This window comes from Streptopelia decaocto (genome assembly GCF_964273445.1).
Source record: "Streptopelia decaocto genome assembly, chromosome: 1".
NCBI classification, from domain to species: Eukaryota; Metazoa; Chordata; class Aves; order Columbiformes; family Columbidae; genus Streptopelia; species Streptopelia decaocto.
In genome coordinates, this window is record NC_138663.1 from 154,626,999 (window position 1) to 154,688,341 (window position 61,343).

The window sequence follows — 61,343 nt, forward strand, 5'->3', positions numbered from 1 at the left end:
CTTCCCAAGTCATTTAGGAACTAAAGGCAGGTCCTCTGAATCAGTTTCTATTGATATAGTTAAACTAATGCATGGCACCAAGAGTTATGATGTCTGATTGACATGCTATGTCAGCAGAGCTCCTAGCATTAATGCTACTTGACCAGTATATCTGGAATTTGACCAATTTAGCTTGTTCCACTCAGAGGGTCATTTAACGTAGTGGTGCTGATTTAATATGCATCATTTTACAATTCTTACTGAATTTCCTCTTGGAGCACTTATCTGCACTAGAATATTGATATTTCCATAACAGGAAAGCACTAGTAGTGCACATATAGCCTCCATATAATTTAAATTTAATGGGACTTGATTTCTGACAACTACATATTTAGATATCTAGGCACTGAAAGATTAATCTAGGGGCTGAGGTACTTTTGAAAAATTCAGTATTACCTACGTATACCCCAAGACATCAGATTTCTTTCCAAGACATCCTTGAGTTACTTACAGGTATGGCTCTCTAGATGCTATGGGAAATTGGTGGCATAACCAGAACTGGAATCCGGGAAGAGTAATTCAGAAGTCTGTACATTAACTACAAAACAACTTTTCTTCACTTTAACTACTTGCTTCACTCTTCAAATCAATGCATGCTGACCAGGAACTAACATACTTCAAAAATAAAATTTTCTTAAAGAAGCTGCAAATCCATCTGTAAAGTCTGATCAGAAGGGAAACACTAACCTCATATTTTTGTAATCTTTATAACATTAATTATATTTTACCAAGGCCTATTGTGGTCTATATTCTAGCCAGCTGTTGGTAGTAATTATTGACTGGAGGTATATGCACACTTATTTCCATTTATATGGCAGGTTTTGTAACTTTGTAAGACTCTTTCATTTAACATTTGTAATGGTAGTGTCTTTTTTTAATAGATAAGAAATTTGAAGAACACAATAATATATACTCCTAAGGGACAAGTAGCGCTTTCATAAGATACTGACAGAGATAGAATAATTCTTTACACAAGCTATATTTTCCCCACAAATCTATACTTTGTTCAATATTTTAAACTGGTAGCTTTATTCAGTGCCTCTTCTAAAGATAATTACACTACTCAGGATTCATTACACTGAAAAAAAATATACTACAAAGATACAGCAAATTACATTTCAGGAGCACTTTTGTTTCTTAATTCATCAAAAGAATTATGGAGTGTTGTACAACTGTAAGGGCCATAGGTCTAATGGACATTTCAGCCCATCTGGCCTGCTAATGACAAGAAAGACACTGCATCAAACAAGCCAGCAGGCTAAATTCTCCCAAAGCTACACTGAAATGGATGGGGTTGGGCAACTGTGTTTAAGAGCAGTTTGACTCACTGACTTTAGTGGAAATTGTGCTAGTGCATGTAAAAGAAGAAACAGATCCTTTTAGCTTAAATCTAGTAGAATGAGAGCCAGGGTTATTATCTCATTTACACTGGTAGGGGCCATTTGAAGTGATGTTAGAGTGTTAATGCAAACTGACATTCCTTCTGTCTTTCCAGCAATCAATCTACTGCTATGTACATCATATATAATGTCTATTGCTTTAGTGAGTAAAAATGTTCATTTTAAATACATAATGTCATGCATCTATCTTTATTACAACCAAAACAATGAAAGTCTACCATCTCGCTCTACAGCCTAACCCCTATTTTTTATTAAAGAGAATTACATTATTCTGCAATAAGAAACCTAATACATGCTCTCATTTTAGTGAAATTACTAATGCTGATTGAGTTTCCTGGAAGAATTACTGAACTTCTGTACTTTTTGAGATTCCAACTTAATTCATGCACTTATTATGATAATGTGTTTTCTTATTTATTACACCAAACTGATGTATTCTCCCTAGGAAATGTGTAATTATTAGACAGTACCTATTACAAGAACACTGAAAATTGGTATTATATGATGACTCCATGCAGTTTACACCATCCGTTCTGTATTTCATCTCCTGGCTTAGAGTCATCTAGGTAAAGAACTGGCTGGATGGCTGGGCCCAAAGAGTAGTGGTGAATGGAGTCAAATCTAGTTGGTGGCCATTCATGAGTGGTGTTCCCCAGGGCTCAGTATTGGGGCCAGTTCTGTTTAATCTCTTTATCAATGATCTGGACAAGGGGATTGAGTGCACCCTCAATAAGTTTGCAGATTACACCAAGGTAGGTGGGAGTGTTGATCTGTTGGAGGGTAAGAAGGCCACATGGAGGGATCTGGACCAGCTAGATCATTGGACTGAAGCCAATAGTATGAGGTTTAACAAGGCCAAATGCCAGATCCTGCATTTGTGTCACAACAACCCCAGGCAGTGCTACAGGCTTAGGGAAGAGCTGGATCAGCTGGATCTGGACCAGCTAGATCATTGGGCTGAGGCCAATTGTATGAGGTTTAACAAGGCCAAATGTCAGATCCTGCACTTGTGTCACAACAACCCCAGGCAGCGCTACAGGCTTAGGGAAGAGCGGCTGGAAAGTTCCTTAATGGAAAAGGATCTGGGAGTGTTGATTGACAGCAAGCTCAGCATAAGCCAGCAGTGTGCCCAAGTGGCCAAGAAGGCCAACAGCATTCTGGATTGTATCAGGAATAGTGTGGCCAGCAGTACTAGAGAAGTGATCATGCCACTATTCTGGGCACTAGTGAGGCCCCACCTTGAATCCTGTGTTCAGTTTTGGGCCCCTCACTACAAGAAAGACATTGACGTGCTGGAGAGAGTTCAGAGAAGGGCAACAAAACTGTTGAGTGGTCTGTAGCACAAGTCTGATGAGGAGCAGCTGAGGGAACTGGGGCTGTTTAGCCTGGAGAAAAGGAGGCTGAGGGGAGACCTTATTGCTCTCTACAACTACCTGAAAGGAAGTTGTAGCATAGAGGGTGTTGGTCTCTTTTCCCAAGTTGCAAGTGATAGGAAAAGAGGAAATGGCTGCAGGTTGTTCCAGGGGAGGTTTAGATTGGATATTAGGAAACACTTCTTCACAGAAAGGGTTGTTAGGCATTGGAACAGACTGCCAAGGGAAGTGGTGGAGTCACCATCTGTGGAGGTATTTAAAAGACATATAGATGAGGATCTTAGGGACATGGTTTAGTGCCAGATTTAGGTTATGGTTGGACTCGATGATCTAAAGGGTTTCTTTCAATCAAAATAATTATACGATTCTATGAAAGTTCCATTAAATTTTCATATTATCTAAATTATCTAATTAGATAATTATAGTACCAATTTCACATTAAGATATAGGAAATAAAATAGGAAGATTTGGCATTATTTTTTCAGGGTAACATTCCTTCCATATGTGAGGGTACTATCCCAAATCCAGTCCACTGAATGCAGCTTAGCCAATAACAAATGTTTTAGGAACCTTTCTGTGAAACCGGGTTAAGGTGTTTCTACAGAAGAATAAGCAAAAAGGCAACTGTGGGTATCACTTTTCTGTTCAGATCAACTTACACGTCCCATACTCTTCATCCAACAAAAGCCAGGAGATCCATAAATTAGAGGATCCCAGAGTTTTATTGTTTAAGTACTTCATGATTGTTGATAATCTCTCAGCTTGCTGTTTTATTTGAGCTTTTATATCCAGAGTTTAAAACACCAGAATGCTTCAGCTACAATTCAAAAGTTAGAGTCTTATAAAAATACAGAGAAAAGCTTAAAGATCATGAACAAGAACCCAAAAGAGGACAGCAAAAAACAAAACCCCACTTTCTCATATGTATTTAATTTTCAGTGTTTTCTTATCTTAAATTTGTAAGGCTCTTCTTAAGTGCTCTATGCCACTGATAAGTAAGCAGTCTCCTTTGACACATGGTGGGCCCATGAGACACTAGCAACTTCCAGCACCTGAGGGACAACAGATGTAATCCAGAATAGTCCTGGACCACCTTCCCCATCCTAGCTAGCTCAACTGGTCACAGAAATTGTGGTCTTTCACCAACACAAAACCCTTCAGGTCCCAGTTGCATTTAAACAGTGTTGATTTACAGTGCAGTCACTTTCAAAGCTGCCATTTCCCAAGGATGAGAAGATATCTTCTAGGCATTTTTAATCAAAACTAAAATGCTTAACAGTAATGAAAATGTTTACTGAACTAAACGAAATCTTCCACTTAGAATCAGCTCGATATCAAACTGCACTTTGTGCACTTGGCGCTTCATGAATCCGGCAGGTTCAGAGTAGAGTGCCTGTTGCCCTGAGGAGAGAACCTGCTTGGCCCTCTGGTCTGCTGCATGGAGAAAGCTCTCAGCGGTGTGAGAGGGTGCAGAAACTTTCCACAAATAAAACGTGCTGGCTGGTCATGAGAGAAACTGTATTTAAGGGAAAAGAGAGCTAATGTGTTCATTACAATGATTTTCCCCTGATAAGAATTATTCCACCCAGTTTGAGGAAGTCATAACAGTGAATTAGCCTAAGGAAAAAAAAAAAAAAAAAAAAAAAAGAGCTGTATTTACTGCATTACTAAGCTTAGAAAAGAACTTATAGGACCTCACAAGTAACCATGAATATTTTACATCCCTAGCTATTATGGTAATGTTGTTCTGGTTTTGTTTTTCACCAACAGAGGAAGATATTTCTTCAGTGTACACTTGTTGTGCCAGCGTGGAGGAAGTTCAGTTTACATTTCAGTGATGAGGCACATAGCAACAGCAGATGGTATTTGGAGCACAGTGAAGATACAAAGACATCAGGGGAGCTGGAAGAGAGAATCTGAGCATAACAAGCTGCTTTATAAGCCCTCCCAGAAGAAAGGGTACACTTCTAAACCTGTTTACTTGCTAACATTGTTTTCAGTTACTGTCTAAGAAAGGATAACAATAAAATACACTAAATATTCATTCAGAATGCTGTGATAAAGCCTCAAAAGAAACCCTGAAGTATTTTCTTTTTTGTTTTCTGTCCTTTATAATTTCCTCCTTTATGCATACTGTACTCCCTTAACAGGAAAGAGTATTACATGGGTTTGGCAAACATGCAACTGAGTTGCAGAGGGACAGGAGCAGCCCCACTGGAAGTCTGTAGTACTGCTAAAAATTCATCCAAAGTCTCCAAGCTCAAGCTATAACACATTAACCATGATGCTGTCTGTAGTAGAGACCAATAAAAGGTATTTGAATGTGGAGAAAACCAGGAAACAAGCAGTAAGCAAGATCTGGTGGGAGTTTAGCTGGTTATCCTTGGTATGTGCTACAAGATAATTAGGACCCTGGGTTTCATGGGAAAGTTAAGAGATTTCAGGAGGTGTCCAAAGTAACCCACAAAGGGTGCCACCTAGTATAGGTGACTGAAGTCCTAGATTGCTCCTGAAAACTCATTTCTCTTGGAACTTAAGTGTTGGCAATGCTACTGTTATATGTCTCACCCAAGTCCAGAGTTAAAGCAAAAAGTAGCTCAAATTGTGAGTGCAAACAGGTGGCAGATAACTGGGCCATGTGTGGGGGTTGATGTTCCAAGCTGAACTTCAGAGGTCTTACACAGAAACCTGCTTCTTTCTAGGTGCAACCAGTATGGGTTGCTTGTAAATTTTGTTTATACCTGGAATAAAAGAGGCATGTCCTGAATCCTCCAGTGAATAGAAACATAGAAGACAAAACCAGCAATTAGGAGACTGACCAAGGTTTGCGCTTCCCCACATAGACTATTTAGATTGGGAAAGGGGAGGGTTTTAGGGACTCAAAAAGCAAAAATCTTGGCTGAAGGAAGTGTCCCAGCAGTGGGGTAGGTTCCTGGAGACCAGAGCTGTGTGGAGATGAATTCAGGGGGATGCCCAGTGACCTTAGTTCCTAACACTCAAGCTGGTTTATGATGATCAGCAGCACAGTAGGAACCAGCCCAACTTTCTGACCAACCATGCCAGCCCAGTAGTGACCTCCCTGCCAGAAAGGGATGGCAAAATCTAGTGACCATAGTACAAGGAACAGCAAGGGAGTGGGTGCCTCAGATAATTAAGTAGTATAAAACTCTCATCTCACTAGTTCTTAAACCAGCCATTGTGGAATGTCATTCACTCTGTCTTGCCTGTGGCACCAGAGTCTTAGCAGTACTCTCATCTCATCTAGATATGGTCATGGTGACTTAGGCAAAGGAAGCCAATTTTTAAAAGTTTCTCCAGGCTTAGACTAAACAGAGGTGATCCTCAGTCTAGAGAAGTTTAGGTACGCAAGTACCTAAGAGACTACAACAAAGGCTTTGAATACACTTCAACTCTAAGTTCTACATTCACCTGCAAAATTCTTTACCAACTCTTGCTGTATGAGGAAGGTTCACAAAGAGATCTTAGACTTTGTGAGACACTCTACTGCAAAAACCACCTGAAAAGAACTCTACTTGACCTCCCACCTACCACTAGAAGTTTCAAAAGGAAGTAATTTCTCTCTGCCTGGATCAGGGATGAAACAGACTGATAGTTTTAGCTTTGTTATTCTTACTGTGGAGCAGAAATTATGAGACAGCTAATTTTAAACTGCTAACTTGTCATTAAGTAAAGAAGCAATACTAATTGTGATCAGTGATAGACAAGGATTGCCTGGAGGAAAGTTTAAAGTTGATGAGAAAAGTTTTTGTAAATCTCACAATGAAACCATAGCTTCCCTGTTTGTCAGCAGCAGTCTGAAGATAATCGGTATTTCAAGAACATATGTAGTGAACAAGGATTGAGCTTCAAGGTACAGAATTTTACCAGCTTTTTTTTTTCCTTTGTATAATTTGTTTTCATTATTTTAGCACCCATGAACTATAATCAAGATGAGCATCCCAGTGCCTGCACATGAACATTTGGGGGAACAAACGAAGCAGCTGAACACTTATCATTTGTTTAACAGCTAATGCACTGCGGTATTCCAGTCATTGGTGTTGCTCTGTAATTCCTCAACAACCATCAAGTGGTTAGCCCTTGATAGGATCTGACTTCTTAATGGCATCCTGTGAGGTCACTCAGTCTCTGGAGGAATAAACACATACAAAAATTACACTACAGTGCTTCAATTAATAATTTCCAGCATGATTGTCCAGAACATTGAAAATCTGATTCTATTATTGCTTTAACTATATGCTTGTATCAAAAATGAAGTTGTTATTAACAGACAAACCTGCAGTTTATATATATAGACTATAAAAAATTTCTATTTTTATAAGAACAGAATGGTATTAAAAACATGCTGCCTGTGAATATGAGCTCACAAAATAACAGATGTTTTTCCTTTTTTAAAAAAGTATTAATTGAATTCTTATTTTGACGTTTTATATTATGAATCAGGAAATTCAAAGCATTTGAACCACAAATTTTCTAATCCCCCAGTGCTACTTTACATGTTCCAGGTTATATGCAGATATATTACAACTGTTTAGTTTATAATATAGATGTAAACAATATTTAGACAAATTAATGCATGGTCTAATGCTAATTAAATCAAGAGAGTTAGAACAAGAATGAATTAAGCCCTCTGATTTCTGTTCATATTTGCATTGTACATGTGAAATAAAGGTGGCTTTTTTCATCACAGTGTACAGCACAGGTCTAAAAAATCATGATTATTCATATTTATATTTTTACAATTATTTTTATTAAAGTGAGCATGACAAAATACCTGCTATTCCAGTGTAGTCTAAACCCTTCAGGAAATATTGCTCTCTCTTCAGTGTCACGGGCAAGGAAGACTGGTTTCTACAGACTGTTTGTCCAGCCACCGACATTTCCATTCTGTCCACCAAACAAGGCTTAGGATTCTATCTAAGGATACTGAAATAACAAGGACAGATCTGGAGGAGATCCAAAGTCTGCAACAGACAGAAGAAAAGAAAGGCATCTCTATGAAAATTTGACTCAAATCTCTATATCTGTCTTGTTAACCTTCCTCTCAAACCCCTTCGAATTGAAGCCTGGAGTTTCTCACAGCCATGTTGATACACACATTATGCTTTATTCTTCCGAATGCTTAGCGTCAACCAGTTAGTAAAATGCCATTATCTAAAAAATAGATGTAGTACACAATATAGTCATATAGGCATACATACACATACCTGAGCCAGAACTGTAACCTGTACAGTGGATGCCTTGCTTTTTAGTGTAGGTCTCAAAGCGTAGCCTCCCCAGGAGGCTTTATGAGAATAAAAACCTACTGAACTTTGATATCAGTGTTTTAAACATAAAAGTGTAACCTTAAATGTGGAATAATAACCAAGGAAACACACTGTCTTATATATCAAGAATCAGTTAATTTTATCTGGTGGTTGGGCCTAACAGCAATTTCCTGAAAGGAAGTACTGCAGATTTATTTCTGTCCAACCAAGCAAACTGATTTTACCTTAAAATAAATTTATTCCTTTTATTAATGTTAACACTCTGGGACTTGGTCTGCGTCTTACTTATTTGTTGTTTGTTTGGTTGGTTTTTTTTTAAATACTGAGAGACACAATCGAACAAGACCTAATGAGAGTCAGATGCCACCACCTCAATTCACTGTGAATGTCTTATTTGGTGCATAATGACTTGTGGTAGCACTTGCCAAAGGGAAGGTTATGGGGTTGAGAGGCCTGTCGCCCAGACCCACAGTCCCTCCAAAGGGATGACTGCCTTTGACATTGGTTTCATTTAGCATCTGAAGGCATTAGTCTTATGTATTTGTTGCATGCTTAATAACATATTGACAAATAACAGTAGTCATAAATGTATGTGAAAACAAGGAACAATATATGTAAATGTTTCATATACAGAAATGGTATATTAGCTTCCCAGACATGAAAAAAGTCTCTGGAGAAGCAATGCTTCATTTTGCAAACATGAGAGTTGCCTGCAGCTCTCCTGCCTTGATCCTTTGGACTCAAAAGCAAATCAGAAGTAACAAGAGACAGTTACTACTCCAGAAAGAGAATGTTAAATATCCCTCAATTTAGACTTGAAAGAATGGTCAAAATCTCAAACAATGTGAGTCTCACAGACTCAGCTCCTCTTCTGTGGGTGCACTCAAGGCACACAACAAGGCTGAGCTCTCAGTCACTTGCTCACAACAGTTGTACAGCCAACAAGCTTTAGACACTGAGGCAAAGAGAAAAATGTTCAGCTTGTGTCTTGGAATAGCCAGATTAAGCCGATCTTTTTCTCCTGCATCTTTGTAAGCAGTCACCATCCTCTCATGTGTTCTCCTCCAACTGGCCTTGACTTGTATAAAACAGAATTTCCATGTCCCTAGCTAACATCAGATTATTCCATCCCTACAGTATGGTGATCTTTAAATAAAACAGGTTACTGGAATAAATTGGTGGTAACAAACGTACTAATACATGCACTCCAAAGAAATCGCCTGTACTTTCCTTTAGTCATTTAGGATGCTCTGAGAGGTGGTAATGCAAGGATGAAAAAGAAGTGTCTTCTAGGGACCTGCTTTAGTGAGAAAACCACTCTGACATATGGCAGTAGAGATCATGCTTGGAAGCCAAGGGAATTTTTAACATTTCTTCTTCGATGATTTAGAGAAGCTTGCTTGGCATATAATTGGACCCCATCAGCACATAATCTACTGTTAGAATAATTGCACGCCTGTGTTCAAATCATCAGCTTTCCAACTTCTTTGCCAGATAATCTCCTCAGCGTGGCTGAACTAAGTAGTAACTTTTCAAACACCAAAGGTTAATTAAGTTTTCCACAAGTCCATGTGTTGCTGTTTTGATAGAAACCTTTGGAATTATTACCACATAACCTTATGCATTTTCATATCAATGTGTTTTATGGTAGGATCAGCATTTAATTTCAATATTTATTGCAGCAGAATACGGATCGTAAGACTTCAGAAAGTGAAAAAAAAAAAAAAACCACAGAAGAAAATATTTTTTTGTTAAAAATATTTTGCTTAGTTCAGCTCTGTGCACTGAAGTTTTCTTTTTGTTGTACTTTGCACTCAGGGCCTGACCAGAAATGCTCAAGTCTAGAACTTGCATGTATCTTAAATTTGTGCTAATCTGGATGGAAAATGTTGGAGCAGGGATTGCTCAAATAGTGTCCTCAGTCCCCTTGCCTTTCAAAGGCAAGAGACCTCTTTTCTGGACAGGAGCTGCTGCCTCTGTCACCAAGAAGGACAGTGGAACCAAGTGATGACTGTTCTCCATCAAACAGACAGTTAATTTTCATCAGCCCTGGATGAAGAATCACTTTGCCAAGTTAGTATAAAGTCTTCTTGGTTTGTGTGTTTTGTTTAACTATGTATTTCATAGCTGAAACTGTCCAAATTTGGTGCACATATTTACTAATTTTCATGTAGTTTTCTGATTTCCTATACTTCTTTGATTGTAGGAAAGCAGACAGACCACATAAAAACTACTTCAAAACCACTTAAAAAATGTGCTCTTCCAATTACAATTTTTATTTTGTATTACACTGAAATTAACACTATCTAAGTGTTGGACCAGATGTTCTTTTGAGGTCCCTTCCAGCCCAGGCTGTTCTATGATTCTATGAGACAACATTTCTGTAGAAATGCAGACACCCCACAACTTAAAAATTAAGTAATCTAAAAATTTCCTTGGTTTCTTTTTTTTCATGAAATGATTGCATCATCTACACTTTATTCACCATATTTTCAAAAAGCGACAAATGCAAAAAATGTTTGTGTATAAGACTCATTTAATGAAAAAAAAGTCAGATGAAAGAAACAATTAGGAATGAATTTTACAACTATCAAAACTGACTAGTTGGATGTCTGTCATTAGGCATAACTCTTCAGAAGCACAGGCTACTTACTTTTTGTATAATTTTAACACTTTCCAATTCAGAGTTTACAATTGTGAGAAATCTCAGAAAAATATATGTACTGACAAATATTCTACTAGTAAAAATATGAAGTTTCTGAGCAAAAAGTTATTATAGACTTCTTTAATGAACTACTAAAACAAAAATAATTATTAGAAAATGTTTTCATAATATTTAACATCATTCATTTTAGCTATTGTTTATTTAATTGGGAATATGCTGACAGTACTATTTCACGCAAGCAAAGGTAGAACTGTAATATTGCTGTGCTTGGAAGGTTATATTTTGGAATCTGGGGTGGTTTTTTTTTTTGGTTTGTTTTTGTTGTTGTTGTCATTGTTTTCTGGACTTTTTCCCCCTTAAATTATATGGTTATAGGCTGGCTGAAGCATCTGTATACTAATGTTGAGCTCAGGAAAATAGGTTAAAAAAAAAAAAGGTTTAAAAAAATTAAAATTTATATCTTTTTAGAGAATAATAAAACCCTGAAAATGAAAAATGGAATATTTTTATTCCACCCCCTGCAAACAATTTAGAGTTCTTTTAAGTCCAGAAAAGCAGAGGTGTTTTTCAGTCTTTCCATTCCTTTGCTGTTTGAATTAAATGTTTGGGTTTAGTTCATCCAGCAAACTCAAAATATTCTCTTTATGAGGGGGAATCTTCTGTTAGTTTTGCAAATAATTATCTAAGTTTGAGTACACAAGAGTTATTTCTATTGATATTGTATGTACAGTTAGTGAGTTACAGTACTGGATTGAATTCCAGCACAGATTTACCTCTGTTGTGAGAAATGAGCTAAAACCATTTAACATCCAAGCACCTCATATTCTTTTAATTCCCTATTTCTGTAAAAGCAAGAAGAGGGAAAAACATCACAGCTAATACTTAGTCCAAATAAACGGTTGGTTATAATATGTTTATTGTAAATGTATGTTAAAAGCTTTAATGGGTTCTGTGAAACACAGTGTTTATATTTTTTGCAGTGTGTAGTAGTCTTGCATATCTGGTATGTGGGTCTTGTAGCAAGAGAAATCAGCTACACTACCATGTCTTTCCTTTGTTCTGTTACTCCTACCAGTGCAAACAGCAAAAGATGCTAAAAGTGATCTCTCTTGATTTTCTAGTGGTTTATTCTGTTGCTTTTCATAAGTCATGAACCAACCACATCTTCTACTAGGTCATTCAGGCTTTGTTGTTCTGAGCCTTATGTTGTAATAGAGATATTTTCAAAATAATCCTCAAAATCTGCAGTTTTATCTCTTGATTTTCATTTTAACTGGTTTGACATAATATTCTGTATTTCAGTGACTGGCCTCGGAATTTTTATGAACACTATCTATGGTAATAATTCCTAAGTATCCACAGCCGTTCTGCTCCATGATGTTTTTCACCCACCATAAGAGACAAGAAAAAAAATTATGCTCTCAGATGAGAAAAATCATTTGTCATTGTTGTTGAGGGAGAGAGATGTTAATCTATAAAATTCAAATGCGTTCACAGATCTTGAAAAGTGTTTTTCATAAAAGTGCTAGCAATTCTGAATTAGATCGTGAAAATTAGGGACTCAATGTATTCTTAATTTTTTTCAATTCAGAAAGAAGAAATCTCAGCTGATTTACTTGGACTCTGAACATTGGTTTTAACAACTGCCTTTAGGCAAAATCTAGCTAAAAATTTGAGAGTAAAGTGCTTAAGGCACATTTTTGCCCAGGAGTTATACACTGCTTTAATGATTCTGTTCCTCCAGTGAGAACTGAAACACCCAATTAGGTCATTGAAGGAGTAGGATGACCGCTTGTATAAAAGCCAAGACCTTCTTTTCACTTAATAAAAGCTTAGACTGTTACCTACTCTGCAAGAACATTTCAAGTTAATTAATCCTTCAGTTTTCCTGCTAATCACTCATTAAACATGTCCTGATAATAATAATTTGTGAGATTTGTTATAAAACTCACCTTGAATGATTCCAAGAAAGGAAACTCACATGACATTTCATGCTGCAGTGACCTCTGAGAAGAATTTGTAACATCTGGACTGTCTTGGATCCTCACTACTTAATTCTTTGAACAGTCTGTTAACATAAGACCCATATGCCTGCGAGCATGCTTCACATCTGTAATTGATGTCCTGCTGTCTATTGGAACACTCCTCTGTACCCATAAGATATTAAGATGAATGCTGCAATCATCTCTAGGGAAAAAAAAAAAAAAAAAACACATAAAAATCAGAAGTCTGTAATTTCTTCAGCACCAAGTAAGCAGTTAATAATGTTATGTACCAGCACAGTCTGGCAAACTGCAGGTTTAGTTCAAACATTCTTTTTATATTTATGTAGAAAAGAGAGCCATTGAAAACATATCAGAAATTGTGACAAAAGCCTGAAGGACCACATAAAGTTTAGGGAAGAGATAATTAAGAAATTTTCCCAAATCTCTAGTTTTCTATGTGTGGAAATTCATGTGTTTTCCATGCAAGTCTCTACCTGTCCCAATAGTACTGTACTTTCCAATAACAAAGTAAACTGTAATATAAATTGCCTTCAAAGGGTCCAAACTCTTGGGCTTCCACCAAGGTCAAAAACTGATCCTATGGCAACAGAGCAGATTAGCACATACAGTTTTGTCAGGTTACGGATACAGAAAACTGCGGTATAAAAAGAACTCAACTTTACAGGTATGGATTGGAAGTCACATTTGTCTTCATTGTCTTTATTTCCTATAAAATAGCTGTCAGAATTATTTAATTAAAATTTGGTGTTCATTTTCACTCAAATATACTATTGTATGAGTCATGTGAAATAATTAAAAAAAAAAAAAAAAAAAACTTTTGTGGAAACTCCTTAATGTGTAGTATGTATGCCATTATTGCCCTTCAGGTACATCAAGGTACATTCATAGGTCCCCTGCTATGCATGACTAAGTAGTAAAATACCGAGAGCAAAAATAAGCATAGCATACAGACGAACTTATGAAGAGTGTATGTGAACATCACTGAACTTCATTTAAGACAAGGGCTGAAGGGGAGACCAGTTGCTTTACTTTACAAATGATCTTATGAAATTCATCTTAGAAATCTATTAAACTTGAATTCTGAACCCACATATACGAGAAACAATGAACATCAAGAGGAATCTGTACTGTAATGGCCATCCAATTTCATGGGAAGTGTATACAAACACTTTAATTCACTACGGTACATACCAAATAACAAAACAAATCCTTGCCTTTCTGTGTGTGCATCTTCCTGTTTTCTCCAGCACTGCTAATGGAAGCCTAATGGAAGCTATTAAACCTTTTTAAAGCCATAAGAGGCATTAAGCCCCAAACATTACAGATAGGTTACTCTAACAGACTCATCTACAAAATAATGTGTTAAAATAAATATGTTTTAATCAAATAATGTCAAGGTCCATCCATCTAGTTTCACACAACCCACTTCGGAGCACATTTTAGTAGCTAGCAGACTAAGGCTTTTAAACAGCCCTCTAGAAATTTTGGCAGCTTGTGTCTTGGAGTCCTTCCATGCAACTCCAGACTCTCGAGTGATGTACCGAAGTTGGAAATGCAGCTATTTTATATTCCCTCTAGCATCCATGGTTAAAGCTAGGGTCCTCCAGATGGCTATTCAGATCTTCCATGACCTGGATATTTTGCCCATCTCCCTACTGACAAGAAAATATTAGCAATTTTAAAGATCTTTTATGTTTGCAGCAGCACAGGAAGCCCATCTATGTTCCAAAGAGTTGATATTCTGAAAATTTTTGCTTCACCGAGTACCTTTTAAAGATGAACTATCTCCTAGGGGGGAGATAAGATCACTAAGCCTGGATGATTACCAGTTAGAAGAAAACCTCCTAATATAGCCCACTAATAAAAGAGTAAGACTAAGGCTAAGGCTAAGGCTAAGGCTAAGACTAAGACTAAGACTAAGACTAAGACAAGACTAAGACTAAGACTAAGACTAAGACTAAGACTAAGACTAAGACTAAGACTAAGACTAAGACTAAGACTAAGAATAGATAAGTCCAGATAACTTTGTGCATAGGTCAGGCACTTGGAGCAGCATCATTTTTCCCCAGGAGCAGGAGAGAAAAGTCAGGCATTACATCTGGGTCTTTCAAACAACAGAGGTTACGGACACATCAACGAAGAAGCAAAGCTTGAGGCAAAAAGCCTGAAGCAAATTACACTATGACAGCTGCATCTAAAACTCACCTTGTGCTTCTGGGAGCACAAGCAAGCATGCTGTGCATCAAGAGGAAGTGAACTTTCAACCTTGACAAATGTAGTTGCCATTTGTTCAGGAGTCAGTTGGCTACTGCTGCAGCAAGGTTAAATTACAGCTGCAGGTGTTCACATCTCTTTAAAACCAGAACGGTGAGATTTGCTGTGGATTAATTTATAACGTGTATATACCTCTTTAAAAGATTGAGAGGTGGGTCAAGAAGCCCAAAGGCATGTAGTTCAGGCACAAAAGGAGGGATATGCGTGCTTTACTGGCAGTGTTTCGTTTCTGCAGGTAGAGGCTGGAGCAAACAGCACAAACTCCAAGACTTAGAGGTCACATATAAGAGAGAAAATTGAAACCACTCAAAAAGAAAAATGAAAAAGAAGCATAAAGGGGTTTTTTAAGACCTTAAAAGCATGGGAGAAGAGCACTCGACAAGAACCACTATTGCAAAGTGCTCATGAGGCTGAGGCTCTAGAAAATGAGACACTTAGCCTGCCAGGGTTTCTGAGAAGGCAGAACTGGACCTGAAGGCAAATGCTTTTAGACAACAGGTGCCATTTCTGTAGCACGTAATGCCCAAATCCTCCATGCCCAAGTTGCCACAGCTGCCTGGGGCAAGCTGGTGAAAGGGAAAATTAATGCAGCCCCCTGATGAGCTTTGAAATGCGCATGTCCTTCAGGCTGCATATGAAAACTAAAGAAATATAAATATGTTTTATCTAATTATGAGGATGCAGAAAAAGAACAGGGAAACAAACAAACAACAACAGATAACAGGGGATGCAAAACTAATGATGAATGTCTTCTCTTCCTTAAAGACACAAAATCTGAGCATAAAAATATGGTTATTTGAGCATAAGCTCTCCCTGCAATTTAGAAGTTTTTATAGCCTTCCAGACTATTATACATACATTCACACATATTTTGAAAGCCTTTAATTACTTTATCAAGTTCACCCCTGAAAGTGCCTGAAAGAATTTAATCAAACTTAAAAAACAGCTTTCAGGTAAGACAGAATAAAAAGGAAAAAAAGGAAGTTCACATAGCTATCATTTGAGATAATTAGTAGTAGCTGGAAAACCTCTTCAAAAAGAAAGCACTTAGGTAGCCATAACCATGTAGTTTGTTCCACACTCCACGGAAATAATTGCACTAAAATGCTTGAGCTAAGCTAACTTTCAAGGTAGGCCAGCTTTCAGGACAAATAGTCTCAATGTTGCCTCTCAAAGGCTGTTTGTTCAGTGACGTTCTTGTGACAGTGAAAGGAAAAACATCTGCAAGATATCACTCAAAGGGCTTATTATAGCAGGCTTGCCTCTTATCCAGACCAAGTACTGTACTCAAGTGAAATCAACAAGACAACAAAAAAATATATATTAATACTGCAATATAATCAGTTCATCATTTATTGTTCTATACTTACTGGTAAGGGTGCAGATTACGATTAATTAATCTACGTTAATCTAGTAGTCACAAGGATTTCTAGAATTTTCAGTAGATAAATCATGTTCCATATAAATGCACATTAGTTATATAAAATTACATCATTTACTAATTTAATTCAATAAAATCCCTAAGCTAGGTAGAATTATGTAACTGCCTTCAGCAAGAGAATTAAAGAGTCGTATATGAGCTATGAATGAATGAGATACAATCAAACTTGAAACATCTTTCAGGTTCAATATTCAAGCGCTCTTTTCTTCTGTAAACAAAACTTGCCAGACTGTAAAATTTATGAAGTCACGGATTAGAGCAACAGCAATCCTATAAGAGCATTTGGAGCAAGAGCAGGCTGGGTTACATCTTCCTTTCTTTCCTTTTTTTTTTTTCCTTTTTTTTCCTTGAACAGTGTTTACACTATCATTATACCCATTATTTAGTTTAAAATATATTAACCTCATTAGCTGCAGCTAGAATGCTTATTTGCATTCATGTGAGGTATGTACATTTAGAGGGTTTTCCCTCTACCTATTACCTTCTAAAACTATAAATAAATAAATAAATAAATAAATAAATAAATAATTTTTTTAAACAGAAGTTATTGAAAGTTAGAAGAAAAGCAAAAGCAAAAAGACTGTTTGATGGTTACAGTCAAAACTTCAACACAGAATAAAACACCAGAGCAAGGTCAGATGTCCTCCAGGAGACATTTTCTGGAGGACATGCACAAGTCAGCAGCTCATCTTCCACCAGAGGAAGCACTTTGCAAATCCCCGTGTAGTAACAATGCTACTGGGGAAACTGCAGGATGTAGGTCACCCCAGGGAGACTTGCCATTTTAGTTATGCTTGGGGTTTTTTCAAGGTTGTGCTGAGGACATCAGCCTCCAAAACAACCTCAGTTTGAGGAACATGGCCTTTTCAGTGCCTTCAAAAACATCCAGAAATACTTTCCTATTAAAAGTAAAGCAACATAGTAAAATAACTTGAAGTTACCACATGCTGACTTGAAAAGTCAACTGCCAGATATTGTCTGGTTTGCTATTGAACACAGAAGAAATAATTCTCTCTGTATTTGGAATATCTGGTGATCTGGACTTAGTTCTTCCTTCCCAATCTCTCACACATTAATGTATGGTTTTTTTCATTGCTAGATGTAGGATGTCCGATGACAAAAAAAAATTGTTGACAAGACGTTGGATGAAATATGCTTGCCAAATGCAGATCAAAAATGCCATCACAACTTTTACAGAGTCCATCAAAAAGGCAGAGAGAGTCGGTCTTGCTTTTCTGGGTGCCCCCTGAGCCAAAAGATAACAGTTAGATATTAAAAAAAAAGACTGAGTAAATAAAGATTTAATAAATAACCATTTTGGGATGTAATAGTTCACAGTATCACAGTATGTTTGGGATTGGAAGGGACCTCAGAAGATCATCTAGTCCAATCCCCCTGCTGGAGCACGAACGCCTAGGTGAGGTCACACAGGAACATGTCCAGGTGGGTTTTGAATGTCTCCAGCAAAGGAGACTCCACAACACCCCTGGGCAGCCTGTTCCAGTGCTCTGTCACCCTCACTGAGAAGAAGTTTCTTCTCACATTTAGGTGGAACCTCTTGTGTTCCAGCTTGATCCCATTACCCCTTGTCCTATCATTGTTTGCCACTGAGAAAAGCCTGTCTCCGTCCTCATGGCACTCACCTTTTATATATTTATAGACATTAATAAGGTCACCCCTTAGCCTCCTCTTCTCCAAACTAAAGAGACACAGCTCCCTCAGCCTTTCTTCATAAAGGAGATGCTCCATTCCCTTGATCATCTTTGTTGCCCTGCGCTGGACTCTCTCCAGCCATTCCCTGTCCTTCTTGAACTGAGGGGCCCAGAACTGGACACAATACTCCAGATGGGGTCTCACCAGGGCGGAGTAGAGGGGAAGGAGAACCACTCTCGATCTATTAACTACCCCCCTTCTAATACACCCGAGGATGCCATTGGCCTTCCTGGCCACAAGGGCACAGTGCTGGCTCATGGTCATCCTGTTGTCCACCAGGACCCCCAGGTCCCTTTCCCCTACACTGCTTTCTAATAGGTCATTCCCCAGGTCCTTCTTCCCCCAGCTGCCATCTCAGCAGCTCTGCCTCTCCCACTCTGGAACTAGGATTTCAGCAAGGCAACAGGGATGATAAATTTACAGTAATGTACTGGACTCTCACTTTTGTCACAGTTAGCTTAATCTACAAACTATATATAACAGAAAGAACAAAAACAATCATGGTAGTTAGTGTGATTAATTACTATTTTAATCAGCATGCCACTGGTAGTGGCCCTCCCAGTACTGCACTACTAATGGGTCAGAATCTTTTTTCTGGAATGCAGCTAATGAACGTGATTAATGGCAGAAGGGAGTGATATACTTGGCATTCATTTTTCCTTAACTTTACAGTGTTAAGCAGTTTTACCCACATCCTCAAAATGATAGATACATTTAATCAGTAGTAGTAGAAGTCTCATTAAGTTCTCATTAAACTTCTATACCCTGAGTATAACCTTGAACAATACATTAGACACTAATGAGTATATTCTCCTTTCACTGTACACATGACTCTTATTAAAGCACTCCACTACCAGAGCAATGAGTGTGGTGTAAATATCCAGATAGAGATTGTTGGAGCAGGTTTTTTTCTGTAAGCCTCAGAATAATTTATTTTGACTAGTGGAAGAGAGGCAGTCTTAACACTAGCTGTACAGACAGTCTGGGTGTGTTTATTTGCATTGCATTTGAGTCCTAAAGGCAGCCCAGGACCTCGCTATTTTACGTGCTGTACAAACATGCACAAAGAACACCAGTGCTGGGCATGATATAAAAATAGCAACATTACAATACTCAGACTCCAGCTCTATTGTTCTTTGATTAATAGGCTAGATGTGAAGTTAAAAGATGGCATGCGGGTGTCTTTTTATACTATTCTTCTTAAAAGTAGTTAGCACCACTGTTAAGGCTATAATTAGCTACACAGTGCAATTTTTAGCAGCAACACACCAGCAGGCAAAAATAAGTATTTCACAAGCTGTTTCTGATTGAAAAATGTTAGTGTTAATATTATAAGGCACCAAGAACTACTGTGAAATCTCGGTGCTTTCCAAAATAATGAGGGCAGGTAAAGGGATTTCAGCTGTGATATGTCTTCAAGAGCTCACATAAAGCCTTCTTGGTTTCATTAAGCCATTGAGCTGGATTTCATTGAGTGCTTGGAAAAACAGTAACATGGCTTTCCTATTAATAATTTATTCAATGCAGAATTTCATTTTCATGTATGTAGCAAGAGACAGATTTTCTTTTATCTTCTTTTTCCCACAGTTTCAAAAAACATCAACAAGGAAGGAGTAGCTTAACACCTATCAATTAACTCAGTTCAACAAAGTATTAAGTATACCTTTAGATCAAAATTTATCCTGTTCAGAGAAACAGTTTGAAATCTCATCAAAGACTCGCAATCTGCATTCTCTTCAGTTAATCCAAAGAGGCATGTGGTGATTCATATCATGCACTGGGTCACCTTTTTCTTTGCAGGGGATAAAAGGGAGCTTAGACCAATAGGTAAGTTAAGAAAATTGAAAAACTGCTTCAACACAGATCTGGAAAGATATGGAAAGCAGTTGAGGGAGGATCACAAAATCTCAAATGCTTAAATTAAAAGGTGCTAAATTAGATTAGGAAGGTGTTATTCTTTTAGCTACGTTTACAATGTCCTCAGCTGGGATATGATGACTGGTTTTATTCATCTTCTAGCACTAAAAGTCAGAGCTTTAGAATGTGAGGGTGATTTCTACAATTAATTGTCACTTTAAATATTTTGAGTACTTTCAATAAAACATTTATCATTGCAGGACAAGAATTATATATAGTATATAGAATAGCACAAGAAATTATGGAGAAGCCAAAAGCACCACTGCAGTGTTAAACAAGTGAACAAAAGAAAAGCATCATATGGGAGTATATCATTATCTGCATTTCTTTTTCTGAAATACCTTTATTGCAGTTTGTCTTGAAATCTTCTGAAAGATTCCTTCCTTCTTCTAAAAGTTCCCTTTAAAAGATATCCTAAAATAAACTCTCTTCAGTGACTTTTCAGCTGCATTTATGTCTCTTGCAGATGATCCTTGCACATCAGAATAAAAGCATCTTATTACTTCCTCAAACCTAAGGAGAGAATATATTGTTTAAACAATACATATTTATATAACTTATCTGTTTTTCACAGTGGACTGTATGTACATTTGACAACAAAAATTTCTTATAATGATTTTCAATTTAATATAACTATTCCATAAAATGACCTTCATTGAGGTAATAGAGAGTTGGGGGTGATTTCAGTTTGTATAATTCAATTTGCAATGCAGATTAAGAACCGAGAGTTTGCACGTTTTATAATTTTCTAATTCTTCTGGATTCCTACCTTTACTGTTATGTATTTCTACTTCCACCACAGATTTAATGTGACACTTGATATTATGCACAGTTTTGAAGTGTCATAATTAAATAGCAGATCTAAAAGATACTAATATTTTCAGGCTGCTTTTTAAATGTTTTCAGCATTTTCAGTAGACCTATGATATTTCTTGGACAGCTTCTCGTCTTTCTTCAACATTGTTAGAGAAATGTTTGTTCGTATTCTTCCACAGTTTATTGGAGAAATAGCATAGCTGTGCTTCTGTGAAAAACGTTGCCCTGCTCAGCAGGTCAAGTAGCTTCTGTGGCCTTAAACAGTCTGAATACATTGTAGAGATACATACATTTCACATGAATTAATTTAGTCTAGAACTAACCCTCTAACCAAGACCAGGGGTTGAGGTTATATCAGTGAGTCATGTCAGTTCTTTTGTTTAAGCTTTGCCGTTCCCAAGGTGCTGGGCTGTGGTATCTACCAGCCTTCAAAAGCAGAGTACAGCTTCAGACAAAAGTGATGCTGGTTCTTTTCTTCTCCAAAAAATTACAGCTCATAGACTTCTTGATTTAAAAAATTACCTCATATTTAACGTCCTAATAACTTTTACACAATTAAGCTAAGTCAAAGTTACGAACTCCATCCCAAATGAGCTCTATCACAGAGATCTTTATTGGGTCCAAGGTATCCCCAAACTCATCCCAAACCTCATTTTGGAACACTGCAGCCAATGCCATTGCAAATAAGATACCTGAACCTAAGCCACAAATCTCTACCCTAAATTATATAAAAGGAGACTTTCCTTTGCTGAGGTTCTTCCCACCTAAATCCACTCTTTCCTCCTCCCGCTGCCCAGGGTGAGCAATCTGACATGCGGCAACTGCAGAAATAAATGGTTAGATCCTCTCTGTGAATGGTCTCCTAAAATTGTTAGTTTACTTTGCTTTCCATAACTGTGAGTCCCTTCTGTTTTACTGTTATTGCCCACAGTGAAGGACAACTGAAAAACATTAATAACCATAGTCTGTTTCCATGTCTTGGACAGTTTGCACAAAGCATCTGTTCTACTTTAATATGATGTAGCCAGACAAATGAAAAGGTGTGAATAATATATATTACTTGTGAGTTGAAGTGGAAAATTAAAATAAGATGGGATTCATTAAACAAGGATGATTTCTCTCATTCCCACTTTTCTTTTAGATCTTATAATATTTTGCAATAAAATCACAAAACACAATGTATTTTGTTAATGGACTGCTTGGACACCTATAGGACAGACAGCTCATCTGTGCAATGTTCATCTCCCTTGTTTTAATTGCAGTATTAGTTATGTTAATATTCAAGCATAGGAACCATTGCAGACATTAGTTTGAAGCTGTCTTAAATAGCTATTTGAAGAGTGCTACAGACACATGGAGGAACATTTGAGTTGAGATCTAATCCTGCTTCAGGACATTTAGGTGACAGAGACAAGGAAGTAGCAGCTGCGGCCTTCTAAGAGCAACAGGGAGATTTAAGGGACAAATAGTCCATTTCCCAGACAAAAGCATGGTCTAGAACTTATCCTCAAGTAAAGACCCAAATAGGTGAAATGAATCTGAAACTACTTAATCTTTCCATGTTTATAAATTAAACCAGTGATGGCTCATCACTCATAGCTATGTAAAGATCTTTATCACACTGTCATCTGAATTCAGGCCAAACAAAGCCTACACACATTCAGGAATAGTGTATCAATAACGAACAGCCAGAATGAAAAACAAATATCAGGGAACTCTGGCAGCAGGCCATGAGGTATCTTGGAGTCTAATGGAAATTTACTTTACTTGTAAAATACGGGAAAATAGTCTGTAAACCTGTAGGAGGAAAGAGAATAAAAGTTTAGCTGAGAAGGTAGAAGTACAAATTTAAACACACAACCACAGTAAGAGGTGCCTTGTATATATGGGCAGATTTTGGACAAATTAAGATAGTTTATTAGTATCTTCATGTCCAGTGAAATGTCATTGATTTTGCTTGTTACCTGCTTATGGTGCTGTATAAATCATCTGAGATTAAAATCAATAGTGGTACATAAATGAAGATGCACTAGCAATTAAGTGAATGGCCGAATAGGTCTGCCTGGGATAGAGTCCAAAACAGATTGCTCAGAGTTGCAGTTCACTCAGAAATTTAGCTGATTCAACCAGGCAGCTAAGCAAAAGTTGCCTAAAATCAAACCTAAACCCATCATTATTAATTTTCTAAGCGTATGCATATGTGTTAGCTGGAAGGCATCCTGAAAGCCTGGGTATTACTGGACTGAGTCAGGGAAGAAGGAAAACTAGAGCTTGGGAGATGGAGGTGTTTCTCAATCCTTTTGGTCACCAGTTGTATCACCCCTCTACAGAGAGAGGACTTAAAAACTTTTAGCAGCACATAGTGATTGTGCAAAATTCCTGACAGAGTAGTGTTCATATGATGTATTTCTAAATTACAATAAATAACAGCAACAACAAAGTATTTCTCAGCCTGCAAACCCGTATCAGAAAAGCAGACATTTGTGAGCAAATTTTCATCAAGATTTAGGTTACTTCCATGCCAAATCTAAATCATCTTTAGCAAGCCCTCCCCAAGAATTTGGCCCCAGATTGTAGAAGAGTGATGTCTTTGGTAACACTACTTGAAATAGTGCCAGACACATCTCACGATTGAGGGGGTGGAAAGTTAGTAACTAGTTCAACATAATTCACAGGCATTGCAATGTAGTTCATGGGCTTTAAAAATTTTCTAGGCAGAAGTATATGTGTTTTAACTCATATCAAAAACTGTTGCAAAAAGCAATGTCCACTCCCCTTTGAAGGAAAAAAGAATCTGAACATCTCAGTGTCTAGCATGAGATACCCATATTAGAAAAATTCAAAAGGCTTAATCTGTACAAAACAGACACCTTATTCAACATTAGTATTTTTAACTGTACTGACCTACAGTAAATATCCATGCTAATTAGTAAATAAAAGGTGAGCTTTGCTGGGAACATGATGACCACTGGCCTATCACTTACACATCTGTCAATGTCACATATCTTCTTCAAAGCCACTGGTATCCAGTTCACTGTATGCATTTGCGTTATAAAGCAATTGCTCCAAATAAGCACTTTTTAAAAGGCTCATAAACCAGCATGCCTTCAAGTGTAATAACTGCACAGAGAGCTGCCTCAAAATCCAATCCTCTCCTTTGTGAAATTTAACATTAGAAGGAGCATCAGTGCATTTCTTCACAGCAAGCAGGTCTTAAAAGCCAATCATGTTGTCAAAGCCATTCCTAGAGATTTTTGTGATGGTAAATGGGCGTCACAAAAAATTTTCAGATGGAAATCAGACAGCATAATTTCTAAGGCATCACAAAAGAAAGGTATGAGAGAGAAGAGAAAAAAAAAAAAAAAATGACAATTCCATGTCCAGGACAAATTCAAAAACAAAGAAGAAACTTTTTGCTTTCCAGCCTTCTAATTTGTGGCACAACATAGAGAAATTACAGTAGTGTTTCTGCATTTAGCAAATGAGAATTGTCAAAACCAGGAAGGCAATAAATCCATATAGTAACATGACAAATTTATTTTGAAATAATATTTTCTACAATCAGATGCTGCTTCCATGATTTATTGTTTCAAGATTTTATACAGATAGAAGGTGTTAGGCTTATGTTTTTGAGAGAGGAAAAGCAATTTAGCAATTCCAGACAACATTTGACATAAATTTGCATTAGTTTTCCTTTTGTCATCATTACCAAAAATATGATACTTCATGGAGCCTGACAGAATTGTTAATAGACCTAAATTTTTATATGCCATGTTGCTTTATGCTTTCGATTTCACTTGCAAATAAATTTAATCCTTTTTTTTTTGTCCTATTCATTATCTGTTCCATAATAGACACCTTTAAGAACAATGTTGGCTTCTTTATTTGCAATATTTAGCAATTTTCAAACATATTTTTAAACTAACAATCTTTAAACATATTGCTGGGTAATAGAATAGAAACAAAAAAAGTAAAACTTCCACATTCCATAAAACTAAGTTGCCTTACTTGTGTCCTTCAGCTCTTAAATTAAATACAGCCATTTTATGTGAGGAGAAGACTCAAGTCAAATGTGTAGGAGTGCTGTGTTAATTTTTCATTAATAAGAACTATGAAAATACCAATGGAATATTTTTTTAGAGTCGGGCATTCCTGGTCTTTCATACTAAAAAGAAAAAAACAAACCTGTAACATAATTCACATTATAACAAAATTCAAGATCAAGTGCGTAGTCACTATACAGGTTTGGCCACAAATTTTTACAAAATTAACATACTGCAGCAGGAATGATGGAGTCAATAAATCAAAAAGCAGACTGAATAATTTCCCTGAAAATTTTTCATAGTGTGAGGAATCAAAATTACTATGGTTAAATTCCACTGTTGCCACATATGAAATTGAAACATATTCTCCAGTAATCCCTATTTCAACTCGATGTCCCTAGAACAAGCATGTTTCTTTAACACTTTGGACTAAATGTTTAAAGCTAAGATAAAAGGACAGAATTGTAGAGAAGAGTCACATAATGCAGAAAAAGGTGTGAAAGGTGATGCCATTTTTTACTTGGATTTAGGACAGTTCTACAGTTTTCACCTTCCTAATGAAATGCTGCATTGATATCAGAAGTGACATAAACAAAAACCAGTTTCTGTGAAGGTGTATAACCTAGGCAATGAGGGGATTCTTCATCCTGCTCAAGGGAGGCATCATTTTCCTCCATTGCTTAACCTCTCTGGAGGGGTATTGAGGCGGTTCAGTGGGATTAGCAATTCCAAAAGGTTGATCTCACTAATTTTCTGTAAAATCTTCATTTCTGCCAAGAAGACTCTTTTATAACCAAAAAGCATGACCAATGCTGCTCAATTTCATTCACTTTTACTCATTTCTTCCTTTCCTGAGCTAAAATTTTGACTCAACAACTTAGAAGTCCCTGGTGAATAGGTAGAATCTTCTTGCTGTACCAGATGGGAGAGGAAAGTATCCAGACCAGAAGCTAGGCAGAAAACAGTACTCTGCATAGACTAAGAAATAACTGTTAGGTGCTTAACTAACCAACTGTTAGGTTCATAACTAACATTAATGTGACAAAGGTCAAACAATTAAAAAAAAGTGAACACCCACTGGGGCAGACCCAAATAACCAACAGAGCTACTGGCTCAACTGTCTCAGTAGGCAAAATACTATGTCAGGCTCAAGAGAAAGTCTCCTTAGTCAGTTCTTTCTCCTACTCCTCCACAGCTCAGTGACACCAGTAGCCCAAAGCCTTTACACTGTGTGAGGTGACCACAGCTCCCAAGATGAAAAAAGCCCCAGCCAAGCTTCCTGTTACATTTGCTACTTTCACAAATTCCACTTTTTCATAAAGTATTTATCCTGAACTACCATGGTCTGTTTCCACATTTCTGACAACTACGTCTTCATAGTTTTGTCACACAGGATTTTTTGGATCAAATCAAGTTCTGTGATGCTAGGGAGCCTCTGACCAACAGGTGGACAAAAGACATACTGCAGAAGGAATAATTTCAAAATTCAAAATTTGTATCATAAAAAAATAACATAAGATATACTCTCGATGTATAGTAGAATACACTAAAATATACATGCAGTGACACCTATATGTGCATTTTCTCTTACTACCTCGCATTTCCTATTAGTTTTCAGTGAAATCATCAAAACAATTGAACATGTTCCATTTATTAAACTGCCTAGGTAGCGTCTTACAAGTTTATCTACTGAGTGCCTTCTAGAAAAGCATCTGAGTTCACCTCTCCCTGTCCTCACAAACAGGAGCGGATTTGTACAGTTATTGTGTCTCAGTGGAGTGGGCCTTTGCAAAGCTCTTTTGCACTCCTCCATCCACACCTGAGGGGTGGTGAAGGGAACTTCATCAACCACAGCTGCAAAAATGCGAATTTGTGTTTACCTCAGAAGGTGAAGTACTTTGGGACTCAGAGAACTTTGCTACAGAGCAGTGGCTTTCAACCTGCCATTCTCAGGCCCCAAAGAGTCCATGAACTGCTTCAAAGAGATTCACAGAAGCTGCTTTAAACCAGATAAACTCAGAGATAATGTCACCATTACCTTTTTTATGACAAGTGAGTGTGAAAGGAGACTGTTCAATTGTTTATCTTTTCCAGCCTAAGCATTTGCTTGTGATGTAGTCATTCTGCTTGATGTCTTCCTTCCTACTGCTGATAACTTTAAATTTTATCATCAACAAAGCTGGTGGGCTACTTCTACTGTCAGTCACACCTCTTTTGCCTCAAGTTATGCATGTGATATGTTCAAGTGGTCCAGGCTTCCAGCCTAATTATTTCAGTCACAACAGATGGAGAACCACCATATAGATGTAACAATTTTTTTTTTTAATACAAACACCCTATCTTGAAGACTGTAACACAACCTGCAGGTTATAGCTACAGATGTTTCCCCCACACTTCTTACCAACAGACTTCATGTTATTAAACTGAAACCCGAAATTTGTTCATGCTTCATATGACAGAAGTGTTTGTCCCTATGGATAGTGAGTTGGGATCGAACACTATCTCTCACCATACTATTTGGCCACTGTTTGTGTTTCCACCACTTCTCGGTGACCAGCACTGTTCAACATGGAAACCAAATGTCAAACTATTACTTGTAATTGCCTGCACCTTTAAGTCTGGGCTGTTGCAGACAAATCATAGAGCTTAATTCAAACATCCTTTAGTCAGGAGATGTGTCATTTACAATGATCACAGTGGCCAATAACAATAAATCTGTATAACAAAACCAAAGAGGTTTGTCCTGCCTTAGAGTTCTATGTTACCCAGTTTTGAAACAGGTAATGTGTAATTAACCATGGCAGTGTTATTTATTTATCCTATTATTTATTCAGGAGATTAAGTTTGAATCTCTTAAACTTGACTGTGCCAGTGTATTAAGAAACACTCTTTATTTTCATTCCCTAGTTTGTGAATGATTCCACTCTCCATATCACTTCCTTACCCAGCTTTGGTCTAAACAGTTTCCCCCCCAGGGAAACTCTGCACATACCCATGGTCTGAGCTGAACAAAGTAGTGAATTGTTAACAGCTCTCCACAGTTATTGCTCTTCCATAGACTCGATGCAACTTTCAGAGGAATTTAAATTCTGTTTCTTTAATTTCTAGTATGCTAATCAGGCTAAGTGGAAGGCCGTCATGGTTCTGAAAGTGTATCAACAATTTTGAAAAAGCAGCAGAGCTTCAGGTCTGAACTTCATTAAAAGAAGTAAGATTACTACAGAAATCAGAAAAACACATATGCTTCATAGGTCTGAAAAAAAGCATGTGAGTGAGCATAAGCATGAGAAGTTACAGATGATGACAGGCTAATAGGCAGTTTTTCAGTATACTCCATTCTTTCACCTGAGGTAAAAATTACTCTCCATGATGACATATTGAATAATGACAGCACGAAGAGACATACCCATTTCAATTTAAATGCTGATGAACCAATGAATGCTGTATGAACCGTCTGCTCATACTTAAGTGTCTGGGATGGAAAAGAAACATCTAAGTGAATCAGATTTTTGATTCAAAAAAGTCTGCTGTTACTTATGTAGTGTAAAAAGCATTTTAAAAAGAAAATCCTTGGTGTTATCAATTTATTTATCTTTCTCACTATTTATTTTCATCCTCAATTCAAAGAAGGAAAGCTTCCACATCTCTCCAGAAAACCCTCCCACAATTACTTTCCCCTGAGCAGTTTAATTTCACCATCATGTTTTTACTCCTAGCCTTCAGCCTTAGCTGAAGCTTACCACTGTGGTTACACCACATTGTTGCCAATGCCAGAGGTCATCCTGTTATGCAAACAGAATAGTTAAAAATAATTTTAAAAAAAGGACAAGGTGGTTTGCCAGCTTTCTCCTCCTTATGTAGCTTCCAAGTAATGAACTGAAAAACCCATAGAGGAGAAGAGACAACCTCTAGCTCAGGGAGCTCCCAGTTTCTGCAGTGATTCTTGGGAGTCCAGTCAACCATGTGTGAAGCTGCAGCCACTCAGACAGGCTTCTGGGGATCAGAAAGGGATCAGAAAATGTCTCATTCAGATGTGAAGTCATCTCTTCCTATTTCATCCTTCCTCACTCCACCATGCAAAAATATCCTGAGACAGAGACAACAAGGGGACTTCAGAGAGAGAAAGGGTTTGGAGGATGAGGCATTAATCATTGTCTGTCGCTGTTATCCCACCAAGGGTGAACACAGAGAGCAACAGTAGGACCATTGGATGACTGGAAAGTTCTGCCTATCAAACATCTTGCCAAGCTCAATTTGCTCAGGTGTGTACAGTGCTGATAACACAAGCAGCTCTGAAAATGAAAGGAGACCTTCAGACTATTCATTCAATCAGAATCAGGAGAAAATTAATATTGCCTGAGAACCACTGATGACCCATAGGACGTTAAGAAAGGGGGCTTCCTTAATAGAGACTATTTTATCTTTCAGTTAAATAAATATTTTCAAATTTCCACATAATGTAATTACTGGCAAGTCTGTGCTAGTAAGTCTGTTATTTGGCATGTCATGGTCTTCTCTTACACAGACTTAGCTGAATATAGGTGATATCATTCTCTCAAAAACATTCTTCCTCTGAAGTTCTCAGCTTCTGTTGTTTACATTATCAGGATACATGAGGTTTGGCAAGTGCAGGTGTATCTAAAGCCTAGTTGCATTCACATCCTAGCAATGAAAATTCCAGCTTACAAGGTTCCTTTTTTTTCCCCATGGTATTATTTGTACAGTATTTATAAACATGAATTTATCTATCTCCTACTTCAGAGACTGCTTTTAAAAGCTTGGTTCTAGGACTCTACAAAGCTAATAAAGAGTTTTCTTCCTTCTTGTTAGGGATCAGAGAAGGAGGAGTTAGATACCAAAGGAAACACATAAGATAGGGCAGCTTAAAGAGATAAAGGTCTATCTCCCTCACATGCTCAGTGTATGTCAAATCTCAAGGTCAATGCATAGCTAACGAAAAGTACGTACGGAAAATCAGCCTACGACAATTAAAAGCTTTGAGTAGTGAGACCTTTGAGTCGTTTTGGTGATCTTCTCATTATTGCCCTGCTCAGGGTACTATCTGGTTCTGCAGCCCTCAAAATGCATCACCCATGCCTGGCCTTGAGCATCTGTCCCTGCAGAGGGCCCAGGGCAGGACATCTCCTCCAGGGAACACATACATGACATTAATAAACTGGCCACTTGACAGGACTGTTCCTCCACATGGTCTAGACAATAGAGTAGTGAGGTGGGTTGCAAACTGCCTTAAGGAGAGAAGCCAGAGAGTGGTAGTCAGTGGTGCGGAGTCTAGTTGGAGGCCAGTATCTAGTGGAGTGCCTCAGGGGTCAGTACTGGGGCCAATATTATTCAATATATTCATTAACAATTTGAATGAGGGAATTGAGTGTACTATCAGCAAGTTTGCTGATGACACTAAGCTGGGAGGAGTGGCTGACATGCCAGAAGGCTGTGCTGCCATCCAGCTGGACCTGGACAGGCTGGAGAGTTGGGAGGGGAATAACCTGGTGAAATTTAACAAGGGAAAGTGTAGAGTCCTTCATCTGGGCAGGAACAAACCCAGGTTCCAGTATAGGTTGGGAAATTACATATTAGAGAGCAGTGTAGGGGAAAGGGACCTGGGGATCCTGGTGGACAACAGGATGGCCATGAGCCAGCACTGTGCCCTTATGGCCAGGAAGGCCAATGGCATCCTCGGGTGTATTACAAGGGGGGGGGTAGTAGATCGAGAGAGGTCCTCCTTCCCCTCTACTCCGCCCTGGTGAGACCACATCTAGAATATTGTGTCCAGTTCTGGGCCCCTCAGTTCAAGAAGGACAGGGAACGGCTGGAGAGGGTCCAGCATAGGGCAGAAAGATGATTAAGGGAGTGGAGCACCTCCCTTATGAAGAGAGGCTGAGGGAGCTGGGTCTCTTTAGTTTGGAGAAGAGGAGACTGAGGGGTGACCTTATTAATGCTTATAAATATATAAAGGGTGAATGCCACGAGGATGGAACCAGGCTCTTCTCGGTGGCAAACAATGATAGGACAAGGGGTAATGGGATCAAGCTGGAACACAAGAGGTTCCACTTAAATTTGAGAAGAAACTTCTTCTCAGTGAGGGTGATGGAGCACTGGAACAGGCTGCCCAGGGGTGTTGTGGAGTCTCCTTCTCTGGAGACATTCAAACCCACCTGGACATGTTCCTGTGCGACCTCACCTAGGCGTTCCTGCTCCAGCAGGGGGATTGGACTAGATGATCTTCTGAGGTCCCTTCCAATCCCAAACATAGTGTGATACTGTGATACTGTGATAAATGCTACAGAAATAACAGCTTTTCTGCAGGGAGGAAAAGTAAAAGAATACTGGCACTAAACTTGACATTCCTTATTTTTCTTTCCAGTCATATTCTTGGGTGACCTAAAAAATTCAGACTTTTTTGCTTTAATTTCTAGTGGTTGGGCTTTCTTTCTATTTAAAAAAATATGTACTTCTGACAAATATTTTATAATGTAAATGGACTTCAGTAGGCTGCATGTCTAAATGGGAGCTTTTTTTTTTTTCACTTCAGCTTGTTCACTAATGGTATTACTTCTGTCTCCAAGGATCTACCTTGCACTCTTAAGTCTTTCCTTTTTCAGTATTTTTATTTCCACTGCAAGATACCTCCAGGTCATACTGTTGTGGGTTTTTTTTTAAAAAAAAAAAAAGTTAAACCCACACATTTAGAGATATAGATGAAAAAATTTGGACCATAACTTTGTTATTTGACATAAAGTTCATGAACTGCTTTAAAAACGGGTTGTTAAAATTTTTAAATTTTAATACATTGGTTAATATGGTGCTGTCCCATGTTTTTATAATGAGTTCCAGTCATCAATATTGTATTCCCGACTGTTGCAAAAGCCACAATTACATTAGTATTTTCTGCCCATGAACTTTTATTTAAAACTCTTTTGAAAGGTTTTTACAGATAAAACTGTGAACAGATAACCGGGTTTTGTCACAAACTTAGGAATTTCATTGAAGTCCCTCAGTGATGTTTTTTTTCCATGCACGAGTATCTAACTCCCATTTTAAAGTCATTTCTAGACTGCATGAAAGAAAGTTCAAAAACACCACTAAAGCATAGTCTAAGTGTCCAGGAATCAGAAGACAAAGAAAGCAAGTTTCAAACATTTTGAACTGGAATACTGTGCATGTAAACAATCATACATTTGGATTTGCAAAATGACTCGCAGAGAGCAACAGGATAGGTAAAATGCATTGAATCACACAATAATCATTAGGAGCATGAAAATCATGATTCAGAGATTGCATGTCCCCATTTCTCATAAATATACATTCATTTTTTTTTCCTAATTAATGCCACTTGGCACTAAGTACCCGGGTTTTGGCTGATCATAAAATCCTGATGAAAAGAAAATAGATGTTACTGAAATATCTACAGAAGACCTCAAATCTTCTCAATGTACAGAATGCTAAGACCGCCTACACTTATTTCAACAACAGAAAAAAATAATCATTTCTTAAGCACGTTGTCATTTACTGAAGGAGGTTAGTAAAGTTTTTAGAAGAGTCACTTCAGTCACATGGAAATTCTCAGGTGTTCTCTCTGAAAAAAATAAAGAAAAATAAAAGAAAAAATACCCACTCAGCTATATTTAGTCATTATTTATGTTTCATATAATTTATATATAAGTGTATTTATGTAATGCTTTATAGATGCTAATTTTTACAAATTCTTTTTCTTATAATGATGGAATTAATCCAGTTTTATAATCCATTACAATCCAAATAGGAGACATTCAGCTCTGTCAGTAACAAAAGCCAATAAGACATAGTTTATTTTTAAATAGAACTGATGTAAGTAATTTTGATAAGCATTTTCAAAAGCATGCATGCTTCAAGAAGAGCTGCAGGTACCATGCTAACAGGCTTCCACTGCAGGAATCTGACTCCAGGTGATATCCTCAGGCTGTCACTGAGCTGTCATTTAAGCCTGACTGCGACCCAGCTCCACCGACACTGTCAACAGGAGCAAAGCATAGGCAAGGTGCACCAACATACAGAATGCATGTCTGGCATCTCTCTCTTTTCTTTTTCCTACCTCAAGGCTCACTGTTTCTACCCCAAGGCGCACTGTTTAAAAATCTCACATGAGCTGAAGGGGGAGCAGAATTAAAACTGCTGTCTCTGCCCAGGGGGACCTGATCTTGCATCAGCCAAATCGCAGGCGAGCCATCTGCAAAGTGCTGTGGGCACAGCCAGTGGGATGCTCTGGGCCAGCACTCCCTAAGCCTGCCTGCAGCAAATATGCAGTAAAATCAAATATTCACCAGTACAGAGACAAGGCATGAGCAGACAGGACTCCTGAGAAAAGGCATCTGAGCTCCAGCTCTTATATTTCAAAAGGCAGTGCAGAAGGAGACCTAAACCACGGACCTAAACCACGGCTTTTTTGACTAATGGCTCTGCTCAGTTCTCACCCTGCTGTACTGCTTTTGTGGGATCGCCCATTTTAATGAATGTTACGTGAAGACATCAAGCATCTAAGCATGGATTCTCCTAGGCCCCAAAGCCTACAGATTCCACGTGTTAAGATTTGACATCGTCAGCATCGCACACTCTATTAGGAACCCAAATGGCTAACTGAAGTCCCAAAAAGTTACTCAGTTTCTATTAAATAATGAAACTTCATCATCTATTCTATATATATAGCTCCAAGTATCAATCAAGAGTTATGTCATGTTTCCACAAGCCCACAACACATATGCTCCCAAAGACTGTACCAGTTCTATCAACAGCTGTGTCAGCACTATGGTACACCCGATGAAGGGCTCCACGTCCTCTGTACTTTCAACTCTCACAACCAAAGAGCTGCCTGTCTGAATTTTCAGAAGTGCATTGCTAAAGTAAATTTCCAGTATACAGGTAGATGGCTCAAATTTCCCAAGTGCTGAGAGTCTGGCAGCTCTCAGATAAAGTTACGTCTATGTAGCATTCTTGAAGGTTTTACAATCATATTTGCTCTTGTAAATATTAAGCCAAATCTTATAGGATTCTTAAACAGTGTTTCCTGGTAGTGAAAGGTATCCTGAAAACAAACAGCCAAGCAAGTCACTGAAATAGTTCTAATCAAAAGACGAATGTTTTAAAGTCCTAGAAACATCATGCAGTACCAGACAGTATTACTCACTGTAATGAAGATGGGTGCTCTAAGCAAATTAAAATTCAGTTAAGAAGATGGACATGCAGATAAAAAGGTTTTCCCTGAGGAGAACAGGATAATGATTTTTTTACTAGCTCCTCAGGAGAACGATTGTCTTGTTAGATGTCATTTATATGTGCAATGGATATCCTTTTGCATTTTGATTTTTCTTTATTTCTGTGCCTGCAGTGTTGGTGTTTTCCATCTGCTGAAGGAAGATGAAAAACATTAGAAGAAAAATCAGAAGTGATGGGAAGTAGTGCTTACTGTGGCCCTGCACAGTCTCTAGCACAAATGGGATTTTAAGCTTGTAACAACTGCCATTATCTGATCCCCATCCCTCAAACATCAGTATATGCAATCAAAAAGCTCTAGAATCAGTATCCGTTAAATCTTACATGCCTTTACCTCAGATGGATCCAAGACAGGTTTAATTAAGGGACCATTCTTCTATATTCAGCAGAAACAATTACTTACACCTGACCTAGACCTTTCTATAAAGCTGCAAACAAGAAACAACATAGGTTGTTTCCTCTTCTGATAGAAATTAGTAGAGTCAGTTTGGGGCCTAAGAGAATAAAATTCCTGTAACAACCTCATTTTCTTGAAGCCTTTGAAATCAATCAGTCTTTTGATCTAGAATTTAACACCTAATTTTTTGGCCAATTATCCCAAATTAATCCTTACTACTAATTAAAATTACAACTTTGAAAAGACAGATAAAGGCACTGAAATATTTGCACAGCATATCAGCCCTCGAAGTCCAGAAAATCCTTGCTGAGGAACATGAAAAACATGCTTTTTTTAAGGGATTCCAACTCAATAGAATCATTCAAAAGATTATACTTTTATAGGTGGTAGCATGACTCATTTCTTTGATTTAGTATGAAATTATCTATCTTTCAGCTTTTTAATCTATGTCAGAGGTCACCCTTACACTTTGGCAGCCAAGAGGCTGGCTTATGCTTTTGGCAGACTTTCATTATTTGTTTCATAGCAGAAAGTCCTTGCTGAACAGCATGGAAGTGCAGTTTTTCCCTCATACACATATCAAAAAAGAGAAAAGTTCTTTCAAGTCTAAGGCTTTTGCATGCATTTACCTGCAGTTAGACAGTAACTAGGCACTTTGGGGATGAGATGTTCTACTCCACTGAAAATGTTTGCATCTGGCTACTGAAGATGGGTATACTGGAAGACTGCACTTTTTGTCAATATTTACATAGGAAAAACTGAAATGTATCAGAAAATACAAATGTACTATGTATTTCTCCTTGCACACACAATATTTAGAGTTCTGACAGATCACAGAAGAACAATATTAATCAGACTACCTGCTTAGTGTGTGCAGGAATTCAGCCATGGGCGTAAGGTGCACCCCTCAGAGCTAGTACACCAGCAAGCAAAATAGGCCTGTAATCCAAGTATATAATACATACTATTTTTTATTTCCCAGCTGAGTTCAGCAGCAGCCAAATGCAGGAGCACTCTTGGCCTGCATGTTTCATTTCAGACTGAGCTCAAGAGCCTAACAGGCAGCAGAATGTAGATGTATGCGTCTGACAGTGAAATGTAAAAATGTAAAGATTCAGTAAGTCAGCTTTACAGCTGACTTTTCAGTATTCTTCAGGAAGCTCTCCTGAGCTAGATGTATTTTAATGTCATAAGTCTCTCTCCTGCTATTCCACAGAGGTTTTCTTCTCTTAATGCACTTTATAAACTTCCAGCCATGGAGCACAACTTTTTCCAAGCAAACAAAAAAAAAATCTTTTGTCTGTAGTTATACTAAAGTTTAAAGTTATAAACAAGGTCACCAATATCAGGTACAACCACTGTCAGTCTTTTTAAAGATGGTGGTAAAAAGCAGGTAACTACCTTGAGAAAATCAATTATCTGAAAGAAAAGGTTCTTCTAACCAAGACATAAATACACTCAGAAGCATCTTAGAGTCTGAATTAAGCAGACAGGGAAGATTCACAAGTCTCTTTCAGAGAAACCCGAAGAAATAAGCACCAGACAGCCATAAAAGACAAACTGTTAAATTGTCTCTCCCAATGTAGGTCTCTGCATGCACTTACTGCTGTTCATGTTTTATAACTGCTTAACTTAATGGATAAATCAATTATGTAATTGTCAGCACAGGGACAGATCCTTACAGGTTTCATCTGCCTGGAGTTTTTTGCTGAAGTGATGCTAACCTCACTTGCACAAGCTGGCAGCCTCATCACTGCAAAAATTCAAGAAGATAATTCAGAAAAACAACAAAAAAAGAAATTTGGTAGTTTAGGAATGCAAACATACAGTTAGGCTGGTATTTCTCTATTTAAGTATTGATTGTTTTTTTCATTTTTGAGGTAGGATGACAGTGTCTGTCAAACTCACACCAGGGATGTTAATCGTCACCAAAATGCCACCAGGCTCACTGCAGCTTTCTTCACTGAACATCAGTGATGAGTGCCTAAAAACACACTGCATAACACACACAACAGGAATAGGCAAAAGGTGCCAGTTCGGTTCACAGGACAGTACGTAGTCCAACCCATCAGTTAAGCACTATAACCCAGCTGGAAAACAGGCGATAAAACAGAAGCTGTGTAACTCAGTACCTCCCTGACAACCATCTCTGAAATGCTGCTTTCCCTAAGGATATCAGGCAAAGCTACAGAGAGCAGCCAAATTTGGGGTTGTTGATCTACTTTCTCCTACTAGTCTGCATGTAGATTGAATCCCAGAAGCAGGCTGTAAAAGCAAAACAGACTTGAAGAATGTTTGAAATCCAGCACTCCTAAGATAGGCCCCTGCCTCCTCAGTAATACTGTACCTCCTGCAATATATAGAGTTTTTAACTGTGCCTGTACATATTTCAATGTCTTGGATATGGTTTTAGCTCCATAACAACACATGAGGAAATGGTGACATATATATTAGCATCTGCTAAATTGTGACATTGTCAGCCTAATAATAAGCTGATCACCGAAGGGCTCGATTACATTTCCAGAAAGGATTTTCTGTGATCTTAAGTTTTACACAGTTAGCTGGTGAACTAATGACTCAGAACCATTCCTTTTACAATAGAGGAGAAAAAGTAAAGGCAAACCTAGGAGTAAACACAGATTACATTTACAGAACCTGCTGATCCACAAGGGCATGCAGGGGAGTAGGTAATGTCCCATCTGTCCCCAGCTGAGCTAAAGCCTGAGCAGGAAGGTTTCCTCCTCTACTCCATTTCCAGAAGTCAAACTGTAAATGACAGCTGGACTCTCCTATCTCTCAGCAGAGGCTGGAGACCAACAGCAGGGTCACCCCCTCTGCACTGCATCTGGGGGATGGCATCAAGCACCCCTTCACAGCTCAGACATGAGCTTGACAGGGAGAGGGAGGAGGGGAAAGGAAGCCTCTGCATGAGGCTCTGCCTGAGATATAGCTGCTCTAAGTGGGACATCCCCCACCTCCTCTCCCAAACCACCCACCCTGGGTTCCCACAGCATCACAGACATTTACAGACCTAGGAAAGTCATCCCTGGACCTGAAGCTTGTTGGAGATTTCAAGATGCTACAGTCAAAATCTTAATTTCAACAAGAAGCAAGTTCAAGTGCAAATCCAGAATCTGATGCAGGTTTTATAGATCATGTTAGTAGACGTGCTTTTAAAACCTAACCAGCCCTTTAGAAGACTTGGATTGAAAAATGGAAGCTCCTAAAACATTCTGTTTGAAAGCAAGTATAATAAGCAGAAGAAGTTTTCTGTGAAACAGATATCTTATAGCCTTTTCTTCCTTTTATCTACTCCTCATTACCTTGCTTGTTGTTCTGTTAGACATATCATACTCACACAGATGTAGCACTAATCACAGGGTAGGAGCTGCCAGCTGCCTGGGAGGATAAAGCTACTCTGACATTATCCCACCAGGCATCCAACAGTGACTTAGGAGATACAACCATTTAGCTGACCCCCTTGTAAAGAAACAGGTGCTGTCTGAGCATGCTGGGAAATCCTTTCTAATGCAGTCAGCTCCCTCTCAATGGTTCAAGGTTTAAAGTAAAAAAAAGAAAAAATAACAATGCCTATCATTTTGCAGACTGAGGTTAGGCATAAAATGCTGAGGCTTTCAGTGGGAGTCTTGCTTGCTGAAGGTAATTATGGCTTAGCATGTTACCTTAGTAGAAAATATTTCTCTTTGAAAATGAAAGATGTTTGGTGGGCATCAACTGCACTGTACAATTTGGATTTGATTTTAGTCTAAGACGTAAACTTGGACTTAATCCTCCCCTCAGCCTGGATACAGGTAAAGAAGCATCAAAATTCTTCCCTTCAAAACATTCCCAATTGAGGAAACCTGCGGGGTAAACCTTTGACCACCCAAAAAATCCAGTGACTTTGATAGGCTTTCAAAAACTTGATACTGAGATTCACATATGCTGTAGACTCAAAATTACCTGAGTTTTCTAGTTTTTTGTTGTTGGTGGTGCTGATATTCTTGTTTTGGCATGAAGAACTCCTCCGGCTGCTCTTGTGCCTTACTTCGCTCTTACAGAATATCAGTGGCACAAAGTTATTGTGATATTTGATGCATGAATATTTGCACAGCATCCACCTAGTAGGATGATAAGCACATTAAAGATATTGCAGCACTGACTGATACAGAATGTTTTTCCACAAAAAAGCATACATGAGAGAAGGACATGAACTGAGTCAGGGGCAGGAGAAAAGAGATGTGCAGTAGGAAGCAAATACATCGAGGACTCCATAAAGCTTCTATGGTCCCATGTACAAGGCATTAACTGTGCAATAAGCATGGTTAGAGCTCATCCTAGAGTTGTTACACCCCAGAAGCTGCCCTGGTTCAGCCTGTCAATTCTTGTGAGCCATGGGGTTGACGGAGAATAACAAGCTATACCGAAGTCAGACACAAGAAATCTATCTCCTAAACTTCATGCCTGTCACAAAAGGCAAAAAAGGTGACCTGCACCCTTACTCCCAGAGTGGATGCTGAATGTGTTGACATGCTGAAAGGGATGAAGTCAGCTTCAGGTGGGTACCATGGCCCTAAAGTGACATGCCAACCACACTGTCTTGCACCCCACTCCCCACACTTGGCTCAGCGAACACATATGTCTCCCTCCTCCGCTCTCAACACCCCACATTCCTCTTCTGTCTGCCTGCCATTTCCAGCCCAAGCTGGAGAAAAGCAAAGCTGCACCTGGCAGAAGGTGCCAAGAGGACCATAAATCTCCATGCCACCACCCAAACAAACACTGCCCACCCCTCCTTACCTCCACCCTGCTTTCCCCTCTCCTCCCTTCCCCAGGTGATGAGCTCAGTGTGCAAGTGGATGTGGCCAGGAGAGATGTAAGGCACAGGTGAGGAAGAGCGGTCACCCAGTGCCCAGGCTGGAAGAATGCAGAGATGTCAGGGCAGTGGTGCAAAAACCACGTGTGCCAAAATCAGATATATAGGCAACATTTACCAGACTGCATCGTGGGAAACTGCAGCCAGGGATCTTCACCATTTTCAGGATTATGTGGAAGCTGAGAAGAAATCAGAAAGACTACCTAAAGATTACCTAAAAGTTGCATTTAGGAGCCAAAAGTGACACCAAATCTGCAGGCAGTCCTGTGGTAGAGTGATCACTGTATACCAGTCATAACTTTTATTATACTAGAAATACAACCAAATGAGGATCCCACCACATTCAGATGGGACCCTGCGTCCTGGTGAATGCTGCACCACTTAGCAAGAGTTACAGCTTCAAATCCTAGCTCAGGATCCTCTGTTCGTGGTTTCTTGTGTCTCAGTCACTCCTTTCAGCTCCGCAGACCACTGTAATACCAGTGACAATGCATGCATGAGCAGCTGTCCTGATGGCATGCAAGAAATTCAAATAATGAAGTCTGAGCTTTCTCTTCCTCTTGTGATTCTCATTTCATGTGCTTAGCTATAACACAATCCTCCTTTACACCCTTAAATATTAACACTGCTATTCTCTTGATGTGGGATTCCTCATCATCATAGGAATAAATGATTAATTGTTACCATACCGAGCAAGTGCAACTTTTATAACTATATGAATCAGCACTGTGCCAAACCCTTCAAGAATAGTAACAGTGTTTGAGTGTTTATTGCACTTTATTGCTTCCTGGATCATTTAAAAGGAGTCGCTGACAAACAACCATTTACACAGGCTTTAAAGTTTGCCTCGGATGTACTGAGCAGTTCTGCATCTCAAAATGCAGACATACCTTCTTTCCCAGCAATTTAATGCTGGGTATTTGGCAGAAAACTCCACGGCCTGTCCAGCAAATGCTACTATTTGCAATGGCACATCTTGTGTGTTACCAGAAGATAATTTTAATGAAACTTTGAGCGTAGTTTTAAGTGCTGTTCTAACAATCATGCTGGCTTTGGTGATGTTCTCCATGGGTTGCAATGTGGAACTTCAGAAATTCTGGGCCCACATAAAAAGGCCCTGGGGTATTTTTGTGGGTTTCCTTTGCCAGTTTGGAATTATGCCTCTCACAGCCTTCTTGTTGTCTCTGGCCTTTAACGTGCTTCCTATTCAAGCTGTCGTAGTGATGATCATGGGATGCTGTCCAGGGGGCACAGCCTCCAATGTCATTGCCTACTGGGTGGATGGAGACATGGACCTAAGGTAAGGGCAGCCATTCTCTAAGTAGTTAATGTACTTTCTACAGTGTAAACTTTATGTTTAAAAGAACTGTCTGATTCTTTTTCTTAGCTTCCTGCCCCATGCCTGGTGGAGCTTCCTTCTTATAAAGATGTTTAGTTAGTGTAATAGTAGTAAATATAAGCAGAGCAGCAAATATCTTTGGTTCCTTGAGCATTTGTGAGGAAGACAGCACAACAGAATTCTGTATATTAGAAAATGCCTTTATTGTAAACCTTTAGATGCTGCAGAAAACAGCACTGAAGAAGACTTCTAAAATACTGAAGATTATTAAAACTTTCTTCAAGTTAGAACTACTTCTATGGTTTTGTTTCTTGTAAGATCTTGGGTAGTTTAAAAAAAAAAAAAAAAAAAAGAAAAAAGGATTTCAGGACCTGAATCCTGTGTACAAAATAGTGGCTGTGCAATAGTTGTTAAATAACGTTTCTTGAAAAAGATCACTGTTGGAAAAATATTTTCCTTCCTTTTGTGTTCTATACAATGAACAGACAGGCAGAGGTTTTCTTTTCAGGAACTAATGCAAATGAAAATCCCTTGTGGTAATTTTATCTACTCCTGGCACCTTTTGCAAAGTCTTCAAATTGAGGGAAAGTTTTACAGGCTAGAAGGCACTGACTAACGCAGCTCCATATACAGGGCACAATGAAAAAAACTCCTTCATGGCTAAGTGTGGTACTCTCAGTGCCGGGGCCCTCTGAACTCAGAAACAGATATGTAAGGCACTTGGCATGGTCTAAGGCATCAAACATGCAGGAGAATTGAACCCTACTCTTGATGCAAATTTCTGGGGAGTTCATTAACTCTAACAAACTTTAAAAATGAGACATCTTTTTATTTTTATATCCCAATTACTTTGCTCTAAAATAAACAGGATCGTTTCTCTGTTTCCCACAGAGTAACATAAATTGGAGCATTCATCCAATCTATCATGCCAGTCTGAAATAGAAATGGAAAAAATAATAGAAGTAAGAAAGATGTGGAACTAAGGCAAATAGGCTAAAAAAGTTAATATTTCTAGCTTTAATAAGACATTTTTTCCGTCCCTTGAAAATAATGGACTTTTCTGTAACATACAGGTGCTAATGTAATGCCTGCTTCCAAATTATGTATGAAGTCAGCTCTGCTAATCACCAGCTTCCTCACTGTGGAGGAAAGACCTATGATATTAGAAACTGTAAGGCACTTTATTTAAATAAATACAGGTCTAAGAAACCACAGATGGAAAGATACCCAACTCAAGTTTGAAATTCTGTCCTAATCTTTCCCAGGAAGAATACACTGATCTAAACTATGCTTTCTCAGCTCCATATGTTCAGAGTCACACCACTGAAATCAGTAGTAAAAATCCAAATTGATAATGTTATAAATATGAGTAGGGTTTATATCCCGTGACACTGGCAGAGCACAAAGCAAGTTCAGAATACCTATAAAAGGTTATGCTTCAGGTAAAGACCTTTACCTTAAGAAGTCAAAGACTTTTGGTCAGTACCTTTGTGACAGTAATTCAGGGACCAGGAGATATGGGATGTACACCAACGCAAGCATCTTCAGTTCTTGATAGAAGAATAACAATATAAGTAGCGTGGCTGGTTTCTAGAGTCAGGGCAACATTATAGAAAGCTTTCCCATCATGTCAGAGAAAGGTTTTCTCTTTACCGATAATATTTTATGTTTATACATGACAATGCATCACCGATGTCTACAGTCCCGCTTCAAAACATCACAGTGCAAATAGACCACAAGTTAGAGCAGGAATTAATTTTCTACTGCTCATACAATCACAGGGAGGTGAAGTATGAGGTTTTATACCTTTCTTAGTAACTCACACCCAGATGATATCCTTTAAAGCTTCCCATAGGGACACTTGTTTTTGACATCTCTTGACATTTCACTAGAAAAACTGCTTCTGAAGCACCATCTCCTCTGCTCCATGGCTCCCCAGGGAGCTTCTGTGAGCACAGGGACTAAGGTCAGAGAACAGGCAGAGTTTAGAGCAGGACGTAGTAGATACAGGGACAGTACGAAGATGTAGGAAATACAGAGGTAGGAAAAATAAGCTCTTTTATCCATTTGGGGCTTCACCTAACACTAAATGTAACCCATGGCTCTTTTTTCTCTGTGTGTAGGAACTCTCTTACTAGAGGGTCCTACAAAGTTCTGTTCAATGACACTGAAGCAGAGTGACGGGAACCAAAATTAATACAGATATTCCTGTGGTTTCTGTATTAATTGTTCTAGATTTGTCTGTATCTTTCCAGTTGGTGGGACAGGGTCAGTAGCTCCTTTGCTGAGGGCAAAAACACAAAAGAAAAATCAGAACCAAGGCTCATAAGGAAGTTTCCCAAGTCCCTTACCTAGAATACTCATTATTTTTATGTCAGAGGAGTGTGATTTGTAGGCACAATTTTATTTTTTCTACTCAAATTCTGAGAATTTCCTCCTTATTTTAGCTGTCTTGCATTTTCCTGCTTCTTCATACCTACAGCAGTATGTATCTTTTAGTGCAAGGTGTATCAGGCCTGATGGTTTCAAGGCTTTATATTTTAAACCAGAAATGTCTTTGCACAAACTAAAGAAGTAACTATACTTATGCTCAGCTTCACTGAGTAATTATCAGCACCTACTCTTTGGCCTAGAGCAAAACAAGCCAGAAATGTGTATTTTATTATATCACACATCCTAAACGCTGAAATAATTTTGTTTTATGCTGTTGACTTTGGAGTGAAATTTTAACATTCTAGAACTGCTGGTAAAATGGAAAGCTCTATTTGATGTCCATCTGACCCTGTCTAGCTTGCCACCCTCTCAGAAGCCAGACAGACAGACAACATGCAGACAGACTTGCCAACAGACCTTCCTGATGACCTTCTGTCTGACTGCCTCCTTTGCTCTGAAAGTTATTGTTCTGTGGCAACAGAACACGTTGATATTTTATGTTCCTTTCTCTTCAACAGAAGCCATTCCTTCCATTTAGCATTTTTCTAGCCTGATATACAAGATAAATTGACTGTAGCCAGCAGCATTTTTTGCCCACCCTTTTATAAGTTGTTAAGTCATAAGAAGAAAATAAGAAAGACTATAGGCTAGCACAAAATGAACTGTGACTCTAACGAATTTCTTTGCAGCATCAGCATGACAACTTGCTCCACAGTGCTTGCAATGGGAATGATGCCACTTTGCCTCTTTATTTACACCAAGATGTGGACTGATTCTGATGCAATTGTACTCCCTTATGACAGCATTGGTGAGTCCAGTGAACCAGCACTTTCCCCTCTGACTCTCTTCTTTATCCTCCCTCTAGTAACAACCACCTTTATACCAGAGTCCTGCAGAGTCATGAAGAAATGACCATAGATTTAAAAAAAAAAAATACTCATCCTCCTGCTTTCTAATATCTTCTGTGGGAATTATGAACCTAGATCACTTTAAGTCATCAACAGCTCTACAGAACAAAGACTTGAAGTAATAAGTATGGTACAGATATTTACCATGAGGTTGTGCATGTTTTTCTTTCCAAATGGTTTGGAGACCTGCATGATACTTGAATAAGAATATAAAATAATTTGTACAGGAATAGCTGCATCCCCTGAATGAAAGTGTTTGTTAACAGCTTTAAGGCACAATCCTGCCAAGTGCTAAGTGCTGAGGCCATAATCTGGCACAGTACTTAAGCACATGTGGATAATTAAGCAAGTGATTAAAGCTGCTGAGTCTCTTTGAAAAGTTGCAATCTACTCCACCAGTAGTGGCTTCATTTGACTTCCTGTCAAAAATCTTATCCAGCTACAAAAAGAGAATAGTCAAACTATCTAGAAATACATGCTCCAGTGCTTTGCAGAGCCGTGGCCCTAGTGTTTATCAAGAGTAGTTCCATGTTGTGCTAATCTTAAAAGGCAGCAGTGTCACTTTCATATCCTTCATTTCCCATTGTCCTGGGGAAAAAAAACCCAACACATACATTGCGTGTGCTTTCAAAATAAATACTGGAGAGGGGAGCCCAAAACAAAAGAAGCTCTAATCTGGGTTTGATATGGTACAGTAGCAAAACACCTGCAGACAAAATGAACATTTAATATAGCTACTCTCATCACAGGATAGTGATGATTAGCACGCTCAAATTTCTGTTTGCCTTTCTGACACAGGTGAATGAGCATGTAGCTCAACAGAATGGCAATTGCTTCAACAGGCTGCCAAAGATAACAGACTCTATAGAAAAGCAAACGGGCAGGTGCGGGTAGACTGTGCATGCGTGCTCTGGGGTGTGCATACCAGAAACATCCTCTGAATGCTTGTTTCATACCCCCAGCTCCTCTCTACACTATGTCTGTCCTCCTGTCGTTAACTTCTGCATGATACATGGGTTTAACTTGTCTTCTTTCTTCTTTTTTACAGGAATTTCACTGGTAGCTCTTGTTATTCCTGTTTCATTTGGAATGTTTGTTAACCACAAATGGCCCAGTAAAGCAAAAATCATACTTAAGGTAGGATATATAAAGCTGAAGCATTAGTAATTATGGACAAATTATGGAATTAGAGGCATCACTGAAGCAGTACATTCATAGTATTAGTATCTGACTTCATAAGAGTTTTCAGCAGTTTTCAACAGAAAACAAATGAGATGCTGCGGAAATGTATTGCTCTCTCCCTGCATAAACATGCATGAGTTGCATACATTATTAGAAACCATTATTATCCGAAGAGCCTACTTTTGTCTTTGGCTACAACTAAGTTAGTAACTGGGTTCAGTTTATAATGTGAACTGAAGTGGGAAGTAAAGTCATTCGGGTCAACTGGAAGCAGTTTTTCTCTGCAAAATAATAAAAAAATGAAACATTCTGAATCAAAGAAAAAATCTACTTTTAAACCAGTTTATTGATTTTGGGGGCAATTTTGAGTGTAAAGTCAATATTTATTTAAATAGATTTTGAAAATGTTCCAACTGTTAAAAAAATCTATTCACAAAATTCAACTGTGTTTACAAGATAGTTTCAGATGCATCAAAATATGGGTTTTTTTGGCAAAAAATATTATCTCCAAAATAATCATAATCATAACAGCTTAGCTGCATTTAATGTTAACAGCAAACTAATCATTCTGAACATGAGGTTTAGGTTTAAAGTGATTGTCAGATATACTGAGTACTTTTGGCCTTTGTTAGCCATATATATGGTTATATATATATGTTAACATATATTTTCTAAATTTTCTTAAACAAAACTAATCTGGCAACTGGTTATTCTACCTATATTTCATTACCATTTCTCTGCTCAGGTAGTATAGAAAACAAAGTCCTTTTAAGTCCAGTTCATTTTCTTCAATTATTAACTTACTGTGTTGTATTTTAAAATGCATTCACAGCTTACTTATGAACTTGAGTACTATTGAGTGCTGGTTTCAAAACTGTACTATTCCTGTTTAATCAGTTAAGGGAAAAGTATGGTCTTGAACTCACATGTAAAGACACTCTACTTGTTCTCTCAGCAAAACACCATTTAATTCTCTTTCTGAGTGGATGAGCAACCCACAGCAGGGTCCATTGACAGTTTGCTTTATGTAGGACAATGAAGCATCAAGTGAATATTGAGCCATAGCTGCCAGATTAAAGTCCATACAGTGAGAAATGGAAATAAGAACACAAAGACAGTGCTCCAGGTGAAACAGAAGAGCTTGTCATGGCCAGACCATGTTTCTTCTTCCTAGGTGCATGTGGTTAATAGGTCAGTCAAACAAAAGTGCTTGTTCACTCAGTGCTCTTAAAAAGGCTTCAGCTAAAGACTGATGAAGTCAGTTCAATGGGAATTTATGTTTTAGCTGAGAAATGGATTCTCCTAAGCTTAGCCCCAGAAGTCTGCCAGTGAGATCCCTGGCAATATATGTCATAAGGGCAGATGTTTCACTTGGATATTGACAAAAGAGTGAGATATCACTCCCTTTGTCAAGCAGAGGTGAGGATCTCTGTATATTCAGGTGCAGGAAATAAGATCAGCTCAGTGACTAAGAAATGTCATTCGAGCTAGCAGCCAGTTTTCAAATACAAACTTTCAACTACATTAAAGATTTACTCCACTTGGTAAACAATTTTCTATCACTAATGATCTAGCATCTAGTTACCATATACTGTACTAAGCCAACAGTTTCCCAACAACTTGGGAAAATTTTTCTAATTTGTGCACTATTCCTCACTCATGTCACACCTGCGGGATTATTTTTAATCTCCAACTCTAAGTACTATTATAGCTAAGGGTTCAAGAGACTAGCTTTATAGGTATATGCTATAGATACCTATTATTGCTGTGCCTTGATCTATATCTGTAGTCACATATTGAAGTACATTGTACATTTTCTGTTTGGGAAAAATTGAAGCTATCTAATCTGTTTGCCTGCTGTGAATTACGTTGTCATAAACTTTAGATTTTACGTTTAATAAGATGTTTCATTGACTCAGAGACACTCACGGGTCTGTTTGACGCTATGTTTGATGCCACCAAATTTCTTTAGGGTCTTTCATTCACTCAGTCCTTCCTCTTTCCCCTCACAGATCGGTTCCATTGTGGGAGCAGTCCTCATTGTGCTCATTGCTGTGGTTGGGGGAATACTCTACAAAGGCTCCTGGATTATATCACCCAAGTTATGGATCATTGGCACCATATTTCCTGCAGCTGGCTATTCTCTGGGATTCTTTCTGGCCCGCATAGCTGGTCTGGCTTGGCACAGGTATAGATTTCTCTGTTATAAAGATCTTATTTCAGCTGTTAAAGATTTTCTATAATGATTAATCAATGCTGAGAATGCTCCCTAAACGTTAGCTACGCCACAGAGTCACTCATTCCCCAACCCTGTTTCTGGATACTATGTGTAGATAAAACTTTTCTGTGCCCACTTTTATTTACAGATTTTAACTGTACTATTTCCTCCAGTCTTCCCCTTGTGTACCCAAGTCCTGCACTTCAAAGGAAGTAGACAAGACAGATCTGACTTATGAGTTGTTTGGGACTGTGGTAAAATTTCTCATGAGTATGAGGCAGACAACAATTTAGAATATAATTACAAGAAAGGGAGACAGTGATTGTTACTGAATATAACATACATGGCTTGAAGTTGGAGTACCGTCCTTTACAATTGCTGAACTGCCATAAATTGTTCTGGTGATAACACCCACATGATTTGTAGAGTGTTTTGTTGACTACTTGAGCTTAAGGATACTGTTTTCTCAGTTACTGTATGTTTCTTGCTTATCCAGATTACTAAAAAGCATAAGGACACTCAGGTTGCTATTTCACAATTGTCTTTGTATGATTCCCTTCAGATGTCGTACAGTGTCTCTGGAAACAGGCATGCAAAACACTCAGCTATGTTCAACTATAGTACAGCTCTCCTTCAGCCCTGAACAACTTGAACTGATGTTTACTTTCCCACTCATCTACAGCATTTTCCAGCTGTTGTTTGCACTACTAATTTTAGCAGGTAAAGTATAGATAATTTCTGTTATAGCATTATAATTATCATTAATTCTGTCAGTCTCATTTTTCATGGATATGGAGAAAAAAATAAGGAATAAAAATAGTCAAATAGAAAACAGTTAAGTAAATAAGGACCCAAAATATTACTGAGCATGACCACTGTGCTGTGACCTGCACTTAATGAGGAATGTACAAGGCTCAGTTCAAGATTTGGAAGACCGTTTTTTTTCAGCACAAGGGAGGGGATCTCCACCACCTACAACCAGGCACATGAGAATACCTTGAGCACACAGTTGTTATTATATCCCTTGGCCAAGGAAGGGCAAATGTGTTTTCTTCCACCACCCCAGGTTGCCTGGCCGTACAGCTGCACAGCAGGGCCATCCCCACAGGTGTGCACAAACTCCACCTCTTATCAGCTGTTGAGAGAACAGGTATTAGCTTCACAGCTAATGTGAGAAAATACCTTTCATTAGAGGTAAAGGTCTCTTTTTTCTTCCCACATAACACTGCTGCTACTACAACTAACCCATTGTGGGCTGGGACCTTGTCTCTGTTGCTCACCTCTAAAACCAGCTGTGACTATTGAGCTCCCACTCCCAAACCAGAGGCCTTACCCAACATCAGAGCACTGCCCCAGGGATGCAGCCTGCGAGGTCCAGCCCCAGCTCTGACCTCTCTGGCAGGCAACAGCTTGGGAACAGACAAAACACCTTGTCCCAGCTCCTGACAAACAGGACTCACGTAGAAGAGTCAGTCCCAGAGACTCGGCCAAGAGCCGAAAGGATTCCCAAGGGAGACAGGCAGTACTTTTAAAATTCACTGCACGCAATAGGAACACAAAGCAATCAAACAGCAAATGCATAATTTAAAATATTTTCCTTGTTATTTTCTAAACAAACTTTTCCAGTAATGAGTGCTGTTGACATAAAATAGTTAAATATAGCTTTAAAGAAAATGTCTGAAGGCGTTGGAATGTTTTGGCAATATAAGGAAGGAAAATGTTGCATGGCTACATGATACTACAGTGTCTTTTTCAAACAATTGTTATAATATCTTTATTTAATACTAAATATACACAAATTTCCAGGCTACCGTGTTTACAGAAGACAGCGGGTCAAAACAAAGACAGATGTTGAGAAAACAGAGGAAAAAGAAGATTCAAAATCGGTATCATCACAAGCTCAAATAAATGGAGGATTTGTATCAAATGAGACTAAATAGACAATTACCTCTGTTCCCACTAGTTGAAAAGATATAAGATATACGGTTTACTTAAAACTTGTTTTTTCATGTGCCATTGCTTCATGAAAATATTTAACAAAAGGAAGTCTGCTTATATTGTACAGTAAGACTTTGAAATTACTAAATTATGAAAGATTTCTACTTTGATTTTGAACCCAGTTTTTGCCACAATTGTAGAATATGGTTTTGAAGATAATTCCCTAAAAATAGTTAATGTTTTATTACGGCTTATTTAAAGAAAAGCATAATAAAGGTGGGCTATTGCTAAAAAAAAAAAAAAAGCAAATATTTGCACTGCCAACTCCAGCTCATGATCCTTCAAATGTATCTGTTAGTCTCCGCGCCAACACCAAACAAGGAGAAATCTTGTAAAAGTGCCTGAGCAGCAACAGGAGTTGATGTGGAAGATCTGATAAGACTACAGGACTTTCACTGAGCATGAATCAACCATGAAATTGGAACAAGCTAATAATGAAATAAGGTTTCATTTAGGTCAGTCTGGGCAGACTAAAGTCATTGTGCTGTGTTAATTGCTTGAAGCATTAATTTATTCTAAAGCTATAATTTTAACAAGTGCAATGTACCTTATGACTGTAATTCTTTTTATCCCCAAAATAATTAGAAAGTAACACCATCTTCAGTCTGGGTCTTTTATGTACAGGAAACATCAACAGAGAGACAAAGCTGAGGGCATAAGCCTAGAGCAATTTTAGTGTGACAGATTCATATAAAGGAGCAGGCAGAGATTTTGGACACGTAAGAAATTATCAACTGCTGCAATGAAGGGCAGGAATTTGAAAGTAGAACAAAATTGACCCAAATTCATCCAAGACTACTTTCACGACTGTTAACATAAGACAACAGTGCTTGTAGAGATTTATATATTTTTGTTATTTTATGAACTCAATAAATTTGACCTGACATTAGATATAGACACTGATGTAGCTGATAACTTTAGTATTTTAGTTATATGAACCACCAAAAGAAAGAATTGGATGTAAACATTATTTGTCTCTGAAAATTCAAGAGAGCATACGGAGAGCTATCTTAAGTGTGTGGAGAAAATGAGTATAATTCTAAGAGAAACAGTGTGGTAATTTTTTTGCAGCTTTAATTTTTTGTGGATACATTCAGTATCATTAGTCCCGTAGCTCTTATGTAAAGAAAACGTCCAGAGAAGTTTAGATGAAAAGAGTGAGAGGTCGTCTGGCCAAAAAATTTAAGAATGAGCCAACTATCAACAAATGGAAACTATACACTTCTTTGTCATATTCAAGTGGGCCTTCTGAGGCATTACGAGTTAATGTGACAGAGTTTTTACCAACACAACTGCAATTGTGGAATTTGAGTTCCAGACGCATAGCTTCCCGCTGCTACAGAAAAGTGTATTAAGTAAAGAATAAACTATTTCTATCTACCATATGTGGGGGAAAGGGTCTCAAAATGTGCCTGAGCTCTGGGAGGCTTGAAGCTGTTTCGCTTTCAGGGGGAATTCAGAGTGGCCATAACTTCCAAGGAGTGGAACACTTAGTAGGAGTTAGCACGTAATAAGGCATGCTATGTTTTCTAGAAGGAAGGTTAAAAAGAAAAAGGTAGTGAAGTCTGTTATGGAGGAATCATAAAGGTAAAAAAACACATTAATAAAGAAAAGGATAAGCTGCTATTTGTAACATCTGTGGTAAAAAGACGGTTGTCTTACCCTGTTTCCATCAAAAAATGGGCAGCAGAAGTTAGTTATGATCATGCCTTTCTTACACACCAAGCTGCTACTCTTTCCCCACGCTAAATTTCAATGCTCCCATGTATATTTTAAGAAGTTTTTCAAAATGTATGGAAGAATAATAGTTTGTCTCGCTTATACTATGTGTGTGTGTGTATTTAAAACAACTGTATAAACACTGAACTGAATAAAGTCAGAAACTATTTATAATTTTGCCCACTGGAGTAATTTAAGGTGGAAAGAACTGAGACTGAAACCTAACATGCAGACGAAGTTTATGGCTTTGAGATGTAACAAAAACACCTCAGATCATATGTGAAATTAATATGTTTAATAATGATGAAGATTAAATGAACATAGGATGTCTGATGACATATTTTATATACATTTTTTAATGTATATGTGCACTTAGGGCCCCAGCTGAAGGTTGGAGGCGGCAGTTTCTGCAGCCATTACAATTACACCTAGTAAGGGTCCTATGTCCCAAGCTTTATGTGAAGCAAAGCCAGCTCGAAGTCTTAACCAACATATGTCTCTAGAGCGCATCAAACCTAAAACAAAACCCCAGGGCTTGTTAATGTTGCCAGAAGCAGGGTTATGTTGATGTGACAGCTGCTAAATCTCGAGCTGCAGGAGTCTCAACAACTTCAATGTCTGTCCACCACTCGTGAAGACGTAGTGTGCCGTTTTACTGCAGCGTAAGGGACTTTTGGGAGAGCTGTGTCCTCTCCCCAAAGGTCTCCAGGAAGATGTTATGTGTCTTTGTCTGTTAGCCATATAAATGCTGAGATATGGGCTTCTCAGCCAAAGGAGGCTGGTGGCCTCCAGCCTTGCAGTTGTAGTTGTCTTGGCATTGTCGAAAGAAAAAACCCAGCTTGCCAAGGTCAGCTTGTTTAACCTGCTCAGCATCTTCTCCTGTCACATTCTTCAGCATGAAGACTCTCTCAAAGAGAAGCAGTATCACTTAGTCACAGCTGCTTTTTAAGCAGTCTTCTATCCATTGAAACAACCTGTGGATGGGACATTGCAGGATGTGCAACTTAAAAGCATAATGCAGTGATGTTCAGGCTAACAGATACTTGATCTAATTAACACTTACGTATACTGGTAATCATCAATTTACCAATTCAGGCTACGAAGTCATACAGATGCCTTAGCAGGTGCTAGGTTAAAACAGCTAGTCTACTTTTAGATAGTAATTCACGTTCAGGGAGCATGGGTAGTCCCCGAGTTTTAACTCTGTCACACTGCTGTTTCTCAAGCTGTTGCAGGCAAACCGAGCTGAAGTATGTCTGAGGATAAACATACCCTAAAAGTTGAAATGACAGCTGAAGTAATATCTAGCTCATCCTAAGGTCTGTAGTATAAGGGTTGCAAGGATGTGACAATCACACTTGCGAAACCAAAGTCTGCAGCCATAAATCTGAGTATCAAGACGTGTTCCCTAGTCAGCAAAGAGAGAAGCACCATTGCAGAGTTAATCATGCTCACTGCCTCAGGCTCCTCTTACAGGATGAATTGTCCTCTGGAATAATCTGTCTCTATAAGATCGATTGAGATGGCCTGACTTAGACCAAATACCTAATTTTTTGACCCCAAGATGACAGGGGTAAGGGAGAGAAAGAGCAGAGGGAATTGAAATGAAATTATGAAATACTGGTTTTGTCTTAATTTCTTTTTCTGTGCATTGTCTCTGAGAACCCAGTGTGTTTCCTTTAACAAGGAAGATAGGTATTTTTAATTGAAAAATGAACAAACAAACAAACAAAATCACCACACCACACAAATGTATAGTGATTTTCATCTCCTACAAACATATAACTAATTTCTCAGTTGACCAAAAGACACATAGAAGAACTGATTCTGTCATCCAGTGCACTATGTTAGCCATTAGCAGGTGCAATTTGAATAAAATTAACAAGCAAATTGATTTGCAGTTTATGTTAAATGAGTTTCTTTTTCAGACTAATCAGGTCATGATGCTCAAAAAACATTATTATAATCTCTGCCAATCAGTATTATTTTTGTCAGCCTCAGAAAGGAGAAATGAACTTATTTTTTGTGGTCCAACCGATTAACATACTGTACTCTTGATGCAAATCTGAAACAATAATCAGTATTCCGTACCTCCTGAGGCACAGACCTTCACTGCTTGGTATTTGATAAGAATGCTTCTGCTCTCTCCAGATTAACTGTATCATTTGCTCATGTCTAGAATTGAAGCAAATATAATGTAATAGTACCACAACCAAATAGCAACAAAGCAATCCTGACTGGACTTTGCAAGACAGAACTGAAGAGTAGTAAAAGTAAAACTCTGCTTCTGTTTCCTAAGGAATAATAGTTCTGTACCAGAAACATTAATATCTCAGTTATGCTGAGCACTAAATTAACTTAAAATATCGAATGTAAAAATAGCTGTTACTTGCAAGGATATTTGCCAACATTCAAACTGGAATTGCAGAAAGTGGGTAATTGAAAGCCCTGAAGGAGTCCTAATATGTTTTCATAAATAGATATATGCTGTGGAATTATATTACTGTCTCCATTTAATTTCCATTAAATTCAGCCATCTACAAGTTTCCAGTGTCAACCTTCATCCTTCCCTGAAAACAAGCTCTCAGTACTATTAGCATGAAAAGACAGATATCTCCACATACACCACATGCACAGACAGATATCTACCACAACACCCCTCTGACACCTGGCTTAGGACAGGAGGAATTCTGGAAGGAGACAAAGAGATTATGCAGAATTGAGTGTGAAATTCAGTTGCCTGAACACAGGCACTTAATGTGATGTGAGATACCATGGGGTGTCCTGCCTTGCTTTCATCTGCCGATCCAGAAGGTCACAGATCTTCTGTAAGACTTATGCCCTGCCTGTATCTACCATGGCCCCACAGCATTTAACATGGAAACAGACACTTGTTTAGGCAGCTAAATCCTTGTGACTTCTGTGCAAATGTCCTTATTTGCAGGGTTTCTCCTGATCTGTATGAACCCCTCCACACTCAGATGATGGGTCAGAACTTTGCATGAGACAACTGCAAGCCCATAAGAAGACCCTTGCAATTTTCTTCCCATGAGGCACCTCTCACAAAGCAAGGAAGTTTGTTTGATTGCTAATCCAAATATTTCAGAATTTAGAAAAACAAACCAAAAAAATGTCACTTCCAGCTGCCTCTTGAAACTGACCTCAGTAAATATCCTCAGTCCTCAATAAATATCTTCAAGCCCTGTGTCTTTCCACAGGATTACATGAGACTTTGAAAAAGCTATGATAAAATTCAGTGTTGAGATTCCAGACTACATCTATGTAAACAAAGGGTGTATAAACAAGTATTAGTGATAGCCCTACTTGCGCATAGTGGATTAATGTAAAATTAATCAATACAAAACTATGTTGCCAGTAACACTTTAAAGACCATAAATCAGCCTCCTCTCTCTGATATCAACTTAAGAAAATATGAGATTTCAGAAATAAGAAGTTGAAATAAATATTTGCATATTTTGAACTTCAATTATTTGGGGATTCAGCCACAAGGATTGGACTTTTGCCTTTCTAATAACCAATCAGTCTCAAAATCTCTTACAATCACAGCAAATACTTTGAAACTCCAAAGAAAGGGAAAAGAAAACTCAACACTGAATAAAACTCTTATTAACTGCAACGGGGAGTTGATCAGTTGCTGTAAGTGATGTATCCACCGGTTACTACATATCTTGGATATTGTTATGAAAAGAAATAATTTCTGTTCCAGGTAAACAGAATCTAGTTCTTTTTCCTTAGAGAACACAAAGTTCATTCACTGCAAGTGTACCTGACAATGAGAAATATTAGAAACTACACACCCAGTGTTTCCATCACACACAAATTTAACATTGCTTCATATTTTATAGATGTAACTTAATTGCTTCAGATATACTGATTAGATGTTCTGATCAGATATCATTAAGGTAATCTGATGCATTCTTTTAAATATGACTGCAGACCTTCTGTCTTTTTCTTCTGTAATGAATTTATGTATTACTCATTTGGGAGATTTCATCACAATTTTTAAAAGCCACTTTCCCCCCTCTGAATTCAAAATAGATGTAAGGAGGTCATATTGACATGGCAAGGCCCTGTTTAAATAATTTGATGGTACAATTAATTCCACACAAGTGGAATTAGCTGCAAGGGATTAATGAAAATGTCAGGGTTACAGGTTGTGCTGGTAATGTGTTTCTAATGTCAGTAGTAAATCTGTTGTAGGTAGAACACAAATTCTTTCCGTGTAAGTAACTTTCTTTAAAAGTATACATGGAACTCATAAACCAATCCACAGCTGATGTGGACCAATTTTCTGTAAAAGTACACCTACTGAGGAAACAGAACAAAACATACAGATTACGTAAATGAACAAATATTTCAGGTTTAAGATATCCAATGATGGTTTGGGGGGAAAAAAAAAAAAAGTGCACAATATCTAAAAAATGGGCTTAAGAAAGAGGTAAAAAAAAAAAAAAACACTGATCCATGGACCATAAATTCATTGCTGGAAATTTACTATGATGCGCAAGGTACAAGGTTTTCTTCAAAAGTCCTTTAATAGTTGTTTTCTGGAAGCTGCAGAAGTATGTGCCCATGTCTTTTACATACTTTCCTTAAGGACCTGCATCTGTCATTGCCAAGATAACTGGAGCTCTGAGGTTCTTGTGTCTGTTTGTGCACTCATTTCTAGTAATCATTAAGTAAAAACACAACCTGCTTTCAAATATTTTGCCTATTGAAAGGGAAATAACATCTGAGTGGAAGGATAGAACATTATATACTGAAATGAACAATTTAGTGATAGGAGGGACAGGAGAAAATTCAGAAAAAAATATTTTATGAAGACATACTTCTCTGCCCATAGAGGGACTAGTCATCACGTTGATGACTTACTTTCTGTTCTCTACCACTATTTGGTACACAAAATAAAAACATCCCATAGTCAGAAAACATATAGCTGAGCTGTTTACAGCACCAAAGTCACTTATGGTGTTTGGAATATAGTCAGAGTGGTTGTTGCAACTCATTCACTTGAAGACAGCAGATCTTTCTCAAGGTCTTTGGAGGCACCGAGCCAAGAAACACTGCAGTGCTACAAAACGTGTAGGGCGTTCAATTGTACGAGTTGGGTGGTGAGGAGTCACGGATGGCTGGGCAAGGAAGTTGGGATATAGCAGTGGTGAGCAGAGAGCACCATTTCACCCCTCATTCCTCAGCCAGCTGGACCACACCAGCTGTGTCCATAGCATCCATGAGGCCAGAGCAGTAGGATGAGCCAGTTCCACTCTCTTGTGCTTTAGTTTTACCTACTTGGTTCCTTCCAGACCAGAGCCAGACCACAAGCCATCACTTAGACTTGTGTGAAACAGAGAATAGGCTGGGCTCAGGCACAAATCCAAGCTAACATGATAGCAGAGATGCAAGTTTAGGCTACACCTTTGCTAGGAAATAAAATAAGCCGGGGAGCAGCCTCTGACTCCAAAGCCAAGCGGCATCATCCATCTCACATGCACAAAGATCAGATCTCTTTCCCCATGAGCAGGAGGGACACATTTCAGGCTTCCTTCTGGAAACAGTCTGCCCATCAGCCCTGGCCTGATGCCACTCGAGAGCACCGGGTCACAAGGGCTGAAGCTGTGCCAGGAAGGGCGCAAACGATCATGAGACAGTCCTCAAGCTCCCGCCCTCCTGTTGGCTTATTTACTGGTATAGATGTAACAGTATGTGCCCAAACCCATCTTTTTCTTTAAACACTCAAAAAACGTCTGGCTTTAGTGGCACCAGAGAATTCAGGGTAAAGACTGTGTATTTTCGCCTATTGTTTCCTTGTAGACCTATGGCAGCTCTGATTCATACTGTTAAGGATAAAATAAGCTTCAGATACTTCAGTTAGGGCAATTTCTACTTCTGTGGAACAGAGCCTCCATTTATACAAAAAAAAATAAGCATGTTCATCACAAAATAATATTATATATTTGATGTAATGTTCTTTTTTTTTTACAATTTCATCTTGGTACTATTTATACTACACTTTGAACATGATATATTTTTATTGTTAAATAAGTTAATGGCTACAAGAAGGAAAGGAAGTGATCCCTGGAATTAAGTTTTCAGATCAGAATTTTTACTTTTTACTGTGTTATGAAGGCTAATTGTATTACATGAGTTATTTGTGTTCAGCTGCAGAGAACCACACGGACAGGTTCAGAGGTCATGTGCTGCCTTCAAGCATGCTTTTCAAAAATATGTGACTCAAATGTATACAGTGATACCGAGTCACTTCTGCATTTTCTACATGATAAGAAAGGACATCTTGACAGGGTAGAAGCAGGAGGATTAGTGCTGCGAGGCTTCTCAGTCAGATCCATAAACACCTTTGCAAATGCAGAAAACTGGTTTCTGTACTTAATGCTAAACTATTCAGCAAAGGTAGCTGAACTCCAGAGACAGCTTACACGTTTATCTCGAGTTCCTCAGACAGTTTAAGTAACACACGCATGCAAACTCTGAAAGTGCCTTGTAACACCATTCAGATCAGAAACTAGTTTACCCCAAAGCCCAGCCAGGCCCTAGAAACAAGGAGTACCCCCTTCAGCTTTGGTTCAGGGGTTCAGTCTAATGGTCTTTTTCTGAGCAAACCTACTTGAGTCCTAGAGCAACAGGTTGTTTCTGCTTTCTGCTGTTTTTTTTTTTATATTCAGCTGTTGTTGATGACCTGTTTTCTATTTCCTTGTCCTCTCCCTCTCATTGTACATTAGCCACATGGCCTTTTCTGCGGGGGTGGGGGTCAGAGTTCAATTTCCTCTTCTATCTAAGGAGATTTAAATCACATTTCCCAATTCCCTAAAGAAAGCTCAACCACTTAATTCTTTTTATTCCACTTAGGTTCTGCATATCTCAGCATCCTTACCACACAGCTTGTGCACCAAGCTGTCCTTGTAGTTCTTCTCTTAACTGGCTTCCACCATGTCACATATTTGAGGGAATGTCCATTCTCAGAAGCAAAAGTCCTGTCCTCCAAACAGCATGGTGACTTTCCCTGGAGGTAACACAACTGCCTACATTCCTGCTATCCAGTTGAAAGTTGAAATAAAAATGATCCAAGAGTACAGAGAATGGTGTGTAGACACCAGGGGAGCACACAGAGCACTGTACAGTACATTTCCACACTCTCCACTGAAATAACCAAATTGAGCTGGCAGAATATGTGGATTTTGACTTTAAACACAAAATTTAATACAGAGGTGTGTGTTTCATCCCCTCAGAAGAGCACTTTGACATCAACAGTGCAATATCACAGGACTGCATGTTGCCTAATAGACAGAACAGATACCACCCCCTGTCCCTGGGGCTGCCCAGAGATCTTCAGCCAGAGGGAACATAATCATGAGTACAGCTCAACTGGCAGATGGACGGGAAAGGTCACACAGGCAATAAGTAATCAACACAGCTGCATCCCAGAGTGGTGTGCGTAGGTTACTGCTTCAACCTCTTACATGCTCCAGTTTGCCGATGGAAGTTACCCTGCACACAAGGATGGTAAATGACAAGGTGGCCAGGAAACAAGTCTGAGCACAGGGTTGCAGTTCATCCATGCTGCAATTTGTTCCTGTGGTACCCATTGGTAATGGCAGAGGCCATCCTCCTGGTGGTATGGATATCAATCACACCCTGGTCCTCTTTCCTTTAGTAGTATATATATATATATATAGCAGGGCACTCTTCCTTCTGGCTGTGTAAAGGCACCACTCCTCAGGCTGAGATGTTCGTCAGCATGTGTTAGGCCCATCACAGACTCTGGTCTCTGCAGGAGGTGAACCCCGCATCTGGAAAGGAATCATCGAACACACCGGCCTCTATTAGCATTTGGTTGATAACACCACGTACTGCATGACACTTAACAGCAAATGATAAGTCTAGGCACAGCCAGAAAGGTGCAGGCTTCTCACGGGAGAGCTCATCTGTCCTACTACATGCAGATTGCCTAGATCACTACCACAAAGCCAGAAAAAAAATGTTTTATCTGTTCCAGGAATAAGCATGTGAATGCACAACTAGGAATATGCAAAGAGGACACTATAAGGAAAAAAAAAATAAGGAAGACAGATAACGAAAGAAGGCTGGGTAAAAGCTGAGCAACTACATTAACTATTGACTGTAGCACAAACCCAAGCAGATAGAAACTGAAGTGGGTATACCACAAGGAAAAACAGAAATGTTGATTGCAGAGCTGCAGTCAAACCAAGAAGAGCTCTGACATCAAACTGAGAAAAGGGATCAGAAGTAGTAGGAACAGCTTTTGGAGAAAAAGTGTTTGTAGTGCCTTTCTTCTTGATATAAGAACTAGCAAAGGAACACTGTCCAATATTTCTCCTTTTCTTTCTGAAAATGTGGCTTCAAAATTTAGAGATCAAAATAGTTGGCTATGTAACAGCACTAAGATTTCCCATCAGAACACGAAGTTTGATGTTCCTTCTGTCTTTAACTAGATGCTGAATCAAATAGGGTGTGCCATACACTTTTACCAGGGAATCTCATCTTTACAATGTCAAGGATAAAAATGGCTTTTCTTATCAGATAAGTTACAGGAGATATGAGACAGGAGTTCAATTAAAAAATATGCACTTTGGATTAGCAGGTAAGCAATGGAAAACTGCTAAACTGAAAAGGATCAAAAGAAAATAATTTCTTTTCCACTTCAGCCTGTGCCCTGGTAAACATACAAAGATATACCTAATTTTGTTTTTTTTAAACAAACATTTCAGTCAGGTTTGCTCTGTAACTTTCAAGCAGACTTCAGTTTTACTGGCTGCAGTACAGGCTCTATCTTTTCAGCCTGTGTTAGTCATCAGTTAGTTTGAGTCAAAAAAAGTGAGATATACATTAAACAGTTTCATGTAATGCATTGTTTCACTGAATTTATGCCACAGACTGAACTAGTACAGGAGTCAACATGTAAAAATAGCTGAATAGTATTGTCCTTCACCATCATAGCATCATTTAGTAGTAGTGTACTGTAATTGTTGCATATACAATCTATGTATTCTTAGGTTCTATACCACCAAATTTAATTAACTCAGTAGTCTTAAAAAAACAGGAAACTGTGGACTTAAAGTCACAGGTCATCTCAGATCTGTCACTTAGTATTTCAACTGAAAAAAATTACCATCTTACTGCATTTGTTCTTCCTCTCAACTAGCCTAAGTTATTTTTTCTTGTCTCTCATTTTTCACTCTATGTCCTGAAGCTAAACTTCTGAAAGCACGTGAAATATTTACACAGAAATGTGAAAATATCAGCATTTAACATGACATATGATGGGTGCAGGGAAGCTGAGCTCGGGTTTTGTTTTGCATAATCAGTCCCTGAGATCAGACAGTTTCACTGCACAGCAGCACATGTCAGCACAGCGTGTTCAAATAAAAAGAAGACCATAAATATTATCTACTGCAAAATGTGTGAAAAAGTTATTGCTTCTTTGCATATCTTGTTCTTGAAAACTGACATCAGAAATATGAGATACCAAGGTGGAGTATAAAACCAGATCTTAATTGGTTTAATTTTTAGCTCTGAACAACATGTCAAGCTGCATGTTCTCCTAATAGAGGGTCTTTATTTATCTGCCTCAATAAAAATACCAACCCAGAGACCAAGAAGAAACAAATATTCCGCATGTCACTAGCCTCTTAGACATGCCCTTGGCCAGCTTGTCTTAGACCATTGATTGATTTGGACAAAAACACCCTCAAGCACAGACACTGTGAGACATCACCCTGTTTGTTTGCAGAGGCGTGATCACCCTGCACAGCCAAGAGTCCTGCAGAGCAGCTATGTCCCAGGCACTAGGAAACATCATCCTCACTCTTCTTGTGGGAAACACTATTGGGCATGACTTCTTTGGGCTTCACTGGAAGTAGGACCATAGTCTCAGCTATAATAAGTTGGTCTGAGGACAGTTTTCAGACCCTTATACACAACATGTCACAACTCGCACTCACATTGCTAAGCTTTTCCCCTCTGAAACACAGTGGGAAACA

The 61,343-nt window shown here is 38.5% G+C and overlaps 1 protein-coding gene across 1 annotated transcript; it reads left to right on the plus strand.

The window, feature by feature from the left end:
* Nucleotides 1–40,387: 40,387 nt before the first annotated feature.
* SLC10A2 (solute carrier family 10 member 2) lies at nucleotides 40,388–49,529 on the plus strand (the record flags this gene model as incomplete). The annotated part of the gene is made up of 6 exons (XM_082063112.1): nucleotides 40,388–40,809; nucleotides 43,971–44,089; nucleotides 45,238–45,326; nucleotides 47,384–47,559; nucleotides 48,152–48,309; nucleotides 49,396–49,529. 6 exons carry the CDS (start codon nucleotides 40,388–40,390, stop codon nucleotides 49,527–49,529), a joined length of 1,098 nt encoding a protein of 365 aa, XP_081919238.1.
* Between the last annotated feature and the right edge of the window lie 11,814 nt (nucleotides 49,530–61,343).